Source organism: Hordeum vulgare, chromosome 3H (assembly GCF_904849725.1).
Source record: "Hordeum vulgare subsp. vulgare chromosome 3H, MorexV3_pseudomolecules_assembly, whole genome shotgun sequence".
NCBI lineage: Eukaryota > Viridiplantae > Streptophyta > Magnoliopsida > Poales > Poaceae > Hordeum > Hordeum vulgare.
In genome coordinates, this window is record NC_058520.1 from 3,949,209 (window position 1) to 4,020,462 (window position 71,254).

Below are 71,254 nucleotides of genomic sequence, written 5' to 3' on the forward strand. Positions count from 1 at the left end.
TCCATCGGACCTAGATGCTAGAATCTGTACAATATGTTTTATCCCTGCTACATCTACATGCACATCAGTTAACCTATAATTTGTCTAATAGCCGAGAAAAGAGACGTGAGATTTGCAAGTAAGGCCGGATAGAAGAAGAAGCACCCCGAGAGACCAGGAGACATTAGAATTATTTTATGAGATAACAGATTGAGAACAAGTAGGACATGATATACTCTGATATAGTTATCTTGACATAGACAGCGACATGAAGTGCGCTTTGTTCTTTTTAGAAAAAAGAGACCGGGGGGCTCTTTTTTTTGATACAACAAAAATACCATGGTTTCTAGGATACTATAATTTACAAAACTTGAGTTTTTGTTGAAGTCAAACACATCTAAGTATTCAAAACCATGGTTTGTTTCAAAAACCACGGTATGCTCAGAAAACTTTGGGAATGCCTTGCTACCAAACACAGCCTTATTGTTTTTCTCCGTGTTTCTTTATTTTTGTTTTTGATTTTCATCGGATTTCTTTTATACATTGATTCCGAGTTTTTTTTTCGTTGTTCATTTTGTAAGAACCGTGCTACGCGACGGTCGACCGACCCAAAATTCATCTGGTTGTCGTGAAGCCACACGATAAGCGCATCCCAGGCTGTACAATTCAGCGAGCCACGTCCTAGCGTCTGTCTCCTCCTTCCTTGTGTCATATGTCATGTGCTTGCACATCACCTCCGGCGACCTCCCGCTTGAAGCTCTGTGCCGGCACGCATGCGCAGCTCCCCATGGCCGCTCGCCGACACGCATGCGTAGCTCGCCATGGCCGCTCAGCCCCGATGCACGGCTGCAGTAAAATCTCTGCCTCGGTCAATTCCAGCAAAAACACACAAAATTGTAGCATAAATCAACGAGGTCGACGACAACGAGAAGCAGCAATCGTGCTACTCCTTGGAGCCCCAGTCTCCATGTACACAACATCGCCCCCAGGGCCACCGGTTGTAGCATCACACGCCTATGGTTGTAACATCCGCCCGACTTCGCTCTAGAAAATCACCACTTTGTTGTGCCCCATCGCAGCAAAATTAGCCGCCGGTTCCAACAACACCAGATGCTAGTTCCAACAAAAAAATGCCCATTTTTAAATATATGGCTTTTAACTTGGATGAATTTTTCCTAAAAATGATGAATATTTTTTCAATTTGGATGAAATATTTCAAAATAATTTTTTTCTTCAAACTAGTGATTTTAATGCAAAATTCACAAAGTTTTTTTAATTTCTGATGAGATTTTTCCAAATTGCATGAACTTTTTTTCAAACGGATGAACTATAAAAAACAAATTGGTGTACTTTTTTGGAAAATCGATGAATGTTTTTTCAATTTAGATGCACCTTTTTTAAAAGTTCCAAATTTTCAGATTTGATGAACTTTTTTTCGATTTTTATTTTTTTTAAATCGACAAACATTTTTCCCAACTTGATGAACTTTTTTCGGAAAAGCGATGAACTTTGTTTAAGCTTGTGAACTTATATTAAAAAATGATGAACTGTTTTCAGAAACTATCAACCTTTTCAAATGATGAATAGTTTTTAAAATTAGTAAAAGAAAAATAAGCTATATGGTAGATGGTTTTGTGCAATAAATAGCGTGGCTACATTGTTATTGTGTAAATGGCACTTTTAGTAAAAGCCATACATGAATTGAAGGGTGTGAGTTCGAAAGTTGTTGTATGTTTTTTTTAGACAATTCCACGAAGCTTTATTAATTCTTCACAATGTTTACAGGGATGGATGGAAGATTTCCCGGATGACCTAACCAAATATGACGGCCACCACGTAGAGTAAGAGCATGCTTTGCTAAATTGTGAGCTTCAAAATTGAAGCTCCTACGTTCATGAACGAAATTACATGAAGTAAAAGAAACTGAAAAATATATGATCTCTCTTGAACTAACGCACCAAAGTTGGCCGAGCTACGCTTCTGGATATCATCCACCACTACCTTGCAATCAGAGGCAATCTGGATGTTCTGTATGTATAGGTCCTTTGCCAGCGCCAAGGCTTCCCTAATTGTCAGACCTTCCGGGGTCGGTGGGTCGGAGGTAAACCTGAAAACAAACGCCGAGGGTCCCAGGAAAGTGCCTTCTTGATCCCTCGATATCACACCTAGACCCAAAACCATGTCTAGAAACCGTTCCATCAGCATTGAATTTTGCATAGCCAGGGGTAGCCGGGATCCAATGTGATATTTGTTGTGGTGAAGTGTTGTCCGGAGAAGGAGCATGTTTTACCTTGATCTCGCTCAACTCCCTTAGATAAGAGTTGATGAAGCCGTATACGGCTGTCGGCGACTGAAAAAAGACCTCGTGAATTGCTTTCCTCCTTGCTCCCCATATTGCCCATAGAGTCACCACTACTCGAACAAAATCATCTTCAGCCAATATTTCATGTAAAGCAAAGATCCAATCCTTGGCGCTATCCTCCATGTGATCACTCATTACCTCCACTATATGATTAGGTGCTAGCACCCAAACACTGCCTGCCATAGGGCAGGATAGTAGTGCATGTCGCCAAGTATCTCGGGCACCACAAAGAGTACATGTTTCAATTGTCGCCATATTTCGGTGCTGCAACAGAACATCACATGGGATAGATTGTCTTGCCAATCTCTGAACAAAAACCCGGAGTTTTGAGGGAACTTTGGTGTGCCAAATATATGTCCATTAATTGTTCTCCGACTCATTCACCAACGTACCAGACAGCTCAACAATCTAGCCCTGTCTACTAAGTTTGGTGCGCAGGATCATACGATATGCCGACCGGACAGTGAATATCCCCTTGCTATCCTCATGCCAAGCCCAAAAATCTGATACTGTTCGTGTACACAATGGAATCTTGAGGATCTCCTCCGCATCAAAATGTGTAAACACCTTCCTAATCAGGTTCTCGTTCCAAGAAGCAGTGGTAGTGTCTATGAGCTGAGCAACGAAATCCAAAGGGTTAGGAACCAGAGAGGTGATCGACCGTTTGAAGTTGTCCCACGATATCCAGTTATGAGTCCAAATAATCGTGCTTGCCCCGTCCCCAATCCTTTCGGATGATTCCCTGTCACAGGATGTCTCGACCGTCCAAAATTGCTTCCAGATCTGAGAGGGATGGGCTCCCAACTCTGCCTCTAGCAAGTTACAACTAGGAAAATAAACTGCCTTCGGAATCCTTGCGCTTAGAGAGGTGTCATTGATCATTACGCGCCAGGCTTGTCTCGCCAGTAGAATCAGATTGAAGATCTCAAGATCACGAAAACCCAAACCACCGAGGTGCTTTCGCCGAGTCATGATGTCCCATGCCATCCAACAAGGTTTTCTTTTTTTTCCTTCCTTGGAGCCCCACCGAAACAAACGAATGATCGAAGTAATGCTCTCACATAACCCCCTTGGGAGCCTCAAACAGGACATGGAAAAACTGGAATAGCTTGTGCCACTCATTTAATCAAGATTTCCTTCCCTGCTGACGAAAAAAGCTTCTCCATCCACCCTTTGATCTTCTCCCACACACGATCTCTGAGGTATTTGAAATTACCATTTTTGGAGTGGCCAACATCTGTAGGCATCCCCAGATAGCGCTCACTGAGGGTTTCGTTATGGACTTGTAAAGAGTTCTTCACTGCTTCCCTCACGGGCCTGGGCATCCCTTGGTGAAGAAGATTGAAGATTTATCATGATTTACTCTCTTCCTTGATGCATTACAATATCTCTCCAACAGGTTTGACACCGCAACCGATCCCTCCACACTGTCCTTGAAAAGCAACATGTTGTCATCTGCAAATAAAAGGTGATTAATGGTGGCAGCCGAAGGGGCCATCTTAATACCTGATAGGGTAGATGACTAGCTAAGAACTCGATTTCAGGAGGCACGAAAGGCCCTCTGCTGCAATCAAGAACAAGTAAGGGGATATTGGGTCTCCCTGCCGTATCCCTCCCGATGGCTTAAAAGATTCGAGTTTCTCTCCATTGAACAACATCGACAAAGAGACTAATGCAACCATGTTCATGACAATATCAATCCACTTCCGTGCAAAACCAAGCTTAGCCATCATAGCCCTTAGATATGACCACTCTAGCATGTCATAGGCTTTCATCATGTGTAGCTTCAAGGCAGAGAAACTGTCAGTTTTTTATTTAGTCCATTTCATAAAGTGCACACTCATAAGAGGAGATGATATTATCTATAATCAGTCTGTCTGGAACAAAAGCGGATTGCTCTTCCGAAATGATGTCGGGCAAAATAAATTTCACTCTGTTTGCAACCACTTTAGAGGCAATCTTATATTAAACATTGCATAAATCGATAGGTCTGAACTGAGACAAATTTGTGGGGTTCGTTACCGTAGGAATAAGGACAAGAATCGTATCATTTATGCATTCAGGGCTCTCCTCTCCTCTGACGATCCTCAATACAATCTATGTAACCTCTTCACCACAAATATCCCAGTGCCGCTGATAAAAATGCGCCGAAAAACCCTCCGGCCCGAGTGCCTTGGTGGGAAACATTTGGAACAAAGCAGTTTTTACCTCGTCCCTAGTGTATGGGGCACACAACGACGCATCCATCTCCTGTGTTACCTTTCTCGGTACATGAACAAGAACATCCTCCATATTCTGGACCCCGTGTGACTCATATAGTTGCTGGTAAAAAGCATTTGCCAACGTCTTTAGTGCTCCTGGATCATTTATCTCGACTCCCAGCGAGTTCTGGAGGGCTTTGATCATGCCCTTTTTTCTCTTAAGGCTGTCATGGAGATGATTTTTTTTGTGTTTTTATCCCCCGCTGTGAGCCATTCCACTCGAGCCCTTTGACGCCACAAGATCTCCTCGCGATGATACATCTCTATTAACTTCTCATTGATCTTTAGTTCAATGTGGGATGTGTTGGGGAACGTCGCATGGGAAACAAAAATTTTCCTACGCGCACGAAGACCTATCATGGTGATGTCCATCTACGAGAGGGGATGAGTGATCTACGTACCCTTGTAGATCGTACAGCAGAAGCGTTAGAGAACGCGGTTGATGTAGTGGAACGTCCTCACGTCCCTCGATCCGCCCCGCGAACAATCCCGCGATCAGTCCCACGATCTAGTACCGAACGGACGGCACCTCCGCGTTCAGCACACGTACAGCTCGACGATGATCTCGGCCTTCTTGATCCAGCAAGAGAGACAGAGAGGTAGAAGAGTTCTCCGGCAGCGTGACGGCGCTCCGGAGGTTGGTGATGATCTTGTCTCAGCAGGGCTCCGCCCGAGCTCCGCAGAAACGCGATCTAGAGGAAAAACTATGGAGGTATGTGGTCGGGCAGCCGTGAGAAAGTCGTCTCAAATCTGCCCTAAAAGCCCCATATATATAGGAGGAGGGAGGGGGACCTTGCCTTGGGGTCCAAGGGACCCTCAAGGGGTCGGCCGAGCCAAGGGGGGGAGGACTCCCCCCCCCAAACCGAGTTGGACTTGGTTTGGTGGGAGGAGTCCCCCTCCCTTCCCACTTCTTCCCTCTTTTTTTTTTCTTTTCCTTTGATTTCCTTCTCTTGGCGCATAGGCCCCCTTGGGGCTGTCCCACCAGCCCACTAAGGGCTGGTGTGTCTCCCCAAAGCCTATGGGCTTCCCCGGGGTGGGTTGCCCCCCCCGGTGAACTCCCGGAACCCATTCGTCATTCCCGGTACATTCCCGGTAACTCCGAAAACCTTCCGGTAATCAAATGAGGTCATCCTATATATCAATCTTCGTTTCCGGACCATTCCGGAAACCCTCGTGACGTCTGTGATCTCATCCGGGACTCCTAACAACATTCGGTAACCAACCATATAACTCAAATACGCATAAAACAACGTCGAACCTTAAGTGTGCAGACCCTGCGGGTTCGAGAACTATGTAGACATGACCCGAGAGACTCCTCGGTCAATATCCAATAGCGGGACCTGGATGCCCATATTGGATCCTACATATTCTACGAAGATCTTATCGTTTGAACCTCAGTGCCAAGGATTCGTATAATCCTGTATGTCATTCCCTTTGTCCTTCGGTATGTTACTTGCCCGAGATTCGATCGTCAGTATCCGTATACCTATTTCAATCTCGTTTACGGGCAAGTCTCTTTACTCGTTCCGTAATACAAGATCCCGCAACTTACACTAAGTTACATTGCTTGCAAGGCTTGTGTGTGATGTTGTATTACCGAGTGGGCCCCGAGATACCTCTCCGTCACACGGAGTGACAAATCCCAGTCTTGATCCATACTAACTCAACTAACACCATCGGAGATACCTGTAGAGCATCTTTATAGTCACCCAGTTACGTTGCGACGTTTAATACACACAAAGCATTCCTCCGGTGTCAGTGAGTTATATGATCTCATGGTCATAGGAATAAATACTTGACACGCAGAAAACAGCAGCAACAAAATGACACGATCAACATGCTACGTCTATTAGTTTGGGTCTTGTCCATCACGTGATTCTCCCAATGACGTGATCCGGTTATCAAGCAACAACACCTTGTTCATAATCAGAAGACACTGACTATCATTGATCAACTGGCTAGCCAACTAGAGGCATGCTAGGGACGGTGTTTTGTCTATGTATCCACACATGTAAATGAGTCTTCATTCAATACAATTATAGCATGGATAATAAACTATTATCTTGATACAGGAATTATTATAATAACTATACATTTATTATTGCCTCTAGGGCATAATTCCAACAGTCTCCCACTTGCACTAGAGTCAATAATCTAGCCCTCACATCACCATGTGAATTACATTGTAATAAATCTAACACCCATACAGTTCTGGTGTCGATCATGTTTTGACCGTGGAAGAGGTTTAGTCAGCGGGTCTGCTACATTCAAATCCGTGTGCACCTTGCATATATTTACGTCCTCCTCCTCGACGTAGTCGCGGATGAGGTTGAGCGTCGTTTGATGTGTCTGGTCTTCTTGTGAAACCTTGGTTCCTTTGCCAGGGCAATGGCACCAGTGTTGTCACAGAACAAGGTTATTGGATCCAGTGCACTTGGCACCACTCCAAGATCCGTCATGAACTGCTTCATCCAGACACCCTCCTTAGCCGCCTCCGAGGCAGCCATGTACTCCGCTTCACATGTAGAATCTGCTACGACGCTTTGCTTGGAACTGCACCAGCTTACTGCACCCCCATTAAGAATAAATACGTATCCGGTTTGCGACTTAGAGTCGTCCGGATCTATGTCAAAGCTTGCATCAACGTAACCCTTTACGGCGAGCTCTTCGTCACCTCCATACACGAGAAACATCTCCTTAGTCCTTTTCAGGTACTTCAGGATATTCTTGACCGTTGTCCAGTGATCCACTCCTGGATTACTCTGGAACCTGCCTGCCATACTTATGGCCAGGCTAACATCCGGTCTAGTGCACAACATCGCATACATGATAGAACCTATGGCTGAAGCATAGGGGACGGAGCACATATGCTCTCTATCTTCATCAGTTGCTGGGCACTGAGTCTTACTCAATCTCGTACCTTGTAACACTGGCAAGAACCCTTTCTTGGACTGTTCCATTTTGAACCTCTTCAAAACTTTATCAAGGTATGTGCTTTGTGAAAGTCCTATCAGGCGTTTTGATCTATCCCTATAGATCTTAATGCCTAGAATGTAAGCAGCTTCTCCTAGGTCCTTCATAGAGAAACTTTTATTCAAGTAACCTTTTATGCTCTCCAAAAGCTCTACGTTGTTTCCAATCAGTAATATGTCATCCACATATAATATTAGAAACGCCACAGAGCTCCCACTCACTTTCTTGTAAATACAAGATTCTCCAACCACTTGTATAAAACCAAATGCTTTGATCACCTCATCAAAACGTTTGTTCCAACTCCGAGATGCTTGCACCAGTCCATAAATGGATCGCTGGAGCTTGCACACCTTGTCAGCATTTTTAGGATCGACAAAACCTTCGGGTTGCATCATATACAACTCTTCCTTAAGGAAACCGTTAAGGAACGCCGTTTTGACATCCATCTGCCAGATTTCATAATCGAAAAATGCAGCTATTGCTAACATGATTCTGACGGACTTAAGCATCGCTACGGGAGAGAAAGTCTCATCGTAGTCAATTCCTGGAACTTGTGAAAAACCCTTTGCCACAAGTCGAGCTTTATAAACGGTCACATTACCGTCAGCGTCCGTCTTCTTCTTAAAGATCCATTTGTTCTGAATAGCCTTGCGGCCCTCAGGTAGTATCTCCAAAGTCCACACTTTGTTCTCATACATGGATCCTATCTCGGATTTCATGGCTTCTAGCCATTTGTTGGAATCTGGGCCCACCATTGCTTCTTCATAATTTGCAGGTTCATTGTTGTCTAACAACATGATTGATAAGACGGGATTACCGTACCACTCTGGAGCAGCGCGTGATCTCGTCGACCTGCCTGGTTCAACAGAAACTTGAACTGGAGTTTCATGATCATCATCATTAACTTCCTCCTCAACCGGTGTCGCAACGACAGAGGTTTCCCCTTGCCCTGCGCCACCATTCAGAGGGATGAGAGGTTCGACAACCTCGTCAAGTTCTATCTTCCTCCCACTCAATTCTCTCGAGAGAAACTCCTTCTCGAGAAAGTTCCGTTCTTAGCAACAAACACTTTGCCCTCGGTTTTGAGATAGAAGGTGTACCCAACTGTCTCTTTTGGGTAACCTATGAAGACGCATTTTTCCGCTTTGGGTTCCAGCTTTTCAGGCTGAAGCTTTTTGACATAAGCATCACATCCCCAAACTTTAAGAAACGACAACTTTGGCCTTTTGCCATACCACAGTTCGTATGGTGTCGTCTCAACGGATTTTGATGGTGCCCTATTTAAAGTGAATGCAGCTGTTTCTAATGCATAACCCCAAAACGATAACGGCAAATTAGTAAGAGACATCATAGATCGCACCATCTCTAACAAAGTACGATTACGACGTTCGGACACACCATTACGCTGTGGTGTTCCAGGCGGTGTTAACTGTGAAACAATTCCACATTGTTTTAAGTGAGCACCAAACTCGAAACTCAGATATTCACCCCCACGATCAGACCATAGGAACTTGATCTTCTTGTTACGATGATTTTCTACTTCACTCTGAAATTGCTTGAACTTTTCAAATGTTTCAGACTTGTGCTTCATCAAGTAGACATAACCATATCTACTTAAATCGTGAGTGAAGGTGAGGAAATAACGATATCCGCCGCGTGCCTCCACGCTCATTGGGCCACACACATCAGTATGTATGATTTCCAACAAGTCACTTGCACGCTCCATTGTTCCGGAGAACGGAGTCTTAGTCATCTTGCCCATGAGGCATGGTTCGCACGTGTCAAGTGAATCAAAGTCAAGTGACTCCAAAAGTCCATCAGCATGGAGTTTCTTCATGCGCTTTACACCAATATGACCCAAGCGGCAGTGCCACAAAAATATGGCGCTATGATTGTTTACTCTAACTCTTTTGGTCTCAATGTTATGTATATGCGTATCGCTATCAAGATTCAATATGAACAATCCTCTCACATTCGGTGCATGACCATAAAAGATGTTACTCATAGAAATAGAACAACCATAATTCTCTGACTTAAAAGAGTAACCGTCTCGCAATAAACAAGATCCAGCTATAATGTTCATGCTCAACGCAGGCACTAAATAACAATGATTTAAGTTCATCACTAATCCCGATGGTAGTTGAAGTGACACTGTGCCGACGACGATTGCATCAACCTTGGAACCGTTTCCTACGCGCATCGTCACTTCGTCTTTCGCCAGCCTTCGTCTATTCCGCAGTTCCTGTTTCGAGTTGCAAATATGAGCAACAGAACCGGTATCAAATACCCAGGCACTACTACGAGATCCGGTTAAGTACACATCAATAACATGTATATCAAATATACCTGATTTCTCTTTGCCCGCCTTCTTATCTGCCAGATACTTGGGGCAATTGCGCTTCCAGTGACCCATACCCTTGCAATAGAAGCACTCTGTTTCAGGCTTAGGTCCAGCCTTGGGTTTCTTCGGCGGATTGGCAACAGGCTTGCCGCTCTTCTTCGAATTGCCCTTCTTGCCTTTGCCGTTTCTCTTGAAACTAGTGGTCTTGCTCACCATCAACACTTGATGCTCTTTACGGAGTTCAGACTCTGCGACTTTCAGCATCGCAAACAACTCGCCGGGAGACTTATTCATCCCTTGCATGTTGTAGTTCAACACAAAGCCTTTATAGCTTGGCGGCAGTGATTGAAGGATTCTGTCAGTGATAGCTTCTTGCGGGAGTTCAATCCCCAGCTTAGCTAGACGGTTTGAGTACCCAGACATTCTGAGCACATGTTCACTGACAGACGAATTTTCCTCCATCTTGCAAGCATAGAATTTATCGGAGGTCTCATACCTCTCGATCCGGACGTTCTTCTGAAAGATAAACTTCAACTCCTGGAACATCTCAAATGCTCCATGACGCTCAAAGCGACGTTGAAGTCCCGTTTCTAAGCCATACAAGACTGCACATTGAACTATTGAGTAGTCCTCCTTACGCGCTAACCAAGCGTTCTTAACATCCTGATCAGCTGTAGCGGGTGGTTCATCTCCTAGCGCAGCATTAAGGACATAATCCTTCTTCCCAGCTTGTAAGATTAGCTTAAGATTACGAGCCCAGTCTACAAAGTTGCTTCCATCATCTTTCAACTTAGCTTTCTCTAGGAACGTATTAAAATTCAGGATGACACTTGCGTGAGCCATGATCTACAACACAAATATATTCAAAGTGGATTTAGACTATGTTCAAGATAATTAGAGTTCAACTTAATCAAATTATATGCTAAACTCCCACTCAAAAAGTACATCTCTCTAGTCATTTGAGTGGTTCATGATCCACTTACACTATCCCAAGTCCGATCATCACGTGAGTTGAGAGTAGTTTCAGTGGTAAGCATCCCTATGCTAATCATATCAACTATATGATTCATGATCGACCTTTCGGTCTCATGTGTTCCGAGGCCATGTCTGCACATGCTAGGCTCGTCAAGCTTAACCCGAGTGTTCTGCGTGCGCAACTGTTTTGCACCCGCTGTATGTGAACGTTGAGTCTATCACACCCGATCATCACGTGGTGTCTCGAAACGACGAACTGTAGCAACGGTGCACAGTCGGGGAGAACACAATTTCGTCTTGAAATTTTAGTGAGAGATCACCTCAAAATGCTACCGTCGTTCTAAGCAAAATAAGGTGCATAAAAGGATTAACATCACATGCAATTCATAAGTGACATGATATGGCCATCATCACGTGCTTCTTGATCTCCATCTCCAAAGCACCGACACGATCTTCTTATCACCGGCGCCACACCATGATCATCCATCAACGTGTTGCCATCGGGGTTGTCGTGCTACTTATGCTATTACTACTAAAGCTACATCCTAGCAAAATAGTAAACGCATCTGCAAGCACATAAGTTAGTATAAAGACAACCCTATGGCTCCTGCCGGTTGCCGTACCATCGACGTGCAAGTCGATATTTCTATTACAACATGATCATCTCATACATCCAATATATCACATCACATCATTGGCCATATCACATCACAATCATACCCTGCAAAAACAAGTTAGACGTCCTCTAATTTTCTTGTTGCATGTTTTACGTGGTGACCAAGGGTATCTAGTAGGATCGCATCTTACTTACGCAAACACCACAACGGAGATCTATGAGTTGCTATTTAACCTCATCCAAGGACCTCCTCGGTCAAATCCGATTCAACTAAAGTTGGAGAAACCGTCACTTGCCAGTCATCTTTGAGCAAGGGGGGTACTCGTAACGATGAAACCAGTCTCTCGTAAGCGTACGAGTAATGTCGGTCCAAGCCGCTTCAATCCAACAATACCGCGGAATCAAGAAAAGACTAAGGAGGGCAGAAAAACGCACATCACCGCCCACAAAACCTTTTGTGTTCTACTCGAGAAGACATCTACGCATGAACCTAGCTCATGATGCCACTGTTGGGGAACGTCGCATGGGAAACAAAAATTTTCCTACGCGCACGAAGACCTATCATGGTGATGTCCATCTACGAGAGGGGATGAGTGATCTACGTACCCTTGTAGATCGTACAGCAGAAGCGTTAGAGAACGCGGTTGATGTAGTGGAACGTCCTCACGTCCCTCGATCCTCCCCGCGAACAATCCCGCGATCAGTCCCACGATCTAGTACCGAACGGACGACACCTCCGCGTTCAGCAGACGTACAGCTCGACGATGATCTCGGCCTTCTTGATCCAGCAAGAGAGACGGAGAGGTAGAAGAGTTCTCCAGCAGCGTGACGGCGCTCCGGAGGTTGGTGATGATCTTGTCTCAGCAGGTCTCCGCCCGAGCTCCGCAGAAACGCGATCTAGAGGAAAAACTATGGAGGTATGTGGTCGGGCAGCCGTGAGAAAGTCGTCTCAAATCTGCCCTAAAAGCCCCATATATATAGGAGGAGGGAGGGGGACCTTGCCTTGGGGTCCAAGGGAGCCTCAAGGGGTCGGCCGAGCCAAGGGGGGGAGGACTCCCCCCCCCCAAACCGAGTTGGACTTGGTTTGGTGGGAGGAGTGCCCCTCCCTTCCCACTTCTTCCCTCTTTTTTTTTTCTTTTCCTTTGATTTCCTTCTCTTGGCGCATAGGCCCCCTTGGGGCTGTCCCACCAGCCCACTAAGGGCTGGTGTGTCTCCCCAAAGCCTATGGGCTTCCCCGGGGTGGGTTGCCCCCCCCGGTGAACTCCCGGAACCCATTCGTCATTCCCGGTACATTCCCGGTAACTCCGAAAACCTTCCGGTAATCAAATGAGGTCATCCTATATATCAATCTTCGTTTCCGGACCATTCCGGAAACCCTCGTGACGTCCGTGATCTCATCCGGGACTCCGAACAACATTCGGTAACCAACCATATAACTCAAATACGCATAAAACAACGTCGAACCTTAAGTGTGCAGACCCTGCGGGTTCGAGAACTATGTAGACATGACCCGAGAGACTCCTCGGTCAATATCCAATAGCGGGACCTGGATGCCCATATTGGATCCTACATATTCTACGAAGATCTTATCGTTTGAACCTCAGTGCCAAGGATTCGTATAATCCCGTATGTCATTCCCTTTGTCCTTCGGTATGTTACTTGCCCGAGATTCGATCGTCAGTATCCGTATACCTATTTCAATCTCGTTTACCGGCAAGTCTCTTTACTCGTTCCGTAATACAAGATCCCGCAACTTACACTAAGTTACATTGCTTGCAAGGCTTGTGTGTGATGTTGTATTACCGAGTGGGCCCCGAGATACCTCTCCGTCACACGGAGTGACAAATCCCAGTCTTGATCCATACTAACTCAACTAACACCATCGGAGATACCTGTAGAGCATCTTTATAGTCACCCAGTTACGTTGCGACGTTTGATACACACAAAGCATTCCTCCGGTGTCAGTGAGTTATATGATCACATGGTCATAGGAATAAATACTTGACACGCAGAAAACAGTAGCAACAAAATGACACGATCAACATGCGACGTCTATTAGTTTGGGTCTAGTCCATCACGTGATTCTCCCAATGACGTGATCCAGTTATCAAGCAACAACACCTTGTTCATAATCAGAAGACACTGACTATCATTGATCAACTGGCTAGCCAACTAGAGGCATGCTAGGGACGGTGTTTTGTCTATGTATCCACACATGTAAATGAGTCTTCATTCAATACAATTATAGCATGGATAATAAACTATTATCTTGATACAGGAATTATTATAATAACTATACATTTATTATTGCCTCTAGGGCATAATTTCAACAGGATGGCCCGTCCGGAATGGATCACTACGGAGCTCATTCGACATTTGTTTTAGATTCTTAATCTCCTTTCGAACACTTCCGTTAGTATCATTACACCATTTACAAAGATTTTGAGGCAAGTTATGAAGTTTCGTTCTCATCTCTGCCACCGAAACACAAGGCGCCCCCGGGTCCCAGCCCGCCATGATTAAATCCTTGAGCCCTTCACGTGTCTCCCACATTAGCTCGTACTTAAAGGTGTGTTTTACTTTTTGCTCTTGGTGGATTCCAAATTCCAGCAGCAACGGAGCGCGGTTCGAGGTAGCAGCCGTGAGGTGTGATAATGACGCTAATAGAAACCTTGTTAACCAATCAACGCTAACCAGTGCTCTATCAAGCCTACACCTAGTGTAACTTCCACCGACCACCTTGTTTTCAAAAGTCCAGAACCGGCCTTTGTAGCCAATGTCTAGCAGACTGCAAACATTAGTGGCTTCTCAAAACGCTTGAATTTGAGCATTGCTGCGCCGCCCCACTCCCTCATGTTCTTCTCGATGTAGGACTTCATTGAAATCCTTTATACATAACCATGGCAAGCTGCTCAAAGTATTGATGTTTTTTAGGATCGTCCATGCTTGATGGCGTAAGTGTGTCTCAGCTTCCCCATAGACACAAGTTAACATCCACATATCTTGTCCCTTCTCCTCAACAGAAACATCTAAGCGATAAACACAATAACCTAGAATTTCAACATTTATTGACTTGTTCCAAAAAGACCAATTCCACCACTTCTACCATTACTATCAACTGCATAAGCCTTATCAAAACCAATAGAGCTAGCCAAAGATTCTACCCTATCACTCTCAATTTGAGTTTCTACAATGTACAATAGGGTGGGGGTAAATTTCCTTGCGAAATCGTGAAGTTCGCGAACTTCCGCGGCTTTACACACACAACGGCAATTCCAGCAGTAGACACTCATTGGGCCCGGCGACGCCCCTCCTCGAAGCTCGCCAAAGTTTTGTCATCCTTCACCAGATTCCCATTCTTGTCCGAGGTCTTGTCAGTTTCGCTTCCCACTTTAGCTCTTTTTGTATCCTACTTGGCACTCTCGGACTCACACGTATTGAAGGTGGGGGGATAGGAGATTGCCCTTCCCTGTGAAAACATAAGCCGTCGAAGGAGGAGACAGACTGCTGAGCTTGGCTTGCTCCGACGCCCTCTTCTTGTTGCGGTCGCGTCCTCCATCACAACGTCTTGATCTGCTGCCCGAACATCCATATATTCATTAATGTTAGGTTTGGCTCCTCTTGCACGTCCTCCAGTATGGCCTCCCCGACGTCCTCCTCTTCTACTGCGACCACCTCCTCATCCCTGTCTAGTGCGCATGGTCCACGTTGCCCTTAGGTCTTTGAAGGTCAGGGCCGACGAAGGATGGAAGCCATTACCATGTTCTTTAGAAAGATGACCCAGCATACCACAAACATCACCCATTCTGGGATTTTATCGTATCTAACCCTGTAAATCTGGTGCTTGCCTTCTTGAATCATCGAAATTGCATTCTTCATAGGCTTTGTGGCGTCGATCCTGACCCAAACACGATGAAAATTGCCTGCAGAATCTTGAGATTGGAGTTGTGAGAAAAGAACTTCGCCCACCTTTGCAGCCAGGGATGGGACCAAATGAGCGTATAGGGGTGGGACATCATGAATTGGGGCCCGAATCTCGACAGAATCAAGCTGAACAGTCGATGGTTTCGCCAAACCATCATATGGCTTGAGTATGATAGCATCTCCCCTAAAGTGCCAAGGCCCTTCTTGAGTAACTCTCTCCCAATATTCTAGGCAAGAGAATTGCATTGTATACAGGTTGTCCTCAAGTGGCTTAAAAATCACCTCCTAGGCAAGATCCCAGGCTAATCTCATGTTCCGGAAGAACCAGTATTGAGAGTAGGTTTTGGCGGAGTGCACCCTAGCCAGGGCGATCTATCGAGCTGCCTCCGTCGGCACTTCCTTTCCATAGAACACCACATCATCCAGGTCCTCATCTCGCAGACCTAGTTCCTTCATCAACAGTTGCACATCATCAATCTCAGATGGCCCGGCCGTAGACGATCCCGAGGCCTCGTCTGACGCGATCTTCGAACTCTAACCCGATCGAGAACAAGATCAGGTTGTGGTGGTAGAACCCTAACCCTCAGCCTAGCCCCTCCACACCCAGGAAGAGCGGGCGCAGCAGAGAACACCCCCACCCCACCAGGGATTCGGTGGGTTATGGGGAATCGACAGAGGTAGGGGGCGATGGCCTCAATGGCGACGAAAATCGCCGTCGGGAGGAAAAACCCTAGCGTGAGGAAAAACATGTTGTATGTTGTATCCAAATAGGAGCTCCCCTCCCATACTCAGTGGTTAGTAGAAGCTGCCCGCCCGTATCAACTACAAACGGTCGTACACACCCGCTTCGTGACACATTTCCATTTTATTTGTCCGGTGATGGTTGGTGACCTAATCATTCGAAGGGAAGGGCAACAAGCAAACCATTTACCCGGTTGCGGACAATTACTTGGTTTTCTCTTTTTATTTTGTTCTTCAATTTTGTTTGTTATTTTTATTTTATTTCTTTTCTTGTCCTTTTCCTTTTTTATTTTGTTTTCTTAAATGAGTTTTTGAATTCATGTTTTTTAATTTTCTGGACTTTTTAAAATTGAGTGAACTTTTTTCAATTTTGATGAACTCTTTTTCAACTTTTGATGAACTTTTTCAAATACTTCCTTTTCAATGAGAGAGAGAGAGAGAGAGAGGGAGAGGGAGGGAGGGAGGGAGAGAGAGAGGGAGAGGGAGGGAGGGAGGGAGAGAGAGAGGGAGAGGGAGAAAGGGAGAGAGAGAGAGAGTGCCAGGTATCAGTTAATAACTCATAGATTTGTTGTTCATTAATGAGTAGATTCGCGGTTTGTAATGGGGAGAAGTAGAAACCCACACCTAGCCATAATCTAGTGGCAACGAGAAGACAACATGCTCAACACTTCTAAAAAGGACCATGCAAAAATGTAAATAATCCCCTAAAGCTGTCATTGAAGCATTGGTGGACTAAGGGGAGGCACCAACTTACTTAGAGCTGAAGAGACCACATACAAGGGAATTTTTTCCTTGCGAGCGAATAAGCAGCACACTATGTTATTCCAGACCTTGTGGCTCATTAGCCAGGGGTCTTACCCACATTCATCAATATAGGCTCCGTTGTCCACATCTCACGTGATCGAAGAAGAGACCCGACGCTACCATCTTGTACATGTCTTTCACCAAACTGCAATAAAATTGCATGTTGTCGTTTCGCTAGGCTAAAGTTGCATTTTTAAATATCAATTTTGATATCAATAATTCTAAGGGAAATTGATATTATTAAACTTTGAGAAGATTTTAAAATTCTAATCTACTTTTTGTTTTGTTTATCATGTTACATATCTTCAAGTTTTATTACAAACTTTAGTTACATCATTGTATGATTTTTCAAGTGTCCATCATACTATTGCGATCTAGAATTTATGAGAGCAATTTGATAATACAAAAGAATTTTTAAAGACAAATGTGAGCATACATTTTTTTCATCCTTAGTCCATATACTTGGGCACGTTCTAGTGGAAAAATTGTCTGAGCAATTATGCAGCTTATATTTCTATACGAGGAAATCTTGGGTTAAGCGCATGTCCAGATCTCCTGCACCCATCTCAAGTCGGCAGTGCTTCGAGGTGAAGAGCTCCAAAACAAACATTATATTTATATTAACTCTAAATTTATACTTAATAAGACCATTATACATAAAAGAACATTATAACTGGAGTGTGTGCATAGTACATACATATTTATGGATTCGCTCTTTAATTGACATGTAATTTAGACCAACCATATATTAGTTTTAGTTGTAGCATTATTTCACATTTCACATTATTGTAATCATATAGTATTTTTTGGCAAAAAGTATTTAAGTAAGTATACGTAAATATACTCTATATAAAGTTTGAACGCAGTCGACATATGAAGTTCATCACAACCTTTATGGATCGCACAATGTGCACTAGTGCATTTGTAGATATATGCCTGAAGACAACGAAGGCCATGGCGGCCACTAGTTAGGTCGCACCCGTGCACTTGGCAGCGGAAGCATACCTCCCCGGACAGAGAAGCGTCGTGAGAGCACAATGCAGAATGCTTAGAAAAGTGCTTATATATATATATAAGCTAGTTTTTATTAATCACATGTGTGTATTTATATAGTAGATGTGCCTAATTATTAATAAACACATAATTGTGGGTGGTATGATCAACATAGTTTCCAATAGAGATTTCTACCATCGTGGCTACCCCGACCTAGGTTGCCAACTCGAGGAGGCCAGGTTGAACTTTGAGAGCGGAGGATAAAGTAACCTTTCATGGACTGGCCAACTTGGGAGCATCAAATATTCTTTCTATTGTGAACACATATTAATGTCTCGAAATTAAATAATGGATAAAGCCACCTGCAAGGTGGATTTGCACAAACTACTCATCATAGTTGAGCTTTGCCTTAAAAAACAGGGAGCTTCAAAGTCAAGCTTTTGACCGACTGTTGATAACTGATTATGTGGTAGTAGAAAAGGGTTTGAGCCCATAATGTACAATGATTGGTATATGTTAAAGTACACATAAGACACACTCGCAATTAAAATACACACACGGCACTAGTTTTGCATTTTTTTAAAGAAAAAGCAGGATTACCCTGGCCTTTGCATCAAATTGATGCATGCAGCCATATTTGCACATAGTATATATGTTATTTTTATAAATTTTGTATATGTCCACCTATCCAATTATCTATTACTGAGTCACGTCATTATGGATCGATGTTGTCAACGTCTTCAGGGCTGCCGCATTCTTAATAATCCTGATGGACTCAACAAAATCATCCAAGAGTTTATGACAATCTTGAAATTGTGCGTCATCAACTGCGAGAACTACCTTGATATCACTGCCATAATTATGGTAGTGCACAGTCAAAGCCTACATACAAAAATCCAGACAGTTAGAGGAAACATGGAGCAAAAGGAATAGACACAAAGCTAGTTTTGTTTTTGCAGACACATGATTAAGGATGTAAGAACATGGATGACTTACTTGTGGTTGGCCGTAGATGCTAGGTGCCATGAAGGCAACTGGGTGCCCACATAACATCATATGTTCAGCTGGTCCAATTGCATTCGAAAATATTATGGTTGTACGTGTGAAAAAATGGCGGAAGATAAAAGTTCCCATCTGTTTTCATTGAAAAAATGCTAACAATCAATAGAAACATGAATAAATAGACATAGTGCTTGTTCCAGGTTGGTGCAATCCAATCCTGGGAAAAGCATATAATGTACAAAAGGAGTAGGTAATATACCTTCAGACCAAAGTTTTTCACCAAAAATTCACCAACCACTCGTGTGAGCAACACTGCTAAAGAGCTCTTTTTCCTATGCATGAACCTTTTTGCCTCGTGAACATACTCAAGGGGATCATCTTGCAATATTATATTAAATGGACAGATGAGGCCAGTAAGTTGATTGCCTGTCTCTACCTTGGTAATGTATGTCTGTTCATAGTTGTAAGAAGAAAATCAATGTAATTTGTAGTGTTAATTACACAAAAATTGTGATGAAGCTAATGTTACTACGTTTAGCTTTATCACAATTTTATGTATGTCACTCAATTAATATTTATTACTTATCTACGAAGACAAAATGAAGTTCTTACTTGTCTGGTAGACACTGGCCTTGCATCGACAAGCACACATGACCGCAGACCTATTCTCTTAGCATTACTCTCACCTAATATTGAATACAAAAATATATATTGTAAAATGCATATCTAGAGAACAAACATCCATTTTTGTTATAAGAAAAACCACTTACCAGACTTTCTAAAATAATATTGTGAAAGAGCTGCTGAAGTCACACCGACTAGCACGTCGTTGATTGTCTGTGAAAAAGGACAGAAAATGTACTACATATGTGTCAAATGAAGACGCCAAAATGAGCAAGCGAGATTCATTTATAGACGTGTTGATTAGAGTGTCATGGCCATGCTATTCAATAACTAGTCATGACATCCACACATTGTGTAGGCAACATATTTTAAAAAAGTTGTAATTCCAATATTATATGTTTTCTCATAATGGAAAAGTATTTTCTATTGTATTAATCATTTTATAATGTCCACTTTAAAATTAGTTATTCAATATTTGTCAAAAGGTTATCCTGAAAACTGCCAAAGTATCATGTAGACTTTGTGCATGTGATTTATATTGAAAATATTTATAAACTAACAAGGTAACCTATGCATTTGCGTGTCTAGATTTTCTGATTAATATTAAAATTTCATGTTTTGTAGTCATTATTTTCCAATGTATAAGCAGCATTGGAACTGGCATTATCGTGAAACAACGGGCGAATAAAATGATATTGCTTTCACTTGGTCAATAATATTTCTTATATTAATAGCAAAAGTTAGGAAAGGACCAATTGAATTGTAATTGGATTTTAATTTATTCCTGTAAGCCGTTATCTATCGTTTAATAAATCATAGTAGAATAGATACTAGGTATAAAGATTAAATGACTTAAGTACCCAGTTCAAGAAAGCTTTGTGACCGCCATATATTTAATAGAGTAAAATACATCAGAGGTCCTAAAAGTATTCCAAGTGTGTCAAGTAGGTCCTAAAAGTTTAAAATCGTTCACCCCGGGTCCTATATGTATATTTTATCCGCGACTTTTAGAACCTACTTGACACACTTAGAATACTTTTAGGACCCGTGCTGAACGGATTATACACATTTAGGACCCGCTGTGAACGGTTTTAAACTTTTAGGACTTACTTGACAAATCTAGAATACTTTTGGGACCTCCTGCGTATTGTACTCTATTTAATATTAATACTTTTTGCACATCCTATATTTCAAATTTAATCTTGTCATAGTTTATTGCTTTCAGAGGATTTAAAATATAAACTATTTTCTTAGCACATGTCATAGTAACCTTTATAAAATGTTATTTTTCACCTTCCCTCAAATATTTTTCTAGATAACTGTCAACATAGTTAAAAAATGCATGTAGTCCTTGCATAGGTGATTTCAATTGCTATCTGTAAGTAAATGAAAACATAGCAGCAGCTTTACGTACACAATTCATGGCAGTCTTGATGAGCTTGACATCGTCGAAGCTAAGGCTCCGATGCACGAAACGCTTGCGGCGACGAGACTCGCCACCATCCGGCAGGCGCATGAAGAGCGTTGGTGGGTCACTCAAGAACAGTATTGTCGCAACAATCAACGCCATGTCCACAAGTGTGTGCCAAGCCAGCACAAGATAGGACCAAACCCACGCGAACAATGCGAGGTAATCACCTGAAGACAGCGGAGGCCGTGGCTCCCGTTGGTAGATCGGACCTGTGCGCTTGGGTGGTGGCGGCATAGCTGGATGCCTTGCTGGATTGCCCATGCTGCGCGACGATGCCACCAGAAGCGTCGTGATGGAGGTGCCGTCGCCAATGGAGTGGTGCAGACGGAGCACCACCGTGGAGGCCGCCTCGGAGGTTGGGAAGTCGAGGAAGTGGAACTCCCAGAGAGGACGGCACCTATCCATCTGGAGCAGGGACAGCGATGCCACGTAGTCCTCCACGGCCTTGTCTGGATCGGATGCCATGGCAGCAGCATCCAGCCTTGGGACGACGATGTGGTCGTCCACATTTACAGCCGTTTGCACCCATTGCGGCTTGCCATCCTTGGCAGACTCGTCCATTACCTGTACATGCAGGTGTCAAATATGTATAAGAATGAGATGCATAAAATACAACCGTATTTTGGGTTATAATTCCATCGTATAAATCACATGTTCTATATATTGTTGCAATATAATATGGACATGTCTCCTAATTTATATACAAGCTGACTAACAGGATAAGGGGGCAACTCAAACCAAGTTGGAAACATATAAGAATGAAACAAACGAAGTTTTGGAAAATTACTTGAATGCAGCGGAAGCGTGGCAAACGAGTAACTAATTCTGTTTCGATGCCGGCACGGAAGACGGGCAGGTTCACAGGCGTGCCGAGCCCCATCACGAGGACGATGCAGATACCCATCTCTTCCATGCCTCTTCCGGTAGGACTCATGGGTTCCTCCGCCATGGAATTGTCAGCACATAACATCTCCGTCGCCACGCGGACAGAGAGCGGACTGCTTGACGGAGTGGCTATGTTTGCTGTTGCTTCCATGATGATTGTTATAATTGCAACGGCTCTTGGCTCGGTAGGTGCAATATATATATATATATATAGTGGGCAGGGAGGCAAGGTCCCTCTCTTTCATCGTGTTTATCTTAGAGATACTAGAATTTAGTGCTCACTGGGTGTGGTGTTCTCTCAGGTCTGTGTTGATCGAGATGGTGTTGTGGTGTTTGGTATCACATTGAGTGAGACGAAGCTATGAGAAGGTACAAATACAGATGGGCGATAGAAGTTGGGTAGAGGAGTCGGTGGGACACTTATTAGGCATGCATAACTTTGGCACTCCCAACATATTATATCTTAAACTATATCATATGTGATATAGAACAAATACTCCGTATACAATATGCCACAAAAAACTATCTAATATAAAACAAGTATATAATATGCCACAAAAACTATCTAATATAATACAAGTATAATATGCCACTGTAGTAAGTTGTTACGGGTCTAAAAAATACATAGGCTCTGGGGCCCAATAGTTCCGAATGGAGGGAGTAGATAAAACATTAATAATACATGGATGGCCCTCACGTTACTTCATGCATCGGTTGATTTGATTTTACATTGGGAACAAAAAATTGACAACATTTAATGTGGACACAAACTTATTTCTCTATCACCGGAACAATAAGCCTTATAAATAGCAAATTTCTGATTTTTAAGATGGACTCTTTACACCGGTAGGGATTGAATATATATCTAGTGATATAAAACCTTACCTGATACTAATGATATTAATCGTATAACAAAAAGATGGTAATTAAACACGTCATGCATTATACATCCATTGTACATCCAGAGAGGGAAACATGTATTATTGCTTTTTGGAGTCAAGAAGCCAAGTACGTCAGTTATTAATCTACATCCTTTCTAGCTACGACCCCTATAATAGCTTCTGTATTTGGAATAGCTCGTCATCAGCTATAGCTAAAGTAATTAATTACCTTGTAACTGTACATGGGACAAGAAAGAATCATTAATCAATTAATTGACTGATAAAATCTCTATGATGCTTTCATGGATGATGATCATTTTGTAGGCGTTTAAAAAATGCAATTGTCAATACCTTACGTGATTACTCACATACCTCACCACAAAGCTACAAAAAACTTTCTTTAAACATGTTCCTTTGGCAATGAAAATGTTTTGTTTATAGAATAAAAGAAGAAAGGAATAAAGATGTTTTGATAGAGTTGGCTCTTTGGCCCAATATAAATCCAGACGATGGGAGTAGATAAAACAGTAATGATACATGGTCTACATAAATCCATGCTCTCTGGGCACGGAAACTATCCTCGAAAGGTATGAAACTTGGTGCATTATCTTCGTTTGCCCCTCGTGGGGTGTGGTAAAACATTTACATCATTATGACAAATACTTGATGTACTTCTTGTGCGAACAGAAATATCTTCGATGAAGTGTAGGGATTTCAAACGGAAATCACCGCCTGCCTAACTAAAGTCAAAATTTAAACATCAATTTAACTTGAAAATTATTTGATGATTAACACGGACCATTTCAAATGGAAACCACGACCTGACTAACCGAAGTCATGCTCTGCTATAGTAGCATGTCTGTAGTAGCGTCGGTATATCCTAATATTATATAATTATGTTACTTCACATGTTTAATGTTCAACCGGAGTTTGAAATTTCAAAAGGTGCAATGAATCATGTTCAAGCGATTATTTTTAGGGCGCCAGTTTACACAATCTATAAAGGCAAATGATAGCCACGATGCCCTAAAAATTTATAATCATGTTTTTTGGCACCAACCTTTTCATCATCTGTTGAAGATGCTCTTACGCACGAGCGAGTCGCTCAGGTGGGCCTTCCTAATGCTTGTGAACAGAGGGCATGTGTGGCATGTAGCTGGGTGACGGATTAAACCCTATTTAGGACTCTCATATTCTTTGCTCGTTGCGAAGAATTGAGTATATTTGGTAGGAGTCGCGCAACACCTCTGTTATAGGGTTGGCCCATAAGTGCTTCTCAACCGATTTTTTTCATACATTAGTAGACGACTTTTCTCATGGAGTTTTTTTTTAAGTTTTCTATCCAATTATGTTCTTCCATTTATCTTTTTATTTTTATTTCTATTTTTCTGAGTTCGCTCTAAAGGGGCTTTCTTTTGATTTTGAGGCATTCTCCTAATGTTTTTATCTCTTTTGTAAGTTTTTCTTCACCCTTTCTTTTATTTATAGAACATGTGATAGTTATTTATTTCAAGAAACTCTTGACATCATCAATTATGTGAATTTTTGAACATTTTCTAATTCGCGATCAATTCTATAATTTATCAGCATTTTGGAGATTCACCAAAAAAAATCTGAAATTTGTGATTTTCTTATATTCACAACCAAAATTTGACAATCCATGAGTAGTTTTTGAATTTCATGATTTCTAACTAAATTTTAGACTTTTCAAATGTACAATTCTTTTGACTTTGATTATTTATTTCGTATTTTTCATCAATTTTTCTAGAATAAGTTTTTATTGAATATATATTTTCATGAAATAAGAAATTGATCAAAAAACATGAAATCGTGCATGTAAAACCCAATAGGAGACCGGAAAATAGTACAGAAAATCACTCTTCTACGATCGAACAAAAGTCACAAGTAGGCCACTCAGCTGACCCTCCTGCGTGCAGGGGCCCAAATTTTGGGGAGTGCTCAGAGCATAGCGGGCGTGTCTAGGTGGCGAGAGCTATGTCTTCCTTATAGCATGTATAGCTCTTGTCACGCTCGAAGAGTCCGCAGGTATGTCCTTGCCCAAATTTTGTATTCTTCACATTTCTTTTTGTTTCTTTGTTTTTCTCGTTGTTTTAATCGATTTCCCTTTCGTTTACACATGTTAACTTATTTATAATACATATTCAATATTTTGTGTATATATGGGAAATATTTCTTATATACACGTAAACATTTTTGAAATAAATATTTAACATTTTTTCTATATACATTTAACTTATTAAATTCCTGATTAACATCTTTCAAATACAAGATTAACTTTTTTGAATACATGGTGAACATTTTTCCTATACACATTTAATATTTTTTGAATGCTTGATTAAAAGTTTGGCAAATATAAGATTAACATTTTCCTAATGATTAATAAATATTTTTTTAAATAGAATATGAATTTTTTTGCATATTCATTGTATTTTTTGTCTACATTTTTTGTATACATGAGAAACAATTTCTCTATACGCATTTACCATTTTTCAAAAGCTTGATTAATTTTTGTACATGTTTTACATAAAGGTTTTTTTGTAATATGTTTTACCTAGAACTTTTGGAAAAGCCTACAGTTGTTGGCATAAGTTTTATAATATATTTTGCAATAGCTGATTATATGGCAGTAGAAATAAGTTTTACCCAAAGCATACAATTATTGGCATAAACACAATATATTAAAGTGTACATAAGAAGTGTACTGAATTAAGACACACAACATACTAGTGTCAAAAACGTTTTTATATTATGAGACGGAGGGAGTAATTGGGTATATGTGCACTAATACAACTATCGTTGCTCAATCTTCACATTCTAGATTGATGTAGTCAACGTCTTCAGGGCTGCTGCATTCTTAATTATTCTAATAGCCTCGGCAAAACCATCCAAAAGATGGTGACAATCTGGAAATTGCGTGTCATCAACTGCCAGAACTACCTTGATATCACTACCGTAATTATGGTAGTGCACGGTCAAAGCCTGCACATAGAAATCCATACAATTAGATACAAAATGGAGTAAAATTAATAAATATAAAAGCTAGTTTTCTCTTGGACACATGATGATGGATGTTTTTGTCTCGTAGCAACCTAAGAACGCATATGTTTTGGATGTTCAACATGGACCACTTACTTGTGGTGGACCGTAGATACTAGGTGCCATGAAGGCAACTGGGTGCCCACATAATGTCATATGTTCAACTGGTCCAAGGGCATTTGAAAATATTATGCTTGTTCGTTTGATAAAGCGGCGGAAGATAAAAGCTCCTGTCTTCTTTCATTAAAGGGCCGTTCCAATAATCAGAAATATTAATACATAGGCATAATGTTTGGTCCAAGTTTGTGCAATCTTATGCTGGGAAGAGATATAAAATACAAAAGGAGGAAGAAATATACCTTGACACCAAAGTTTTTCACCAAAAATTCCCCGACCACTCGTGTGAACAGAACTTCTAGAGAGCTCTTTTTCCTATGCATAAATCTTTTTGCTTCACGAACGTACTCAAGGGGATCATCTTGCAAGGCTATATTAAATGGACATATGAGGCTGCTAAGTCGATTGCCTGTCTCTACCCTGGTAACATATGTCTGTTCACAGAGGTAAGAAGAAAATCATTGTGTTTTTAGTATTAAATTATACAAAACTGTGACTAAGAGCATGTTAATAAATTTGTGTGCACGTAATTAGCATTTATTAATTACTCTATATAGTAAGAGAAAAATGAAGTTCTTACTTGTCGGGTGGAGACTGGCCTTGTGTCGACTAGGACGAGTGATCGCAAACAGATTCTCTTTGTGTTAGTGTCACCTAATATTGAATATAAGAGAGCAATGTGTAAAATTTGCATGCCTATAAAACCAACACGTGTTGTTGTTATCTAGACCACTTACCGGACTTCTTAAAGTAATATTGTGAAAGAGCTGCTGAAGTCACACCGGCAAGCACGTCATTAATAGTCTGTGGAAAGAAAAGAGAGAGAGTGAGCGAGAGAAAATTGTCTTATACTCCCTCCGTCCCAAAATAAGTGTCTTAAGCTTAGTACAACTTTATACTAGAGCTAGTACAAAGTTGAGACAGTTATTTTGGGACAGAGGAAGTATGAGTCAAATCAATAAGCATCTGCCATCAAGCGAGACACATTTACATCCGGCTTAATTAGAGAGCCATGGCCATGCTATTCACTGTAATAACCAGTCATGAAACCCATGCATTATGCCGGTAACATATTTCTGGAAAAGAAAAATGGTTGCAATTTCAATATTATAAGCTCCTTTCCTAGACTTTTTTGAGACTTCAGAATGTAGAACTATTTTATGTTCTATTTACCATGTTATAATGTCCAGTTATAACTTTTATTTTCAGTTTTAGTCAAAAGGTTATATAGAAAACTGCTGACTTAGTATCATGTAGACTCTTTGCAGATGATTTGTAGAATATATGCAAATACTACATATAAATATTAATCGACTTCATGTACACATTTTCTTTTTTACTTGTCATACTGTGTTGTAATAATCATCTTAAAATCTAGTAGTAATTTCCACCTTTCGTCAAATAAGGGTTTCCGGATATATAAGTGCCAACATAACATGTATAACCTGTTCAGGTGATTTCAGTTAGTATATATATAAATTCATGATAAGATTGAGCAGCTTTACGTACGCAGTTCATGGCGGTCTTGATGAGCTTGACATCGTCAAAGCTAAGGGTCCGATGAACAAAACGCTTGCCGCTGCGAGAGTCGTGGCCGTCGGCACGCGTGAAGAGCGTGTGTGGATCACTCAAGAACAGTATTGTTGCAACAATCATCGTCACATCCACCAGTGTGTTCCAGGCCAGCACTACATGCGACCAAAACCACGTAAGGAGCGCGAGGTAATCACCTGAGGACAGCGCAGGCCGTGGTTCCCGCTGGTAGATGGGGCCTGTGCGCTTGGGTGGTGGCGGCATGGCTGGCACCCTCGCCGGGTCGGCCGTGCTGCGGGACGACGCCATTAGGAGCGTCGTGATGGACGTGCCGTCGCCAATGGAGTGGTGCAGGCGGAGCACCACCGTGGAGGCCGCCTCGGAGGCCGGGAAGTCGAGGACATGGAACTCCCAGAGCGGGCGGCGCCTGTCCATGGGTAGCAGGGACAGCGACGCCATGTAGTCCTCCACGGCCTTTTCTGGGTCGGACGCCACAGCATCAGGATCCAGCCTGGGAACGACGATGTGGTCGTCCACATTCACCGCCGTTTGCACCCATTGCGGCTTGCCATTGTTGGTGGACTCGTCCATTACCTGTACAAGCATATGTGTATCTGTTAAATCTGCAAGAGATTGGTAAGGTTATTCAAATTTGAACTAAAGTCATGATACTTATTTTGGGACGGAAGGAATGAAGCAAATAATGTTTGTAGAATTACTTGAATGCTGCGTAAGCGTGGCAAACGGGTAATCAGCTCTGTTTCGATGCCGGCGCGGAAGACGGGCAGGTTCACCGGCGTGGCAAGCCCGATCACGACGACGATGCACACGCCCATCTCTTCCATGATTCTTCCGGTAGGGCTCATGGGCTCCACCATGGAGTTGTCAGCACATTCCTTCTCCCGTGACAGACGGACAGATGGTGGACGGCTTGAAGGAGTGGCTGCCTTCATTGCTACTTGCATTGGTGTCCAATCTGTTGTTAAAATTACAATGGCTCTCGGCTCCGCAGGTGTGATATATATTGCATTGAGAAGGAAGGTTACTGTTACCCTACAATAATTGTTGAGTTGGAAGAGAGAGAATATATAGCAAAAAAGACATCACTAGGGATCGGATGGCAAAGCCGTCAGACTCTAATTCCTTGACGTTAGATGGTGTATGAGGAATTGAATAATTCAATTGGTTGTTTGTCAAATTTTCTTATTTTCGGTTCCCTTTTTACCAACCAGTCATTGAATGGATATATCAATGCGAAAATATGTGTGCTAGGTGATCGAGGATCCAATCATGTAACTCTGCCGACCTTAATTGCTTGTAGAGTCACGCATTATCCGATTCCTTGACAGGTCACGCCACCAGGTAGAGGTCAGAAGTTGGTGGACAGTTGTAGCTGTATGTTGAATTGAATAATTCAGTTGCTTTGCTATGAAGTTTCTATTTCTATTCCTCTTTTTACCAACCAACCATTTCATGGATGCATAAGTCTTAAAATGCGTGTGCTAAGCAGGGACGATTCTTGGGGGGGGGGGGGGGGGCTAGACCCTCCCTAACAAATTGATTTTTTACTATAATAGTGATTGTTGTATAAAAAAATTCATTTCACATGAACTTTGTCCCCTCCATGAACAAACTTGCTTCCCCTATGCTTGCATGCTGGCTTCGTCCCTGGTGCTAAGTGATTCGATAAATCGTCTAGTTAAATATGAATTGTATGTAAAAAGGCCATACCATTCATTTTTTTTAATTCCATTCGAATCAGACAGTATAATTTTTTTAGTTATAAGTCCAGTGTGCTGTTTCGTCATGTGCTGACGCTGCTGAGCAGCAGGAGAAGCAATCTCCCCAATGTGGCTTATTGGAACTGAATAATTCAATTGGCTGGCCATCAATTTTCTATTTCCGCTCCCTATTTTTTTTTACCAACCAGACGTTCTATGGATATATCATGATTACTATATATGTACTAGGTGATCGACGGTGCAATCATGTAACTGTGCCGACCATAATTGTGGAGATGGTTACCTATTGTCCGATTCGCTGAGAGGTCGCGCCACCGGGTAGAGAAAGTGGAGGATGATCACAACTTGGGAGTGCAGATAGTAAGTACATGGATACGTTGTCCTCATCGCAGGTGTAGTAGTTGTCATCGTCGTCCTCCGGCTCGTCCTGGTTTCCTGTGATGCATACCAAATCAATGGTGATGCTAGGCATGATCACATAGGTTTATCTATTGGAAACACTGATAAATCGTCTAACAAAATATGAGTTGCGTGTTGAAAAATCGTATCATACAGAAAAAATTGCAATTCCAATCAAACGATATAATTCTTTAGTCATAGATCTAGTGTGTTGTTCCGTCGTGTACCGCCAATGCTGAGCACAAGGAGAAGCAATCTCTCCAATTGTGGTTGTATGTGGAATTGAAATAATTCAATTGGTTGGCCATCAATTTTGTATTTCCACTCCCTTTTACCAACCAGCCATTCCATGGATTTATCAATCTTAATATATGTGTGCTAGGTGATCGATGGTGCAATCATTTAACTCTCACGACCTTAATTGCTCGGAGGGTCACCTGTACCTGATTAGCCGAGAGGTCGCGCTATCGGGTAGAGGTCAAACCGGAGGAGGACGGTGATGGTAACTCGGGCTAGAAGTTCTCTTTGCCGAGTGCACACGATCAGCCCGATTTGCCATCGTCGTCCTCCTCCATCTCGTCCTCATTTCCTATGACGCTCAACAAATTGATGGTGATGTTGAGCATGATGACATCAGATTCTCCATTGGCCGGATAGACAAAGTGCTCAATGTTTCGGACAACGGAGTGTAGATAGTAAGCCCATGGATCAATCTTTCTCATCGCAGGTGTTGTCTCCATCATCGTCCTCCTCCGACTCTTCTTCATTGCCTCTGTCACACCGAATCGATGGTCATGCTGATCATGATGACATAAGTTTCTCCATCAGAAACCCTGATAAATCGTGTAATAAAATACGAGTTGCATGTTGGAAAATCGTGTCATTCGATTTTTTTATATTCAAATCAAACGATATAATTTCTGAGGTGTGGGTCTAGTGCGCTGTTTCATCGTGTGTCAAAGCTGTTGAGCATGAGAAGAAATCTCCCCGATTTTGCTTGTATGTGGAATTGAATAATGCAATTGGTTGACTATCAATTTTCTATTCGCTCCCTTTTTACCAATCAATCGTTTCATGGATTTATTGATCTTAAAATATGTGTGCTAGGTGATTGATGGTGCAATCATGTAATCGTAACAGCCTTAATTGCTCGGAGGGTCACTTGTACCCAATTAGCTGAGAAGTCGCGCCACCCGGTAGAGGTCGAGCGAAAGGACGACGATGATGGTGACTCGGGCCTGAAATTCTCTTTGCCGAGTGCACACTTCAGGCTAGAATTGCCATCGTCGTACTCCTCTGACTCGTCCTCATCACATGTGATGCTCACAAATTTGATGGTGATGCTGAGCTATTGACACCGGTATGTTCATCGGAAACCCCAATAAACCGTCTTATTAAATACGAGTTTTATGTAGAAAAACTGTATCATTTGAATTTTATTCTAGTTCGAATCAAATGGTATAATTTTGGAGTCATAGGTCCAGTGTGTTGTTTTGTCATGTGCCGACACTGCTGAGTAGCGGGAGAAGGAATCTCTCCAGGTGTGGCTGTATGCGGAATTGAATAATTCAATTGGTTGGCTATCAACTTTCTATTTCTTCTCCTATTTTCACCAACCAGCCATTCCGTGGATGTATCATTCCTTAAAATATATGTGCTAGGTGATCGACAGTGCAATCACATAACTGGTGCTGCCTTGTTCCACTTGACCATTGAAAACCCATCTCCTTCCTCCCCTACAAATACATGCATGGCCAGACAAGATAGTACCATTTTCTAGCAAAGAAAGTTGTCTCTTCACCAAGTGACATAAATCTCACCTTATCTCAAGGCAGGCAGAAGTAGCTGAGGATGATCGGTGAAATGGATGCGGACAGTGTTGTAGGATATTTCAGGGGCAAGAGTATCCTCATCACTGGTTCAACTGGCTTCCTAGGAAAAGGTACATATGCGTTCATACATGATCACTACGTTTCTGGTCAGGATGTGCCATGCATGTGTGCTGATCATCTGATAGGCTTATATATTGGTGTTTCTCTTGCATGATTCGTGGGTAGTACTCGTAGAGAAGATACTGAGGGTTCAACCTGATGTGAAGAAGCTCTTCCTTTTGATTCGGGCCCCTGATGCTGAATCCGCAAAGCTTCGGATTCAGACTGAGGTGAAATATTCGTTTTTATTTTTCTCCTAGTTTTTATCTAGTACTCCTACTTTTTATTTTTCCCTTCTAAAAAGAGGTCAGCGCTTACTCCACAGCTAGTAAATTTAATGGAAGTATCCTCCTCTAGCCTATAGGCCGTCTTAGGCTCTGTTTGCATTAAGTTTGGTTTTTGTTCACTCTCTGGTATTTAGTTCAGGGTTAAGCTAAATTCTAGTGAGCACACAAATATCACATTCAATCCAAGCAGAGACATCCACACTTAACCCTGCATCTAGAGTCTGGGATTTCGAATAGAGCCTGCAAGAAATGGAAAGTCTGAAATTCAACCAGTCCCTATCCACTTTCCAAAAAGGAAGGTCGTACAACCGTAGGCATCAAAGAAAAACGTGATGCATAAGCATGTTTTCACTTTGCATTCCTGCACGTGAAAGACCACGTCGGCTAGAGATGCACGTAACCTGTTTCTTACGGTACCTAAAGCTGGTGGGAAGATGGCATCCATGGACACGAACTGGAAATGCAATAGGGAAATAATCAAGAGATATATTTAAAAAATATCATGGAATGGCAGGTTACCAAGGTAAAAAATATTACGAAGGAAATAATATATCAAATCTAGCTGCCCGTATGGTTAATCATGCTAGTCAGCTGTAAATCAAACAAAAACGTATGGTTAATCATGTAAGAAAAAGGCCGTACATTCCATACACATATACATCCATAAATTCATAGCTGTTACTTTATATATACTAGTCGCTGACCCATGCATTTGGACGGGCTGACATATACAGAGGGAGTATAATTTTGTATACATTATCTTTTGTAAATGAAGACTGTGTAGCTATCTCATTCGTTCCTTGATGGAAATATCAGTCCATTGAAAGTTAACGAACTGTAGACATATTGTAAATATCTAGGCAAAAAACGTTTCTGGAAACATGAAAACCATTCTTGTATATATGCACCATGAAAACTATTCGAAATACATGATAGGAACATGTTAGCTCACCAGTTATATTTATAAAAATACAAGTATACGAATTATCACTGTCACATATGTTTACTTTAGTTTCTGTTCAGAAAAGATATATTTCCATCATATGCAATAATTCCATGAGCTATCATTACATAGGAAATAAATTACTTTTTTCATGAATAAGTTTACATTTGATGTTGAAGAACTTATAAATAGGAGACAGAGGGGCAAACAAGAATAGCCATTTGTCTTCGAAATGCATACCCCACAGTCGGGGAGACAAACAAAGATTCAACTACGACATCAAGATACAGGCTAGATTTGTTGATACACTCCACATAGAGTGAATTCATTGGCCCAACTACTATCCGTGGTTGTCGCATGTAGTGAGCAACAATGCCAATGAAGAGAGAACAATGACGATAAATCAGGGAACCTCGATATTTCGGCGGCTAGACCAGGGAGGACCATATATATGGAGTTTTTTTTCGTGTGAAAAGGATGAGATAAATTATAAAAGTTCACCAAAAGTTAAAAGCATCTCAAGCATTATAAATTACATCAAAAATCTAAGACCACCGAATGGCTACTACCGCCAGAACGAGCCACCGACACGTCATTGTCACCGCTCCACTGTCGCATCAAACTTGACTTTGTCGATGACAATCGAAAAGTCTTTTTGCATTCTACTATGGACCAACACCCTAGAGACGCAATCTTCGCCGTTGAACCCTTGCATAGATCTGAAGCACCAGACACCAAATCTCGTCACATGACGAGAAACCCTAACCTTACCATCCAAAGAAGACAATACGAATCTACACCGGAGCTCCGTCGACTACGTTCAGCCAAATGAAATTGAGGAGGATCTAAGCTCGCAAGACAAACTCGAAGTAGGAGTCATCTGCGCGAGCACTGCATCCGTAGGACCTAAAAACACTAACCTAAAGTACTCGAGCGAAGACACCAACATTCTCACCCCACCACTGGCCCACAGCGATGCAAGTAAACCATCGACTCAGAACTCGGTCCAATCTTTTTTTTATCTTAGCTGCAAATCCGCCATCGACTTGCAAATAGGGATGACTTTGACTCGAAACTAGACACACCATTTGACTGATAGCTGGGTCCTACTTTTTTCCCGCCTCATTTGCAAGTCCGCCATTGAATCGCAACTACGTATGTCTTCTTTTGTCCCGTCGACTCACAACTCGGCTTGGACCTTTTTTTATCGTAGTTGCAAGTCAACAACCGACTCGCAATTGGGATCTTTGATCTCTTTTTACCATAGTTGTAAGTCAAGCATCAACTCACAACAAGGCCTGACCCTTTTCTTGTCCCACTTGAAAATCCACCTTTGACATGCAACTGGGCCCTTGATCTTTTTTGTCCCAGTTGGAAAGACAACTGGGCCTGACATTTTTGACTAAATTGCAAGTATACCATCGACTTGCAACTGGACTTAATCCTTTTTTATTTGACATGTAAATCCACCATCGCCTCACTGTTGGGTCGAACCTTTTTTTCCCTCTAGTTAGCAAGTCCACCCTTTGACTCACAACTGGGCTTTTGACTTTTTTCCGCCTCTAAATCACGCACAATTTCTCTGTTCCGGCCATAAACATGCGCACACATTTGGAGCATGTATGATACATCCCCCACATCAGCCACAAGGACGTTACGTGATCCTGATTTGCAACTATGTGGTATACATCTCTCTATACTAGTGCCACTTGTTGCGCAATGTGAGGGGATAAATGTTAAGCATTTTTATTCGACCTAGACCCAAAGTGTTGGCATAGTAATTAATAGTAATCTACTACTAATATTCTTTCCTATTTCTTAGATCATAGGCCGGGAGATCTTTCATGTGCTAAAAGAAACACATGGTGCGCGGTTCAATAATTTTATTGAAGAAAAGATATGTCCTTTGGTGGGAGATATCATTTATGAAAACTTTGGACTAGACAATGCTCAGCTCGGGGAATTATCCAAGGACATAGATATCATCGTCAATGGAGCAGCGACTACAAATTTCTTTGAAAGGTTTGAGGTGTTTTCTGTTGGCAGATTGTTACTCCCTCGAGTTCACAAATAAGTGTCATTTCAAAAGACCTTGAGCCAAAATTTCAAAGTTTTGACCATGGGCATCATCTTAAATATTTAGTTTGGAAACTAAAAAAATCAGGTTTATTGATTTGATTTTTTTGAATATAATTACTGTGTTGGTTACTATACCTATACTCACAGAAATTAGTAGTCAGAGTTACACCGTGATGACTATGTCACTGTCCATAACATTACTTATTTGTGAACTGGAAGGAGTAATATTGTAACAAACATAAACATGCATGGCATTGAAATAACCTTTCCAAATTGTGATGCTACCTTTTCAGATATGATGTGGCTTTCGATGCAAATGTCTTGGGAGTGAAGCACATTTGCGCATTTGCAATGAAATGTTCTAAGCTCAAGATGTTGCTTCATGTTTCAACAGGTATGAAGCCATAATAATATTTTATGAATATGCGTTTGGTGGTATATCAGGACATTCTGAATTTTAACCCACTATGGTATGATTATATGACTTGGACAGCCTACGTAGCTGGTGAACAAGAGGGAATAATACTAGAGAAGCCGATCTTGATGGGTGAGACCCTAAAGGTGGGCACAAATCTAGATATCGAATTCGAGTTAAATTTAATCAAAGAGACCATGCGAGAACTAAAAGATAGTTGTTCCACGGAGAAGGCTGGTAGGAAAACCATGAAGGAGCTTGGCCTCAAGAGGTCAGACGCAAACATAAATATACATTGTGTGTACTCCAATCATTCACTTGGTGGCATTGAAAAGTTGATACTCTTTTAACATGTTTGATCTTATGGACAATTGAACGAAGGGCTCGACACTTTGGGTGGCCAAACACTTATGTCTTCACCAAGGCAATGGGCGAGATGATGATGGGGCTCCTACCAATGGATTTTCCGGTTGTCATCATCCGCCCGAGCATTATAACTAGTACCCTCAAGGAGCCATTGCCAGGATGGATGGAAGGAATCAAGTGACTGAAACACAAAAATATATTCTAATCCTTAACAACAATGTACACGATGGTGTATGATTATTGAACATTTTCGTCTTTTGTAGGACAATCGACTCAGTGGTCATCGGATATGCCAAGCAGAACTTGCCCTTCTTCCTTGTCGACCTAGATTTAATAATGGATGTGGTGAGCTTTGTTCACGAATTAGTAACTAAAATTTGGAATGAAACTTGGTGAAGGTACCAAGTCAGTAACCAACTACAGTGCATGGTTTATATAGATTCCAGGGGATATGGTGGTGAATGCTATGATGGTTGCCATGGTAGCACACTCAGAGGATCGGCAGGTCCAAATCATATACCATGTAACATCGTCGTTGAGGAATCCAGCACCTTACGCCATCCTTTGGAAGTCTCTCTTTCAATACTTTAATGACAATCCCCCATGCACGGGAAGGAATGGTGAGCGTGTTCGGCTGAAGAAGATGCGGTTCTTCAGCTCTGTCACGTGGTTCAAGCTGTACATGGCCATCATGTACATGCTTCCCCTCGAGGTTAGCTTAATTACTGTTTCAACATGACTTTAAAGCACAAGATTAGGGATATATGCGAAGAAAATGAGATTAATGTTATGTTATTTTCTTCTCCTACAATCGATTGGGCAGATGTTTCGCCTAGTTAACATTGCACTTTGTGGTGTTTTCTCACGGGGATACAACGAACTCAACAGAAAATTCAGATTCATGATGCAGTTGAGCGAATTATACGCACCATACACCTTGTTCAAAGGGTGGTAAGATATTCTTAAAAATCTGATCAATATGTCTTTTTTTGCGGGGAATATCAATATGTCCTTCCACTTTTGTGATTACATATACCAGTGATGGCATATCAAAATATAATATTTTACCCTTAAAAATGTTGTTCATTGACTTGATTTTATCAATCTTGTGAAGCTTTGATGACATGAACTTGGATAAACTCAGGATGGCGATGAACAAGGACAATCAAAATAACAATGGGGCCTATTACTTTGATTTTGATCCCAAGTACATTGACTGGGACAACTATTTCTACAGTGTTCACATCCCTGGTGTGCTCAAATATACGCGTAATTGAGTTATGTATTTTACTAGCCAAATTTCCAGAGCAGTTACTAGAAATGGAAATATAATTATTTGTTTATTATGTATTTGTATTGTACTCCATTTGTCACGCAACTCTTCTGAGTATGTTTGCAAATCTACTGCATGTAAACGGTCGCAGTGTTTGCCAGTTCCAGAAAAGAGCGTAGTGTGGGCAGCTCCCAGAGCATGTTCTGGAGTTTATGCTTTAAATTGTAATGGTACTTGATTTGGTTAATACATCTATCCCCTTAATCACAAAAACGAAAGAGCATAGTATATCAGCATGCATCATGCCCACTTTTTCCCTTCGATGAAGGATGTTTTTATTAACTTATAACGCAACATCGAGGGATACAATCATAATGTGTACACACCCGGCCTCTGTCTAACTATGATACACACAACAAACACTAACGCACGCACGCACACACACACAAAGACCACGCGAACAATGAGCAAAGTCATGCATATGAGACCGAATCTATGCTCGCGAATGAAAAAAAGAACTCCCCAAACAATGAAAAACAGTGACAATGGTGACCATCAGCATCAACAATATCATGACAACAAAAGGATTGCGAGAAAAGGTTTTCCAAAAGTGATGCCTCCAAGAACCTAACTTGCGCCATCGCTAGACCCAACTATTAAAGGTCCGGCTGTGAGTTTTCACCCTAAAACCAAGTGTGAGAAAACTCCGATAAATGCCTTCATCAAGGTAACAACGCATGAAATGCCAACATTGCCATGTATAACAAACTATGGTCACACCAAGGATTTTCAGCCCAGGGCTCAAGACCAGGTACTTAATGAAGCACCTCCCAATCAAAGTAATGTGTCCTCCTCCACTTGCCACAGTCCATGTAGCTGCATATGCAGTTATGCACAAGAGTTATTCGTCATGAAGTTTTTGACAGAGAGGAAGGACATCGACACTACCAAAATCCAAAACTCGGGACACTTTTGAGGCGTCACACCGTCCTCTCAAGTGGCAGTCAGTGGTTGATCTGCATTAGACGACAAAAGCACATACCACCACTAGTCATGCTGTCCTCACCCTTGGAAGAAAATCATACGGACGGGAAGGACACAACCGCTACCATGAATCGCCTGTACCGACACAAACGAAGAACCATACCCATACGATGTGAGAAAAATTTGGACCAGTCTAGTCATCGGCCTTCATTGCCCTTGTTGTCAAATTGGAAGGTCAAAGCCCCTCCGCTATCAGCCATCTGGCAGATGCCGCAACCATGGACCAATTGGCAAGCAGTCATCCTTCTCCGACACCACCCAACACTTCAAGCCATATCACCCACGTCTGAGCCCGAGCAAAGGCTTCGACCGTGTAGGTGACGACACTACGTTAGATCGGGGCGGCACGAGCTGACATCCGCCTCATGCTTATGGCAAAGCCATCGGGAAGAAGATCCAAGACCGTTGCCCAAAGAACCATATGCAGCCGCTGCAATTTCCACCTTCACCGCCTCTGGCCCCCACTACAACAATGTCCTCCAACACTACAGGAACGGAGCCCCGCCGCCGCCGTCAGCGAGGCTGTGGTGTAAAAAAATCTGCAATCAAAAACTTGCATAAGTTGAAGATGTTAAACATTTCGTGCCCATTTAGTTGAAGATGTAAAACATTTTGTGCAAGGTGGCAGAGAGGCTGTGGTGTAAAAAATCTGCCGAGAGAAAAATTAAGCGATCCACAAACTAGCTAAGTTTGGGGGAGTTCATGGAGCTCGACACACTCTAATAAACTTGCCATGCCATTTTGGGCAAAAGGAGATCGTTTGTTACATTCTCTTGCAAAGTTTTCTAGCACTTCTGCCAAATTTCGGTGGACAAATCAAAGTTGCAGGGCATGACCTATGCAAAGTTCCACATACTACTATACTAGTACAATACGTTTCATTTAAAAGTTGGACACGGTCTTTAGTTCACAACTTTGAACACTATTTTCTATAGTATGCTAATATGAAATCTGTATATTATTATGTATACTAAAAGCACAATACGAGGTAACAAAGAGAAAATACCGGGAAATTCTTCCCTGTTATACCGGCCTTTGATCTTGTGGATCTTTCAAAATTAAGAAGCCACGTTTGTTCAATCTAGGGAACCTCCTCATGAGAAAAAGGTTTCATGCTCTACCTCCATCAGGGCTACCGTGCGACCGTGCTGCATATAGCCACCATCTTCTCTCTTTGTCGCACAGCCGCCATATATATCCTCCTCCCTTTGCCCTCGTCCCTTCTTTGAACCACGTCACTAGCTAGTTACTGAGATAGGAATCAGTTGTGTACTTGCACGTATTCGCTTTATTTTCGGTTAAGAATTTTAAGATTCTCCGTATTTATTATTTCTTGCCTTATCTATTTAAAAATATGAGTGCACTTTTCGTAAAATACAGTAATGTTATTCATGTAACTGTTAAAAAATTGTTCATATATATTTTGAAATTGCACACACATATTGGAAACAATTCATTAATTAAAACAGTGATATGTATTCAAAACAGTAAATATAAATAAAAACTGTTCACTTTAAATTTTTTCTGCTGGCTGCCACAGGAGTTAGTAACGACCATGTGCGGATCAGTGCGGTAATTCGGTAGATAACCTGCAAGAATTGGATATCACGAGTTCTGTTAAAAACCAAATCATTTCTGCTATTCCATAAAGCCCAAAGAAGAGCACATGCTCCGACACGAATAGATTTAGCCAATTGAACATCAATTCCCTGTAACCACGTTCCAAATAACGAGTTCAAGTCAACAGGAGGAGCGATGTTAAAAGCAATGTGAATTTTTTTTACCTCGATATATCAATAAAATGAAATGTTCTTTATTAAAAAAAGTGCAATAAACATTGTTTCTAGCAAAAAACATCGTCTAATTGAAATAATGATATGTATTTTGAAACGGTTCAACAAAATAAAATGTTTGCATACTTACGTTCTTGTAGTTTTAAAAGTGTTTACTTGTTTAAAAAATAAGTACATGTAATTTTAAAAAGTCGTCAAGAATTTTGAAAAAATCACGTAATTATCAGAAGTGTTCACACATTAACAAAATAATAATTTAAGAAGGTTTTTAGTTAAATTATAAAATTTCTTATGTAAAATTTGAAAAGTATTCACCAATTCGAAATAATATTTGTGTAATTCGAAAAGTATTGTTCAACCAGTCGTAAGAAAATTCCTTGTAATTAATGTTTTTTATTTTGACAGTTTTAATAATTTTTTCATATAATAAAAGGGTGTTGAATCAGTTTTTAAATGTTTCAACAATTTTAAATTAGGTTCATATTTTGGAAACTATTGGTGTAATATGAAATAAATATCGCAGAATTCAGGAAGTGCACCTGTATGTGTACAAACTATTTATAGTTTCTAAGAAAATACAAATAATAAAGACATGAATAAACATAAAATAAAGACAGAAGTAAAGAAAAATATAAAAATATAGAATTGCAAAACGGAATAATTAAATAATTTTTTAAAAATAAAATCTGTAAAAATACAAGTGAAAACAAGATGAAAACATGTACTCGATAAACTCAACATTAAATTTTCGAAAAACTTTGAGTCACACAGAAACAAAAGCACGCAATAGCACTCTCACGCCTTAGGCAATACACAGAATTTTTGCGCCCTTTTTCTTAGCTTTATTTTCACCGTTTGGGTCTGGTTTTTTCCTTGTGGTTTTTTTGTATGGTTTTCACTATTTGAGTCACGTTTTCCTAGGATTTTTGGTTTATTTTATTTTCTGTTTTCTTCTGTTTTTTTTCTTATATTTCTTTTCAGTCCTTCTTTTTTTTCATTTAATTTATTTATTTGGCTATCACTTGGTTTTTTGGTTTTCTTTGTTCTTTGTTTTTTACTCTTTTTCTCTTTTTTCAACACGTGCCACATTTTTTTCATAAATATTGTAAAATTTTTGTACACGTCATAAACGTATTTATACATATTAAACATTTTTAAAATAAATGATTACTACTTTTTTTAATATTTGTTTTAGTATCTACTTTTTTCATACACATTAATGAACATTGTTTTCAACATGTTTATTATTTTTCTAAATACATGTTTTTGATGTCTACATTTCACAAACACATTTATAGAAATGAAGAACATTTCTTATACATGCTTAGCATTTTACAAATTAATGATTAACCTTTTAATTATAACGTTATTATATACAGTTTATTGCACACTACAAGCATTGCACTGCTAAACTTTATAAACTACTCTAAAAAGAACATAAATATTATATGCCCCTCAATGCGTCAACAACATTTCTTCACTGGTTTTCCTTTCCTTTGTTTTCGTTTTTTGAAAAACTGAATTTTTTTATCAGTTTTAATAAAAAATCATAAAAAAAATTAATTGTTTTGAAGATAAAAAAAGTTCGTACTTTATCAAAATGTTAGAAAAATTTGAAAACCACAAGTTTCAAAAAATGTTTATGTTTATTCAATAAAAAGTTCAAATGTAGCTTATGCTTTCATTTATATTTTTGGAAATTTGAAAAGAATTCAAATGTTAGAAAAAGTATGCACATTTTGTACAAAAATGTTCACAAGTATGAAAAAATATTCTTATTTAGTAGAGTTGTCCATAGAAAACAATTCTGTCGTTTTATTTAAATGTTGAGATTTGAAAAATTCTTCAAAATTTTCTGAAATCTTCTTAATTTTTTGAAAAAGGTTTTACAACAAACTTCTGTGTTCTTAATATGAAAACCATGTAAGCACTCGGGGTACCAAATTGGACCGGTTCCACTATCATTGAGATGATGGAACATCAACGATAAAATCATATGGCGCAATAAAATAGAGAACAGATCTGAAAATATATTTGAATTGATGATATTATCACGAGTGACGAAGCTGAAAATGTAAAAAAGCTTATAAATAAATTAGAATTAGAATTAACCTTCAATTTCATGATGTTGCGGAGGGTTTTTTTAGCTAGGCAAACAACCCCTTTCGATTGCAAAGAACGGAAATACAAGAGTTCCAGAAACATTTAGGAAAGGGAAATAGGAAAGTAGGTTCAAGTATTGCAAGAGGGTCCATGGAACATTCACTCGCCGTCGAACCGAATGTTGTGGCACCACTCTGGCAACACACAGTTACCACCATAGTACCTATTACAGATACCAAACAAAACAGAGGGGTAGACATACATCTATCATAGTCTCCGAACACAAAACGAAGCTAGAAAGGGGACATAGGCAGCACCACCACACTGAAGTCTTAGTCACTCCCTTGTGATCGGTTGCCTAGCCGCCTCGCACATCTTCATCAACTGCACAGTGTTCGTTCTCACCATCTCAGCGCCAGAGCGTAGTTCCTCCGCATCGTCTCCCTGCTGTAGACCTGCCCAATATAATATAAATTAGCACATTGAAAACACAAGCTCGAATGGGGTTTTGATCAATTTGTTTTCAAAAGTAGCACGGTTATGTGCCAACCAGATAGCCTAACAAGCAGCCGCGAGGCCCACCGTGTAATACTTTCCTCCTGCAGGTAGGAAAGTGCTACACTAGGAAAAATATTGCCAGTAAGAATTGGGGCAGTAATCAGTCCCCAAGGTAAGCCCCACATACCTCCACACAATCTTAGCAACAGGGCAGTTGAAGAAAAGATGTTGTGAGATTTCCATTTCGCAACAGAAGGGACATCTAGGGTTCCCAAGCAATTTCTTTCCCTCCATCACATGCCTAGTCAACACAGCATCCTGCGATAATTGCCACATGAATATTTTGATTTTCAGAGGTAATTTTGCTTTCCATATCCACTTATAGCGGCAGGCATGGAGTGGCTTCTCCAGCCACTTATACATGGATTTCGTAGAGAACTTGCCATCATTGGTCAGTCCCCACGTCACTCTATCAATATTCTGGGTCAAGGCAACCCCAGAAATGATGCTATGCATCTCACTCCATTGAGCCGCAAGCTCCAGATTTAGCCTTCTTCTAAAAAAGGAGTTATCATCAATTGAGCATATATTCTCCACATTGCACTCAGGTTTATTGCAAATATCAAACAACAATGGGAATTGCTCCCTGAAAGGAGGCATCCCATTGATTGAATCCTGCCACACTCTGGCAATATTCCCAGATTCAATATTACTTTCCTCCCCATCAAATAATATTCCTTAACTTTCAAAATCTCTTTCCACCTTGGTGAATCAGATTATCTGGGCTCAACAGTAGCCACAAATTTATTTCTAAGGTACCTAGCTTTGATAACATCTTGCCAGATTCCTTTATGTGTCTCTAATTTCCACCACCATTTAACCATTAAACTGATATTCTGTTTACGAAAGCCTTTAACCCCTAAACCTCCTTTATCTTTGGATCTACAAATCCTGCTCCACTTGAACAAATAATATCTCCTTTTCTTATTGCGACCTTGCCAGAAAAACCTCCGTCGATGCTTATCTAGTTTTTCAATGAATGTTGTATTCATGAGCAACATAGACATAAGATAGATGAAGATCTGAGTAATAACAAAGTCAAGGAGTGTGAGCCTGCCTCCCATGAAGGCAACATTACCTATCCACGCCTTGAACCATTTCATATATCTTTCCACTATAAATAACCAATAAGAATTTTTCAGTGTAGTATAACTGACAGGCATACCAAGATATTTGATTGGAAAGTTACCAATATCACAGTTGAAAAGCTCAGCATAAGATTTCACCACATTATCATCACCCCCAACAGTGAAAATTTCACTTTTCTGAAAATTAACTTTAAGACCCGACATCATCTCAAAGATACAAAGCAGCAACTTCACGTTAACTGCCTTGTCCACATCGTGTTCAATGCAGATGACTGTGTCATCTGCATATTGCAGAACTGTAATCCCATCAGGAATGAGATCCGAAGCTAGCCCCACTAGCAGCTTGTTTTTCTGAGCATTTTTAATCATCTTAGCGAGGCACTCGGGAGCTAAATTGAATAAGAATGGAGAATGGGGGTCTCCTTGTCGCACCCCTTTTGACACTTTGAAATTTGGAATGCCATAAGATGAGATGCTTCAATAAAACCTGGTGTGGCTGGATCTTTAAGCAGTTGGTTCTTTCCAACCGATCGCAATAGACGACGTGCACGTCCATGTGTGGGCATGTGCAGAATATTAGCAGTTGGCGGGAGTGCATGCATGCATGCATGCATGAGGCGTGTGCAACAGTTTAGACAACATCTGTTTATAGTAGTTGTCCATGTGATCTGTAGAAGCACTCTAGTGTGTAGACACTTCCTACGATAGCAACGTATGTTTATCTGTTTGTAGGAACTGACAGTTGGGCGAAAATTAGATGAAACTGCTATAAGTGTTGCTTGTTCGCTAGCGTGGATGTCTACTTCTGCGCCAGTACTAAGCAGCTAGCGTGCTCATGATGGTTGTTCAGATTTCTCTAGCATATACCCCCTCCGTTTTTAAATATAAAGCATTTTAGATATTTCATTATAGACTACGTGCAGAACAAAATAAATGAATCTGCAATCTAAAATATATCTATACACATCACTATATATTTCATAGTAAAATCTCTAAAAAGTCTTAAATTTAAAAACGAAGAAGTAGTCCTCTTGCATGGTAACAACTACTCCCTCCGTTCCTAAATATAAGTCTTTTAAGACATTTCACTAATAATCTACATACAAAGCAATATAAATGAATTTACACTCTAAAATACGTCCATATACATCTGTATGTGGTCCTCTTGTGGAATCTCTAAAAAGACTTATATTTAGGAACGAGAGTAGAAACAACAAAAATAGTATTGTGAAGTATGGTTAAAGCATTTTTTAAGGAGGTGTGGTTACTGCATCTACAACCCGAACTCGTACCCGCCCCAAATGCCCGGAAGGGCTGTCCGGTCAGTGTCCGAATACAAAAACATCATCCAACCGGCTTTTCCATAGTCAATCCAAATGCCGAGACTGACCGATATTTCATTTCCAACCCAAATTTAAAGCATATATGTAACGTCTGGACATGCCCGCCACATCAAATCCGGCCACCCATCCAACCCCACATAGAAAAACTCTATCCGCACTCGGACAAAACCATGTCCATGTCCACGTGCCGGCATGTGCAGTTGGGAGTGCATGAATGCATGAGGCGTGTGCAATAGTTTAGACAACTTCTGTCTATAGGGGGACGTCGAGTATATGAGCTCGAGCTCATATACTCCCACATGAACAGTAAAATTGGTAAATATGGTAAAAAAAATTCAAAAAAATCAGAAATTTGTGGGCATGAAACATCGACGTTTTTTCTATATTTGTGCAAACTTTCATGGTGAAATCACATTTGTGGAGGTGTGGGCAAAAAAAAATCAATGCTTCAAAAAATAGCACTTTCATCTATAGGGCTGCTTTTTTCTTTTCTTTGATCTTCGGATTTTTGGTCCTAGGACTTTCATTACCTTGTTGTTTTCCGTTGCTTCCTGCTATTTCAATGAACACCAGCGATGCTGGATCTTTAAAAAAAACTTCTGTCTATAGTACTGTAGTTGTTCATGTGATATGTGAACACACTGTAGTAGGCACCTCCAAGTATAGGAACGTGTATGTTTCGATAATTCAATTCCGAACCTGGGCTCAGATGAGCTTGATGAACAGTAACAGCATTAAAAATAGAAAAATAATTTAAAAAATTCCAATTTTTTTTGCAAGCAAGATGTGCATGGGCATGATGTTGGTGTAAAATTTAATAAAGTTTGGACATTCGAGGAGCACGGGGCAAAAAGGACAAAATTGAGCGTGAACAGGTGTTGTTTCCAAATGTTTCCTACAGGCCAGAATTTTTTTTTTCTACAAGCTCCTCGAATGTCGAAACTTCATGAAATTTTGCATGAAAATAACACATTTGAGCATCTTGCATCAATATTTTTTTGGAATTTTGGAAATTGTATTTTTATTTTAAATGCCAGTACTGTTCACCCCGGGCTCATGGGGATCCCGGGCACCAAATCGCCGCTCCCTGTTTTCGTATGTTTATCTGTTTTTAGAAACTGACAATTGGGCCGGAATTAGATGAAACTGCTATAAGTATTCCTTGTTCACTTGCGTGGATGTCTACTTCTGTGCTAGTACTACTAGAAACAACAAAAATAGAATTGTGAAATATAATTAGATCATTTATAATCTGACCCCATATCCGTCCCAAAAGCCCAGACGGGCTTGCCCAGTTAATGTCCGGACACAAAAACACCTTTCAGTCGGCCTTCCCATAGCCAGCCCAAATACCCAAACTCATCGACACTTTCATATCCATTCAAAATCTGGGACGGATTTGGGGACGCCGGGACGAACCCGTCATGTCGCATCCGCCCACGTAGGCCCACCCGACCCTATATAGAATGAACCCTATCTGCACTGCGGCCGAATCCCTAGCCGCATTCCACTGCACTTCGCACTTCTATCCTCTCCCTTCAGTCCACACTCTCCATCCAAAGGGCCCCCGTCCGGCAATCTCGTACCCTCTCTAGCATGGCTGGTAGCGATCCAAGTCTTACACCTCCAGATTCGTTGACCCTGAGCTCATCCCAAATGGCTCCTAGGAGGAGATGACCGTCCGCTTTGTGCTCCGCCACTGCCAGGAGCAGGCCACCCGACTGCAGCACTCGGATTCCTTTCATCGGGGATCCATTGGGTCCGCCCAAATGGTGCATGAATCTGGCACAATGTGTGTCGGTGCTGCCTCACCAGAGGTGGTGCGGTCCGTTTGGGGTCCGAACGCGTCGGTGGATGCGCAACCGCTTCGTTGGCGTGCTGAGGCAGAGGTGAATGTATAGGCTTCGACCGACACAAATATGACGCAGTGTGCCCGCCATGCGACGTTGTGGGGCGCATGAGGTGGTGTTGGACGTTGGCGAGGCAGGGTCGCATTCTCCGGAGCCCAATATCATTTACGGCTATCCCGGGCGCCAAAACCGCGTCATGGTGGGCGTCATCGGCCCCTCGCAAGACGGATCCATTGTCGATCTCACATTCACCGCACCGTGAAGGTTCCGGACAATAGCGAGGAAAAATAGGGCATGGGAGACGGCGGCTCCTCCACTCCAATGAGACGGTATGTGTCCCATGTCCTACTCTACCTCGCCGGCGACTAGGCCAACACTTAGGCGGCACAGCCGGATGCCGGGCATGGTCATGGCGGAGCCGTGCGGGCTCCGCTTTAGATTTGATTTGTCGTGCATGAGATAATATAGATATGAGGATTTGCAAATGGGGTATTCAATTGTGAAAACGATCTCTTTTTTGTGATGTTCAAAAAAATTCTAGAAAAAGTTAATGTATTGACAAAACAACAATCTATGTTGTCACAAAAATTCAAATCAAAATTTATAACATTAAGTGACATATAAAAATAACAAATGTGGCATCCATGTAATAATAGGCCAAATCAAAAGCCCAACTTGTGTTATGTATTATTAAATGTCGAATTTGTCGTTTTTGTATCTTGAGCTATGTTCCTAATTTGAATTTGAATTTTTATAACAATGTACATTAATGTTATGTGAATGTGCTAATATATTTTTTAGATTTTTTCAAACATTTGAAAATGTGCTAGACAAGCTCCGGTGAACCAGATACGTTCTCAGGGTATACCACCCAGATGGTTCTAGTTAGACAAGAGCAGGGCAATTCTGACACGGAGCCACTGCGACAACCAACAAACACTAGACCCATTGCCAAAGCTAGGGGAATCCAGGTTAGGTTCAGTAAGAGCATCTCTAACAGGAAGGAATCAATCCATGGACCGAAAGCGGCCATTCAACACTGTTCTTATACATTTCGAATACTTTTTTAATAAATCGGATGAAATTCATATAAACACATCGTATTTTGTACAAAATAGACCATATTCATTACATTTTTGATATATTTTAATTAAAATAGGTTAAACTATGTGCACGTCCGACCGCGGGGAGCTCCATTCCCACAACATGGATACACTACACTAATCTGTGACCGACCGCGACGGATGCCCATGTACGGCAGACTGTCGAGAGCCCCACAGTGGATCCCCATCTCCGGCTACGCCACTCGTCGGAGGGGCAAAGGGGAGGGGAAGTGTTGCATCCGCTTCCGTGAAGCATGGATCCATGCTTGTTTTTGGGGTGAGGGACAACAGTGGCTGACGAAGGAGGATGAGACGTCGGTGGCTCGCCTGTGGTGGCTATCTTGGGACCAGAGCGGCGGAGGCCTTCCATGTTCTACTTTTCCACGATGTCGTTGGTGGACACGCTGGCCACTGACTCATCAGTCATCAAGGTCTGTGCAGCCAACTTCTTTCGCCATCGCCCGGGCGTGGTTTCACCAACGTTGATGGCGGATGGCATGGTGCCTCGCCTCATCCTTGCTAGCCACGATGCCCGCTGATTCATGCTCCGCCGCCTGCCTCTGTGGAACAACTCGCCACTTCTCCATAGATGGATTGGAGCGACGACTTGTTGAACCATGCTCCGGCTTGGAGCAGCAACTTGCTCTTTCGGGCTAGGCGAGGTAGGTAGATTAGTGAGCTACCTCACTCTTATCTAGCACAGTCTTGGCGGGCCACTAGACGGCTTTTATACCGGAGAACTGCTCTTCTTGCATGTCGGATGCCATCGAAAGGATGGAGAAAATGGTGGAAGGAGGGGATGGGGAGCGGCATAGTGATGTGATTCTTGCCCGGCTGTAGCCTCATTTAAACAGTGGACGGACGGGAGTCGATTGCCAACGTTGTGTTTAATGCCCTCTCGTGAATGGTCGTGTGACCGGAGTAGGTTTCTCGGATCCTATGCGGGTTTAATGGAGACATTTGAATGCGGTGAGCAGGCGAGTTCAGCCGGGCGTGCAGCGGGCGGCGCCCTCGGCCAGCACATCGCTTCAGTAGAGACAGCGATAGCTCGTGTCCGCCCTGAGCAATCTTGAATGTGGAGCGACGCTCTCTACACCGACATGAATTTGGACAGTTGGTGCCTGGCGGAAAGCGCATGCGGCGAGGGAGGAGGGATTTTGGTGGGCCAGTACGGTCAGACGTGGGCTTCGTTACTGTACAGACTCACGCAAAGCCGCTCACGTTTGTCTTCGGTTGGTGGGAGAAAATACGTCTCGATCGTTCGGCGGACCGATATATGCTTGCATTAGATGACACAACACGTTCGGACCATGCAGTCCGGATCATATGAGGGCGGTTTATAGGTCGCCTTTGGACATGCCCTAACACTTGAGACATGAAAAAGTGAAAGAATGATTTAAATATTTTATATTTGATATATCCTCCAATGTATTTTACGGAGAGGACCCTGGTACTTAGCCCTTTTGCATGATAACGACTAGAAATAAAACAAATAAAATGGCCCATGTCTTCTTTATCTTTAGAAGAAAATCGTGGTGTGGTTAGTCAGTAAGCAGTTGGCGCTGAGTTGGCCCAAGTTGCTTCTTTATTCCAATTGTCCACTGAAACCAGTCCTCCTTCCGTCCGTATAAATATAAACCCATTGTGATTCTATCTACAACACCCAACGTTCTCTCGACACAAGCAAAAGTCCACGACGATGATTGATGAAATGGATGTGGATAGCATTGTAGAATACTTCAGGGGCAAGAGCATCCTCATCACCGGCTCAACGGGGTTCCTAGGAAAAGGTATATGTGTTCATTAATCATTTGTACTATTGAACTGCTGATGATATCTGAGAGTCTTGTATATTGTTCTTTCTTGCATGATTTGTGGATAGTGCTTGTGGAGAAGATACTGAGGGTTCAACCTGATGTGAAGAAGCTCTTCCTACTGATTCGGGCCTCCGATGTTGAATCTGCAAAGCTTCGGATTCAAAATGAGGTGAATTATTTGTTTCAAGCTATCCTTTCTGCTAACAATACACTTTCTTGACATCGATGCCAGTGATTTCTTGGCAATCTCTTGTCAACTGAATACTGACCTTGTCCCATGGAGAAATATACATGGAACAAGTTTAAGTGCATTGCAGAATGTAGATATATATTGGCAGTTTATCCATCATTGTGTGCTCTTGACAAACATATTTGTGTGTGTGTCACCCGGGGGGTGGGGGTATAATCTATCTATCTATTAAACATGGAAAATACTTGTGCTAACTTTTTCTAGACCACAACTATGCTTGTCTTCTTAACCCAGTAAGTTTGCAAATGCATTTGCAGCATTCATCTCCGAGAAAATACAATTACTCCTGAGAGAGAGCAACTTTACAAATGCATAGTACATTCATTAATAATCCCTCTGTAAACTAATATAAGATTTTTAGATCACTAAAACAGTGATCCAAAAGATCTTATATTAGTTTGCAAAGGGAGTAGTTAGTAGTAAGGTACAGATGATATTTTGGTATTTTCAGGTCATAGAGAGGGAGATCTTTCAAGTGCTCAAAGAAAAACATGGTGTGGGGTTCAATAATTTCGTCAAAGAAAAGATCTTTCCTTTGGTGGGTGACATCATGGATGAGGACTTTGGACTAGACACTGCCAAGCTGAGAGAAGTGTCGAAGGACATAGACATTATCGTCAACGGAGCAGCCACTACAAAATTCTATGAAAGGTTTGAAATGTTTCCTGTCGCATATTACTGACATAATGTTACAACAATTACATATATACCATAGAAATAATTTCTCAAAATGCAATGTTAATTTTTCAGATATGATGTGGCTTTCTATGTGAATGTCCTCGGAGCGAAGCATGTCTGTGCATTCGCAAGGAAGTGTACTAAGCTCAAGATGTTGCTTCATGTTTCAACTGGTGTGAATCGAAGCAATAAGACTATATAATCTATGCAATGTTGGTTGGTGGTATCATTGAATTATGAATGAACTCACTAAGTGATATCTATATGACTTGAACAGCCTATGTAGTTGGTGAACAAGAAGGCCTAATAGCAGAGAAGCCATTCTTCATGGGTGAGACACTAAGGGCGGGCACACATCTGGACATCGGATCCGAGCTAAATCTGATCAAAGAGACCAGGAGAGAACTAAGGGATGGCGGTTCCACGGAGAAAGACGAGATGAAAGTCATGAAGAAACTTGGCCTCAAGAGGTCAGACATAATTAAGAAACTTTACGGAAAAGAAAAACAATAACATACTTATGCATTCGTACCTATTTCTGTCGCTGATGCATTTGCTCCATGCTTATGCACCCACGAATGAAGGGCAAAAAACTTTGGGTGGCCAAACACATATGTCTTCACTAAGGCAATGGGGGAGATGATGATGGGGCTCTTGCGAGGGGACTTTCCGGTGGTCATCATCCGCCCGAGCATCATAACCAGTACGCTCAAGGAGCCATTGCCTGGATGGATGGAAGGAATTAGGTGTTGAAACTCAAAATAAAATTCTCGATTCTTCACAATGACAGTGAATGATTACTCAGCATTTTTTATATTTTGCAGGACTGTTGACACAGTGATCATGGGTTATGCCAATCAGACCTTGTCATCCTTTCTAGGAAACCTTGATTCAATACTCGACATGGTGAGTTTGTTCACAAATCACAAACCAAAATTTGGAACAAAACATGCCCAAGGAACCATTTGACAAGCTATATGTGGTGTGGTCTTGGTATTGGTGGGTGCTTTGGACAGATTCCGGGGGACATGGTGGTGAATGCTATGATGGCTGCCCTGTTGGCACACTCAAATGATCAACAAGGTCAGATCATCTACAATGTAACTTCGTCGCTAAGCAATCCGGCAACCTCATCCCTAGTCATAGACTCAATGCACCGTTACTTCTTTGAGAACCCACCATGTAAGGGGAACGGTGAGCGTATCCGGCTGAAGAATATGCGAATCTTTAGCACGCTCACGCAGTTGAGATTGTACATGGCCATCAAGTACAAGCTTCCCCTCGAGGTCAGTTCACCATCGCAACGTGGAAGAGTTGATTTTGCAGATGACAAAAGAATGTGATTAATTGTATGTACATCTCCTACGATTGGTCTGATAGATGCTTCGCCTAGTGAGCATCACACTCTGCGGCATTTTCTCGGAATGCTACAACAAGCTCAGCAGAAAATACAGATTTGTCATGCGTCTGATGGAGCTCTACGCACCATACTCCTTGTTCAAAGGGTGGTAAGAAACTTAGAAACATGTCAAAATCTTATATTGGTTAACTTTGGCAATTACACGGTATACCAGTGTGTCCCTTTACAATATCAAAATGCACCAGCACCATTAAAATCCCGTTATTTGACTTGATTTTATCAATCATGTGAAGCTTTGAAGACACGAACTTGGAGAAACTAAGGATGACAATGCGTAAGGATGATCAAATTAACAATGGAGCGTATTACTTTGACTTTGATCCCAGGTCCATAAACTGGGTTGATTATTTCTATGGTGTACACATCCCTGGTGTGCTTAAATATTGTATTTAACTAGCCAAACTTCCAGCTAGTTAAACCTCCTTTAGGGGATATCATATCAGTCAATTAGACAACTTGACTCACATGTCAGACAATTAAATAAAGAAGGAGAGATTTCAATAGCATATCATAAAAAATGATGTACTACTGTGTGTAAAAAAAACAACAAATAATGTAATCTAAAATACTAACTTATTGTACTATACAATATGAAAATAGTACTCCCTCCGTCCCAAAATTATTCTCTTAAGCTTGTTTAGAAATTGTTGAATCTAAATACTAAAACGTGACTAGATATATCCATATCTAGAAAAAATGTAAGACAAAATTTTTGGGACGGAGGGAGTATCATATACTAGTGTACGATACTCCCCACTACGAGCAGCCTTACTCACCAAGGAAATACCACAATTGTACTAGGGTTGCCATGCAACTCTTATGAACAGGTATATTGTACTCCCTTTGTTATGCAACTTTCCAAGTATGTTCGCAAAATGTACTGCACGGGAATGAGGGCAGTGTTTTCCGAAAAAGAATACAGTAAGTTATCATATATGCTCACATATAGTTGAAGTTGTCAAGCGTTTTGGCGCAAGGCGGGCAAAAGAGAAGCGGTGATGTGCAAAAATCTGCCTAGAGAAAAATAAGGAAGCCACAAACTTGCATGGTCGGCCGAATTCACGGAGCTCGGTGCTAATCCAGTCAACTTGTCGTGCCATCTATATGAAAAAAAAAGCTTATACTATTTTGTGCTGTTTCTAGCTGTTTTGCGAGATTTGCATATTACTCAGTTATTCAAGATTTTGACATGGTCTTCCTTGTGCATCTTTGAACATTATTTCTATATTCATATGCTTACATGAAATTATAGCTGATAGTTTTCGAAAAGGAGGCCTTGTCCCGGTCTCTGCATCGAGTGATGCATACAGCCATATATTAATCAAAATAAGTATCCATTAAGTACAAAGTATATAAAAAAAAAGATACATGGCGAACATCGCGCCGCAGCCTGGAATGGCTAAAAGATCAAGATGACTAAACACCTATCCTATTAATATGCCGCCATCCAAACCGGTTGAAGATACCCTGTGCTACCATCTCCCAGCGGGTACACCCAGTAACCATAAGCTCCCTGGCTGCCACAGGAGTTAGTAACGACCATGTGCGGATCAGTGCGGTAATTCGGTAGATAACCTGCAAGAATTGGATATCACGAGTTCTGTTAAAAACCAAATCATTTCTGCTATTCCATAAAGCCCAAAGAAGAGCACATGCTCCGACACGAATAGATTTAGCCAATTGAACATCAATTCCCTGTAACCACGTTCCAAATAACGAGTTCAAGTCAACAGGAGGAGCGATGTTAAAAGCAATGTGAATTGATCGCCAAACAAGTTTAGCCAAAGGACAGTCGAGAAAGAGGTGGTGAATACTTTCTAGGCTTGGACAGAAAGAACATCTGGAACTTCCTTTCCAATTTCGTTTGGCCAAATTATCCTTAGTTAAAATAACTCCCTTGTGAACAAACCACAAGAAAACTTTAATTCTAAGAGGGACCCTAACCTTCCAAATATGTATTGATTTTGGAATTGGTACTGAATCAATGAGATCGGAATACATGGATTTAACCGTAAACAGCCCATTTGGTGTTAATCTTCAGAAGATACGATCACAATTATAGCTGATAGTACTATGGGGAAAAGGCATGATGAGTAAATGCATGATGCACAAATTACCTTTTATATTAGTAACTAATGTTAAAAAAATGTCCCGTCACAAGATTGGCTAGATGTAGCAAGGTGATTGTGGTAAAAAATCAGCTAAATTTCGGTTAGTAAGCCTATGGTTCCTCTTCATGTCACTTAACATTAATCCGACAGAGCACTTACAACTGATACCAATATTACCTTGTACAACTAAAGTTCCAGTTATGAAGGAATTACCATCAACGACACTTAGGGAGCTCCTAGTAGATCCAAGTGTTAGGCCAAAAGGAGAGTTCGGTTTAGTTCCATGGAAAACAAGAGTAAATTGTAGAAAACCATCACTTGAAAAGCTAGGTTAGCAGAAACCCTACGCTACATTTTGTTTTTGCAAAAAAAGCCATGTCTTGTGTAAGCGTTCTGCAAAAGCCATTGATCTATGGATTTGGCTCTGTTGATCGCATTCATGACGGATGGGGCCCGCTAGTCAGGTTGACGTGGTGCCACTTAATGTCCCATATGTAACGGCGACGTTTGATAGTGTCATCATCATGTGTGGCCCTGTGGGGTACCTATCATTGAAAGAAACAAGAAAAAAAATCTGATCAAGAAATAGTCCGCCTTTCGATCCGACCCCGGCCAGGGCAGAGGCTGCCGTCCACCATGGGAGAGGCAGAGGAGCCAGCCCTCGACCCGATCCTAAAGAAGCTAGTGCTCGGCTACCAGACCAGTTGCAAAATATTCTCTGTAAGACACTGGAGACACTTTTGGTTTCTACCCTGGCCGAGCTCCGCCACCGCATCGCTGTAGACACTTTTGGTTTCTACCCTGGCCGAGCTCCGCCACCGCATCGCTGTAGACACTTTTGGCTTCTGTAATTGGAGCTGTTTTCTAATTTTTCATGCATTTCCAGTTTCGCCACCTTGTATGTATATAGTAGATTCTTCTCTCAATATCTTTATCTGGTACTTCCATTCCTAACTTTCTTTTCTTCCTACTGTTAATAAGATAGTTGAAGAGCTCTACTTTTGTATTATTACAATGGGCAACAATGCAAAAGAACTACTCCCTCCGTCCCATAATATAAGAGCGTTTTTGACACTAGTGTAGTATCAGAAACACTCTTATGTTATGGGACGGAGGGAGTATATTGTCAGGACTTTAGAAAATATCCTATGGGTTAGATGTTTATAGCTGTCATGATGTTCTTGGACAATGTTTATAGCTGCCATGGCCGGCCAAGGATTTCGCCTGAATTAGATCCCCGCCAACAGCAGTGCCTCCTGTACAGAACCGACGACCAAGGGAAGCGCGACACGACCAGGCTGACCCGCACGCCGAACAGAGGAGGGGGGAGGCGCCAGATCGCGCGCACCGACCGTCGTAGAAGCCGCCGCCAGCCGCCAACAACCACCGGGATCCCGCCGCCCGTGCGGCCAGGACGCCAGATCCACCGCCCGTATAGCCGCTCGCCAGAGCCTGCAGTGCCTCGTCAAAAGGAGCCGCCGCTCCAGATCCGGGACTCCCCACGCAGAGCCAGGGCAGCCGGGATCCCGCCGCTACCATCCTTGACACCCCGGGCTTGCCCGGCGGCTGCCTCAGGCGGCGGCGAGGAGGTGGGACGAGGTGGGGAGGGGGCCAAGGCGGCGCGGCTAGGGTTTCCCCCCCCTCCCCCCCCCCCCCCCCCCGTGCCGCCGGGGCGGGCAACGCGGGGGACGCGAGGGGGAGGCGCTGTTGGACAATGGGCAACAATGCAAAAGAACTACTCCCTCCTTTCCATAATATAAGAGCGTTTTTGACACTAGTGTAGTATCAGAAACACTCTTATGTTATGGGACGGAGGGAGTATATTGCCAGGACTTTAGAAAATATCCTATGGGTTAGATGTTTATAGCTGTCATGATGTTCTTGGACAATGTTTATAGCTGTCATGATGTTCTTGGACATGATCGGTTGGGAGAAGGACCTAGGATCCATGTATAACTGAGAACCAAAATGACGTTATGTAACGACGCAAGGACAGGCCCTGCGCAAGGACATAAAGAAAGAGCAAGTCGGAAGGTGTACAACAAACTGGTGCAAGGACTAGGACTGTAAAAATCTGTGTGTTTCGGAAACTGGTGCTCGTAAAAATTGGTACGTTTCAGAGACTGCTTCATGCCCATAGAAAGATCAATCATGCCTATTAGTTACTAGGTTATATGGCATAAGATATTCATATTCTTCGGTAAGCTTTTCTTGGACACCTCACTGACTAGTGCAGTCGATTTGATTAATCCAGCAGTGATGGCGGAGGACACCGACCGAGCTACGGAGACGGCAGATGTAGCTGTAGCGGCTGTGTAGGGCAAACGTGTTACTAGCGCAAGTATAGAATGTTTTACAAGAGCAGTTTATGCACGTGAATAACTGAGGCCTTGTTCGAAACCACTTAAATTATATAATTCAGTTTTTATAATCTATTTTGTCTTCAAACATGGCAAATTATGGTGTAGATTATAAAAACTAGATAGACAGATTATTAAAAACTCATAATCTACTATACACCAGCTAAAATCAGATTATGGATTGCTAATGACCCATTACCCTTGTAAAGTTGAAGATAATTACATTCCTATCACCGCCACCCTCCTCTTTTAAAAAAAACATAAGACAGACAGGTCATTATGCAATATAAAACCTGGATTACAGTTTATATAATCTAACCTCCAAACATGTCTATCTAGATTATTTTTATAAACAGATTATATAATATATCTTCATAATCCAGATTATGATAATCTATTATATGGTTCCAAACATGGCCTGAATATTGAAGGCGTAGCACAAGCCGTGGTGCACTGCACCAGATAATTTTTTCCCGGTGTGCCCAACTAATTTACTTTATTAAATAGGCAAAGGTTGAGAATGAGTACTACTCCCTCTGTTCCTAAATATAAGTCTTTTAGAGATTTCACTAGAGGGCTACATACGAAGCAAAATGGATGAATCTATACTCTAAAGTATGTCTATATACATCCGTACGTAGTCCTTTTAGTGAAACCTCTTAAAAGACTTATATTTAGGAACGGAGGGAGTAAATTGTAACTTTGTTCAGTATTTTCCTATAGGTAATATTTGTTTTAAATACATAATTTATATTGCCTATAGACTACTAATTAATCAAAAAGACTATCTCTGTGACAAATGATTTTATTGGCTCCGTGATCACGTTGGTTTTAAGTAGACCGAAACCAAACGTGACAAGGAAAAGAAATATTAACTTGAAACCGAGCACCGGTCAATTTTTTGTGTTCACACGATTTTTATTCCTTTGTCTGAAACACATGATAAGCTTGCTCTTTAAAAGATACAAGAACTTAGCTACTCCATGAAACGGCCATAGTAGTTGGCATGTCCTTCTCATGCATTATTGGCAAACACTCCTCAAAAAACCTATAGTCAAACACTAGAAGGATTGAATGTTCAAGCATGTTGGAGCCATCCTTGAATTCTTATAACTGATTGACTTCTCCTCATTAAACACTTGGCGTTGGTCAATTTCTGATCCTAATTAAATTAATTGCTAGTGCTTTCACCACACCACTAATATATCGTGAGAGAGATCGGCTTCCCTATAAAATTCCATCACAAACCTCATACATTGTGTTCCATCATAAATCTCCTACAGCACTGCTGTGAACTTGACATGGATGTCACCATATCAGCAGTTGCAAGCGAATTTGTTAGCCGCTTTATCTCCTTCCTGATAAACAAGTACTCCTACTCAAGCCATGTCCGAATGGAGGAGAAGGTGGAGAGGTTGCAGAATCTCCTAATGAGAGTACACATGGTCGTTGAAGAGGCAGATGGGAGATACATCATGAACTCCAGGATGGTGATGCAACTTCAGATGCTTTCAGAGGCCATGTACCAAGGCTACCATGTTGTTGACACCTTCAGGTACCAAAGTCATGAGGACAAAGGCATCAGAGAGGTTTGCAACTCATCTATTTTGCCCTTCGCCATTCCTCTTAAGCGTACTCGCACAATTGCATGTACAAGAAAGGACAAAGTAGTGAACCTTGAGTTAGATGGTGCCTTGGAAAGCATGCAAAGTCTTGTGGATAACATGATGGAGTTTGTTGTGCTTTTGGGTGGATGTGACCGCATGGTGCGTAGACCTTATGATTCATATCTTTACTATGAAAACATCATGTTTGGTCGCCATGCCGAAAGGCAAACCCTCTTGAGCTTCTTGTTGCAACAGAACCCACCTGGTGATGAACCAGCTGTTCTTCCGATCATAGGTGGTCGCACAGTCGGCAAGAAAACATTGGTTGCTCACGTGTGTAGAGATGAGAGGGTGCGATCGCGCTTCTCTTCGGTTTTGCACTTGAGTGGAGAAAACCTTTTGAAAATTCTTGAGCATGAAAGTACAATCTTAGGGGAAATGTTGGTAGTTGTTGAGTTTACTACCAATGTTGATGACAGCGACTGGAGAACATTCCACTCATTTGTCAAAAGGTTGGCTACAGGTAGTAAGGTGATCATCATAAGTAAACTTCAAAGATCAGCCAGATTTGGATCAGTGAAGCCAATTTTTCTCAACAATCTATCTTACGAGGAATTCTCTTACCTCTTCAAGACACTGGCATTCGGAAGTGCAAACCCCAAAGAACATCCACGTCTAGTACCAATAGCACAAGAATATGCCAAGGTGTTGCACATGGAAGAGTCACTTCTCATTGTAAATACGTTTGCAACTGTATTGAGGAACAACCTGAATGTCCGCTTTTGGGTTTCCCTATTTAACAAGAGCAGAAGGATGATTGAAAGGAACCTCTCCATTTATGGTGTGGATCTGAAAATACATATGGAACAAGGTTATCCGCTTCACTTGACAGATTATTCTTTGAACCCACTGCGCGCGATACCTTATTCAGCAACAGTTCCAAGGAAGAAGGAACTACCAAAGGTGACACTCGGGGAGATCCTGGAAGATCCTAGTGTTAGGCCAAAAGGGGAGTTCAATTTGGTGACATGGGAATCAAGGATTCCGCCTTATAATTCATCCTCTTACTTTGTTCCGGACTGGGTTCAGGATACGTCTGAAGGTACCCCCGTGTCAGGGAGGAAGCGACGAGGACACCATGTATAATCATATGGCATGGCTTCTATAATTAAGTTTGAATGTACTGTAGTTGTTTAATTTTCCATGGAATTTGTAGTATTTTTACAAAAACCCAAACAGTTTGTAATTTACTAGTAGTCACTTGCACATGCTTTAGGAACTCCATATCTGTAATTATGTGTGTATATGGTTCTTTTCCGCTCATTCTCTTTCTACTTTTACTTCATCCCTAACTTTATTCTCATCCTGAGTGTTAATGACATAGTTGAAAAACTCTTACAATGAACAATTAATATTGCACCACAACCACATTGTCTGGACTTCGACACAATAACCTACGAACTAAATGATTAATAGCTTTGTGGAACAATTAATGATCCATTATTGAGAAATAAAACAGTGTTTTACAGTGACTCGCGAGGAGAGAGAAATAAATAGCATTTTTTGTTGTTGCAAAAAATGTACTTATGTCGAAAAAAAGAAATGGGCATTTCGGCACAAGCAAAATGCATTCAGTTGAACCAAAAAAACATATCTCTTCTCTATCACGAAAAAGAGTTTTCCCCCGCTTTGTATTACAAAGCAACTAACCAAAACATCCATCAATAGGTGCTCGGGTGGAAACAACACAGTCACGCCTAAAAAATTGAAAAAGAAAATACAAAAGAAATAAATACCGACACCGACGGATCGACAAAAACGCAAAAGAGTCACAACCGCTATGCCCACCAAGGATCTTCCACCAAGCTCCAGGACTCCAAAGCATCGGTACCCATCAACACCTCCAAGAAGGATTGTGACGATGACGACGCTGCTGCCAAGGGTTTCCTTCGGTACCCGACGAGGCGCGAGGAAGGATATCCCCCGACGCCCTCGAGGAAGGTTTGGCGACACCCAAAGGCGTCACCGTGTCGGTGTCGGCCGGGCCGACAGGGGTTTCCCCCAATCCCAACCTGCACCTCGGGCGCTCTGAAGCCTGCCACCAAACCGACCTTCACCCTGCACCAACACGGTCTTGAATCCCCCGCGCCGTCTCACCATTGCACCGTAAGGAGAGACCTGCACAACGACGAAAAGGAGCTGGGGCAAGGAACAACAACACCGTCGGCATGCGGGAGGGCTCAACCTCCACGGTCAACGATGGTAGCCGACTGAACGTAATAGCAGGAGCATACCAGGCCCGTGGGCCCACGGGCCCGGCCGGGACCTCGCCCGTAAAGCTCCCGCCATTGTGCTGCAATTGGCACGCCGTCGACGACGCCGCCGCCCATCCAAGCTGGTCCTCCTCACCACCACGCAGAAGACAACGCACCCGTGCCAGGTGCCTCCCCGCTAGGACCCAGATGGGGCTCGTAGGGCCCAGTTTGGGCCGGGGCCGCGCCGCCGGCCACCCAGCACCACCACACCGTCCTACCGCCTAGGAGCAGCACCACCACCTCACCCGCCGCCGGCCACCACCGCCGGGTCGTCGGGCCGCAGACAGGCCGAGCTGCACCGCCGTCGCTCCCTGCCCCAGGAAGGGGGAACGAGCGCGCGGGGTAAGGAGAACCCGCCGCCGCCGACACCACCCGGGCCAGGGCCGGGGCCACCCGCAAGCGGCAGCGGGTGGGGAAGGAGGGAGGAACGCTGGCCGCCCCGGCCGCCTCCCGGGGAGGCGGAGCTCCGGGTGAGGGCGGCCAGAGGCGGCGGGGCGGGGGCGGGGCGGGGGGGGGGGGGGGGTGGGGGAACCTTAGCGGGGGGAAACATGGAACTCGCCTATCTCTTCTCTATTGCAAAATGAAAATGTTATGAGTAAGTTTGGTAAGTCAAGTAATGCTCCCTACGCCATATGTTTCATCCTTGTACGCAACCAATCTTGAGCAAAAATAAACCCCAAAGGGGTATTACCATGATTTGAAAGGCATGCTACAGCAATAAACTAATAATGTCTGCTGTTACGAAATTTGACTTCCAACAAAATAAGTAATTTGAAAGGCAAAAAAGCTGGGCATTTCGGCAGGAGCAAAATGCATTCAGTTGAACCCAAAAAAAAAACATCTCTCTTCCCTATCGCAAAATGAAAATGTTACGAGTAAGTTTGCTAAGTCAAGTAATGCTCCCTACGCCATACGTTTCATCCTCGTACGCCACCAACCTTGATGAAAAATAAATCTCAAAAGGATATTACCATGATATGAAATTGTTCGAGACTTGGCGTGCTACAGTCGTAAACTAATAATGTCTGCTGTTACGAAATTTGACTTCCAACAAAATTAGCAGTCTGACGATGACCTAACCTGTATAGCAACACACATCGATCACGATATTTTGCAATAATATAGTAATTGGTACAAATTAAGATGACGTCGCTCATACTTACTTTCAACCACAAAAGTTGTTTCGTTTAGAAATTGCTGCATGGCCATAGAAAGGTCAACCCTGCTTGCCTAGCGTGTGTGGGCGCTTGATTGGATTAACTTCGGGTACTGCGATGATGGCATGCTACTGATTACCAGGGTATATCGTATGCACACGACATCACATATTCACATTTCACAACAGCTTGCAGTTTAACAAACACTAGGCAGAAGGTGTGCATGATTAACATTTTTCAAAACATTATGTAAAATATATTTTTTGTAATATATTCCCTCCGTCTCAAAATAAGTATCGTTAATCTAGTACAAAATTTATACTAACCTAGTGTTAAGTTTGCGACAATTATTTTGGGGCGGAGGGAGCATATGTTTATTATTTTGGAAAGGGTAAACAAAAGTAAAAGAAAAATAAAAGAAAAATAAAAGAAAAAATAAAAAACATGAAAAAGAAGAAGAAGAAGAAAAAATGAGATGTGCACTCCACACCTGCCGGCCCGTCTTGAGATGCCTTGACGCGACGGTTCCCTAGGCCTCGCTCTAAGCAAGAAATAGGGGCGTCCACCCGATAGTGACCATGTGCCCACCCGATGCAGAAAAGAGTCATCTAACGCTAATTACAAAGTATGTAGTTAGGAGGACAAAAGGTAGGTGAGGACAATGTATGTGGTGGTACATTTATGGTTTAGTGTTTGGTTACGAAGAGAGAAAAGAGGAGGACCATATGACCATATGTATATGCGGTTGGGAGGAGAGAGATAGAGAAGAGAGGAACATGCATGTGATTGTCCAAGGACGCGTTTGGTTACCTGCATCATTTTAGGCACTTTGCATACTTGTCCTAGTTGCGCCTGGCTGAGCATATACTAGTAGAAAACAGGGCTTTGGTCCACTTGAAGAAATCCCATTAGTCCCGGTTCATCCACGAACAGGGACCTATGGTGTCATTGGTCCCGGTTCGTGAGGCCAGCGCGCGAGGCGGGCATCATGGGCCATTGGTCCCGGTTCGTGTCAACCCTTTGGTCCCGGTTCCACACACGAACCGGGACCAATAGGCAGGGACCGTTCGTATCCCCCTTTAGTCCCGGTTGATGGATCAAAGCAGGACCAGGTGGACCGTTCGTATCCCACTAAGGGGTGTTGGCAACCGTTTGTATCACCCTTTAGTCCTGGTTAGTACCTCAACCCGGGACTAAAGGCCCAAACGTTTGCCTCCCGCTTCGAGAAAGCACAACCGAAGCAGAGTCGTCTGTCGCCATTTTCTCTGTTCTTCTCCTCTCTCACTCTCTTCTTCCCCTCTCTTCTTCCCTTCTCTTCTTCCATCATGCCAACTCACTTCACAGAGGTGCTCACACATGGCAACAACAATCTCGATGTCGTGTACACGAACGAGAGCAGGGAGGTGCCACGTGGAGACACTTTGGGCCCGTTTCATAAGCCAACCGGGACTAAAGGTCTGGGCCTTTAGTCCCGGTTCCAGAACCAGGGCTAATGGGCCTCTAGAACCGGAACAAATGGGTCTTTTTCTACTAGTGATATGCAAGCAAAAAAACAACATCTGCATGTTGATTGGTTGTCTGCATCCCCTCTAGCCTGCATGTGCCAAAACGGAAGGCATGTTGTTTTTCGTGGCCTGGTTTGAGGCGAAACACAAGTTCGGTTGTTTGGTTATATCCAGGACAACAGTATGGTAACCTCCTCCTCGATGTGGTGCGGTTACTACATGCACAAAAATAGAGGAACCAAAACAAACTTAAGCACACATTAAGGACAGTATAACCGCACCTAATCCCAGCCCTCACAGCGTTTTGCGTTTTTGGCCGTCCGTTTATACGATCTGGACGTTTCTGGCCGTTGGATTTGATGTTTAAGTCGATCTGAGCCGCAGTCTGTTTAATCTAGCCCATCTGTCCTGTGGGTTGCTACTCCACGGGCCGAAAGGAAGGCCTCCGGTGCATTGGGCTTTCGCGAGCCGCTAGCCCATTTGAAGGAGCCCCAGTGCTGGGCTTGGGAGGCCTACGAGCGAGACCAGGAGAGTGTGAAGTCCATCCACTCGCGAACCCTAATCCCATCCCGGTGGAGGCGCAGGGGAGCGAGACGCGGAGGCCACCGCCGCCATTCTCCCCGGCTCGTCGCCATCGTCGTTATTATCTCTGGTTCGCCGCCACCGTCGTTATTATCTCTGGTTCGCCGCCACCGCCTCCACGGTCGACCAGTAGATGCCACCTTCCTTCTCATATCTTTCCTCCCGCAAGCGCAGCGAGGAGGGGCTCCATCTCGTCGCGGATATGGGCTCCATGACCGGATCGTCACGCTCGCTGGTGTACAGAACCCAGCAAAGGTGCACATACTCTGGCCTGTTCCCTACGTACCCATCCCCTCCATTACTACTCCCCACACTAATGTGAATGTTCGTCTGCGCTGCCGCGGTGCCTGCCACTGCCTTCCTGCCTCCAGATTGCAGGAGAAATTGGGGACAATTTGTGCCAATGCATCCAAGAATCTCGTTTCAGCAACGATGGTGTATGGATGGGAGGCGCCAGATCTTTTCCGCCTCCACACCTCCTTACTCTCGTGATCCCTGCCTTTCTTCTTTGATCTGGCCTGGCCGTGGTCACCACTGGTGAGTATTTTTGTAGCACTTCATTCTTTCCATTCCAAGTTTTTGTGTTTTATATGTGTTGTGCCATTATTTCTTTGGTCTCCGTTGTAGAGAGAAGAATGAAAAAAATATTATTTATGCACCGAGTTTGCATCCAAATTCCAAAGCCACAAGGTTGATTTCTCTGTTGGGGAGTTGAGGTATCGTCTTCTTTACAGGAGTTCTTTCTTAGAGATAGAAGAAACATAATAACTAGCGTTGTTCAATCTGCTATCAACTCCTCCATATACCAATCTCACATTTGTGCAGGTGGTGCTCATCACTATTCCGGTCGATTTCTCTGTTGGGGAGTTGAGGTATCGTCTTCTTTTCAGGAGTTCTTTCTTAGAGATAGAAGAAACATAATAACTAGCGTTGTTCAATCTGCTATCAACTCCTGCATATACCAATCTCACATTTGTGCAGGTGGTGCTCATCACTATTCCGGTCGATTTCTCTGTTGGGGAGTTGAGGTATCGTCTTCTTTACATGAGTTCTTTCTTAGAGATCGAAGAAACATAATAACTAGCGTTGTTCAATCTGCTATCAACTCCTGCATATACCAATCTCACATTTGTGCAGGTGGTGCTCATCACTATTCCGGTCAACTAATTTGGGCAATTCTTCGATCCTGATTCTTACCGAGCTGCTGAGCTTCAATCCGGTCCAGTCAGTCAGATCAGGAGAGGAAAAGGCATAACGATTGATGCGGGGCAAAGACGAAGCAAGGAGGTCCTGATCGATCCGGCGCAAAGCGATGCAAGGCTCATTTTCTATTGGTTTTGTGGATGGTGGCGAGGGCCTCACTCGACTCTTCTGGAGTTGACATCACGCCCCTATGCGCCTCCGCACCTCTCTACTCGACAAAATATGAAGGTACCTCGTTCCCCCTTAAGGTTTGATTTTGTTGTATGATTTGTGAGTATCCAGTTTTCTTATCTGATCCACTTTCTGATTGTTGTAAGTGCAACCTTAATTTATTGTCTACAAGCTTTAACAGGACCTTGGCATAGATTGATTGGTCTGTTTGGTCGATGAGAGCACCGCAACAAGGTATGCAATATGGAGTTTGCCTAGCAAGCCATGTCGATGTGTCGCAGTAGCCTGTTGATCTTATATTCAGACTATGAATGTAGTTAAGTTTTACAATTGATGATCTCCTGATTCTGTTGCCATGTGTTTAGTAGATGGATGTATCTTCTGAAACATGTGCTGGAGTCTTAATATGCTTCGGCAATGTCTTCATGAGTGAGAAATTGCTCCAGGCACTCGGTAATACTGAGAACAGATTTAGGATTCATGCTTCAAAACTTCTGTTAGAACAGTTTTAACTGAAATAGACCTGAGTACACTCTTTAGTCCAGTATAGGTAATCTAGGACAATAAAATTGTAGCTTCTTCTAGCTTTCTCACAAATATTTTGTCTCTATTTTACTTTGAAGCCACCCAGTAGTTCTATGCTGCTGCACCAATGGGTTGTGGTTTTTTGGACTGGATTTGGGTGATAGAATTACCGATTCTTCTGAATAGTGTTCTACTTGCTCATTTTTAAACTCATGGAATGAAAACATTTTCTCAACCAAATTAAAAAACTGGTGATGTTTTTTTCCATTACCAATAATTTTCATCTCATATTTTGAACAAAAACAGATATTCTTTAAATTTCACCTTGCATACATTCATACACATAGTTCCTACTGTTCCCTATACTTTATAAACTCATATCCTTCAATTGGCAATATTGATGTCAACCTTAAGAGAGAATAAAGTTTTATTCGTAAGCCACTTTACTGAACTGGGTATGTTCTCTAGAAGAGTTGACAACCTTTTGCAGCTTCTCTTATTGTTTTGTTTGCAGCAACAACATTAGTCCCGCTGTGCATATATCAGCCCTTTCATTTGGGGTGCCCTTTCCATGACCCCTTTCAGGACTTCGTAACAATGATACGGTAATAATTCACCGCCAAATTTGTGTGAGAAATGTGAGACCTAGGTGCGATCAGCTTGTTATCTATACGTTTACTGATGCTTTAAGGTAGCTGAGATGGTTCAATGGATTGTAATATACACTATTCATATTTTCTTTCACCCTTTTACATAATATTTACAGTAATTCTTGCTTGTCTTTGCAGAAAAGGCACGCACTACAATTTCAATCGTTATGCATGAACAAACCTGAATGTGACATGTTTTCTGAAATGTTGTCTTTTGAAGCTTTAATGTTTTTGTCTTACCAGAATTTGAATTATCATGTCAACCAGTTGACTTGTCAGAGAAAGTAAAGTAATTGGCCCTTGCACTTATTTGTGCTAGAGCCTGTTGTAGGAAACTGAAGGCCTATTACATGCTCTTTATAAAATCAAATCCTAAGAAGGCCAGAGCAGCTAAGTCTTGTGTATTACTTAAGATCCATATGTTTGCAATGAATCATCCATATATTTACACCAACTACTATTATCCTATTGAAAAAATGGACGGACGCAGCAACGTGCGCCTTCAATGATCTAGTATACTACTATATTAGAGCTGCTAAGCTAGCAGCCCTTTGGTGCGTTTCAAGTGCTGGGCGATGGCTCTCTTTTTATTTGACATGTCTCCATATTTATCCATTTGCCACATATTGACCGAGCCTGATTTTTTTTGAAAATAAAAAATCATGCTGCTTGAGAAATATAGTTGAAGGCATTTTGTAACATGGTACAGACGTAGATGTTTATACGTATGTACATATACTATTTCTATGAATGTGCACACGCATATTCTTTCCGTATGAGCGCAATCCAAAGATTCAAAGACTGAGCCGACACATTCTCTTAAGATCAATGAAGTCGTTAGAGACACCTTCGTAGCCGATGAGAACGTCTCCTCTCACTCAATGCACATCGCATGAAGGGCTGGAATAAATTTAAAAATATAAGCATCGATGTCAAGTCTAGGACTTGAACTCTCATGAGTTGGGATGCCACTGTTCTCCATATCATTTAACCACAATTTCGTTCGTCACTTGCGTTTGTTACTTGCCCACCATTTTATATATCCTCCTCTCCCGTCCCTTCGCCCGACACTTCACGAATCATTCCACCGCTCTCAAGAGATATTTCTCTTCCTTCGGCACACGTTGCAGCAAAAGCGGCAGTGACGGCTCAACTTTCTTTACCCATGTCTCTCTTTCTTCCTCTGATCCTGTCGTTGTTGCTCCGTTGGCCCAACGAGCTAAACCTGGGGACTATTCCGTGAGGAGCGACGCGTGCGGCAAAGAGGACTGGCAGTGGGTGTCGCGGCTCGCCACCATCGACATCGAGTGTTTCAACGTATATCTGATCCTGTCGTTGTTGCTCCGTTGGCCCAACGAGCTAAACCTGGGGACTATTCCGTGAGGAGCGACGCGTGCGACAACGAGGACTGGCAGTGGGTGTCACGGCTCGCCACGATCGACATCGAGTGTTTCAACATATATAGTAAATAATTGAAGTTGCTAAGCTAGCTCCACTCTCATGCATTTGAAGTACTCTACCATGAGTGCTTCCCTACGTGACACGTGTTGATTTTTATTTAATTCACTATTAGATTTTTATTTTTGTGTTTGCTACTGTTTTTAACACAGTATAACGCTGATGCTCGCATATACGTTAGCACCAGCGTTATAGACTTATGAACATATGCAAGCCCACTACCTTTATGAGACCATTTGAGATACTTATCCGGGACTACATTTTGAGACTGATGAAGGCACCGCACATGCTTTCGTGGTCGACGGGGATGTCTCCTTCTATTTAATGAATATCACCAAAGATGCTTAAATAAATCCAGGAAAGGGGATGCAACGGGGCCAAAAGAGTACACCGTAGATGTCACATACACTCACTTCTATGAATGCACCCGCACACCCAATCCATATAACGCTATCAGGAGAGACCGGAATAAATTCAGGAAAATGCGAGCATCAGCGTCAACACAGTTACACTCACCTATGTAAACACGCACACACCCAATCCCTATACATTGTGAGTAGTAGACACGGTAGCAGTTTTTCCTTATTCTACCTTCCATATAAAGTTAGGTTAATTATGATGCAATACCTAGCAGCTTTTTCTGTAGGACATCATAGGATAAGAAAATTAAAGAAAATTTTATGCCTTAGAGCATCCAGGTTAATACCATTTAAACTATGAGAGTTAGGCTTGATTTGACTGATAATGCATCTCTAATTCGATCAATCATGCATGCTATTTTTCACAACTAAGAGTTACAGGTTGCAACATATACTACTCAAAATATTGTGTATAAAAAAATCGTCATTGCAGTGTAATGCCAAAGATTCCATCTTTTTACTAGAGTATCTTCGTTTGGTTTTTGCTATTTTGTGAACTGATGTTTGTATGCATTACAGAAAACATTAACATTGTTGGATTTTTAACTCGGCTACCTATACCGAGCCTAAAAGAGTAGGCTTTGTCTATTGGTTGGTCCTTTCTATTTTCAAATTCACTTTTTTGTTTTTTTTTCATCTTCTGTATCTTGCTTTATTCATTAATATAAATTTTCATCTATTATTGGGTGGGGCATTATCTATAAAATGTGATTTTTGAACTCTATATTGGAGCAAGTTTCCTTCGGTTCGAAGGAATCTTCATTCTGTATAACTTTTGGTTGCATTAGACAGTTTTAGACTTTGGCTATCTTGATAGGAACGGCTTTTGCCGGAACTTTTAAAATAATATAGCTAAGTATATGTAAACATAGGTGAACTATTTTTTGGTATCTTTCGATATTTCTCGAAGTTAAATTGACTTGCACATTATCAACTATCAATTTTCTTATCCATGCTTTCTTTCCTTCTGTAACCACCCAAACAAGCTTCATGACGGGCGCGGTGTGCCGCCGCGCCTCCGCCCAGTAGTCAAAGTTTAACCACACTAAGAAATTTAACATAGTACGATAAATTTTAGATGATACTGCATCACATAGTCTTAACACAAACAACCAACACGGAACTATGAACGAGAGGTCATTTATGCAGTCACAACAAAAGGCCTCATCGTGCTTCTTGCACTTGGTGACCACCTCCACGTCGCCATCATTGAAGACGATCACCTTCATGGTGTTTTCTTTTTTTCTTTTTATCAGGGTTCTTTTTTTTTGGTTTTTATTCTACATTTTTTTATATATCTCAAGAACATTTCTCTAATACATGTTTAACATTCTTACAATACAAATGTAGCATTTTAATACATAGTTAACATTGTTTGTACTCTTTTTCAATCATTGATTAATATATTTTAAATACAAGATTATTTTTTCTAATACATAGTCAACATCAATTCCAGATGTTTTTATTTATTATTATATTCTTGATTAACATCTTTCAAATAAAAATTAAGATTTTTTCTGATACATGGTCAAAAAAAAGTATACATATTTTGCATTTTCCAATTGCTTGATTAACATTTTTAAATACCTGTTAAACATTTCTGTAAATGCTTGATTAGCATATTTATATACATGATAAAAATCATATTTTTTAATACATGATAAACATTTTTCTATACACATTTAACATTTTCCAAATGCTTGATTAACATTATAAAAATACTTGTTCAATTTTATTTTTTAAAATCTTGAGTAACATATTTTTATACATGATAAAAAACATATTTTTAATACACGGTCCAATTTTTATACATATTTTACATTTTAATAATGCTTTATTAACATTTTTCAGATACCTGTTCAACATTTTTTTCAAGTGCTTGATTAAAATGCTTTATATACATGTTCAATTTTATTTCAACACAGTGTTTTTTTATACATTTTTCGTATACGTGATAGGCATTTTCTTTATACGGCTTAACATTTCTCAAATGCTTGGTCAACATTTTTCAAATACTTGGTCAACGTTTTTCAAGTATTTTTTTTCCAGAGTGTTCTCGTGGATTCGATTATTATTGGAGTATGAGATCATTTTAGTATGTCATGTTTATTTTGTTGCTGCTGTCATGTGATGTGATGCTTTCTTGACAGTTTGTACAAGAAGCTGCTGCTTTCATCTGAAATTTGGTACTTCGCCCTCTGACAGCGTTGGGCCCACGCGAAATGACGAACTGGGGCTCCTCTGACCAGAGGCGGGACGAGCCCCAATTCCTCGACCAACTCCCGCTGGAGCTCGCATGGTGGCGGCGGCGGCGACTTCGACGGCAGGCGCGGAGATCTTAGACGGTACCTCTGCTACCCCTCCCGCTCATCTGCCTCCTCCCAATCTGCTGGGACTTTAGGGGAAATGTACGTCGCCGGAGTAGTGTAGGCGACACAATCGATCTGGCCGGTGTGGAACGCCCGCCCGCCGGCGCAAGGAGGAGCGGGAGAGAACACACGCCGCTAGCATTGATGCAGACTCAGGGTGCAGGTTGCAGCAACCTGAAAACTGAAGGACGTCGAGCCAGGTTCCGAGTTCAGAGTGACATTTCTCGAGTCTTGGCTCCGTCGAGCACCGTAAAGGTAAAGCTCGCAACGCCATTGGTGCGTCCCGGCAAATCGCACGGGAAAAATTTAGCTTCATCCAGCAGCACATGCCCACTGAATCCTAGATCCTTGGCACACACTACTGCTAATCTGTTGCCACGGGGTCGTCCAGGGCACCACATGCCCTAGTTGTCATAACTCATAAGGTACACATACCGCATACACATTCCAGGATATAGGTACAAGAGACACGTGCATTGACAAATACAATCACGTTTTGATAAATGAACAATCATCGAGTCCAGATGGAAAAGAATAGATGCTAAGTCTCTCGTCTGCCAAATGTTTGGGAATTGAAGTTTGGAAACAACAGAAATAAACACGACATGCGATTGGTTGAGGCAATTATACTAGTACAATTTAGGCGACACTGCATGGCTAAAGCAATAAGATAATGATAAATATTAATGCTTCATTGAGCTACTCCACAACTTCTTCGATCTCACTGGTCCCGCTGCAGCTAGCATTAGCACAGCTGCTCTGATGAAGGCCTCCATCTTGTGTGTCTTCTTCTTTTCCAAT

At 41.9% G+C, this 71,254-nt stretch overlaps 5 protein-coding genes and 2 long non-coding RNA genes across 9 annotated transcripts; 5 read left to right on the forward strand and 2 right to left on the reverse strand.

Annotated features, from left to right (window-relative positions):
* Window positions 1–18,392: 18,392 nt before the first annotated feature.
* On the reverse strand, window positions 18,393–22,102 carry LOC123442391 (wax ester synthase/diacylglycerol acyltransferase 11-like). Its single transcript, XM_045118420.1, has 7 exons — window positions 21,854–22,102; window positions 21,010–21,630; window positions 19,742–19,808; window positions 19,584–19,657; window positions 19,231–19,422; window positions 18,966–19,103; window positions 18,393–18,851 (listed from the first exon to the last, which is right to left on the reverse strand). The coding sequence occupies exons 1-7, from the start codon at window positions 22,100–22,102 to the stop codon at window positions 18,669–18,671; spliced, it is 1,524 nt and encodes a 507-aa protein (XP_044974355.1). The 3' UTR covers window positions 18,393–18,668.
* A 3,410-nt stretch (window positions 22,103–25,512) lies between these two features.
* Window positions 25,513–28,581, reverse strand: LOC123442392 (wax ester synthase/diacylglycerol acyltransferase 11-like). Of its 2 annotated transcripts, none has more exons than XM_045118421.1 (7): window positions 28,259–28,581; window positions 27,516–28,133; window positions 26,744–26,810; window positions 26,587–26,660; window positions 26,249–26,440; window positions 25,986–26,126; window positions 25,513–25,832 (listed from the first exon to the last, which is right to left on the reverse strand). In XM_045118421.1, exons 1-7 carry the CDS (start codon window positions 28,502–28,504, stop codon window positions 25,668–25,670), a joined length of 1,503 nt encoding a protein of 500 aa, XP_044974356.1. In that variant the 5' UTR covers window positions 28,505–28,581; the 3' UTR covers window positions 25,513–25,667. The 2 variants fall into 2 exon arrangements, with proteins under 2 accessions (XP_044974356.1, XP_044974358.1); XM_045118423.1 differs by having other exon boundaries at window positions 25,986–26,123; window positions 28,259–28,579.
* Window positions 28,582–31,372: 2,791 nt separating this feature from the next.
* LOC123442393 (fatty acyl-CoA reductase 1-like) lies at window positions 31,373–37,116 on the forward strand. 2 transcript variants are annotated; one of them, XM_045118425.1, is made up of 10 exons: window positions 31,373–31,622; window positions 31,738–31,841; window positions 34,664–34,863; window positions 35,214–35,314; window positions 35,414–35,606; window positions 35,717–35,878; window positions 35,965–36,046; window positions 36,141–36,413; window positions 36,525–36,652; window positions 36,816–37,116. In XM_045118425.1, the coding sequence occupies exons 1-10, from the start codon at window positions 31,532–31,534 to the stop codon at window positions 36,976–36,978; spliced, it is 1,497 nt and encodes a 498-aa protein (XP_044974360.1). In that variant the 5' UTR covers window positions 31,373–31,531; the 3' UTR covers window positions 36,979–37,116. The 2 variants fall into 2 exon arrangements, with proteins under 2 accessions (XP_044974360.1, XP_044974359.1); XM_045118424.1 differs by having other exon boundaries at window positions 31,416–31,622; window positions 31,747–31,841.
* Window positions 37,117–49,555: 12,439 nt separating this feature from the next.
* Window positions 49,556–52,481, forward strand: LOC123442394 (fatty acyl-CoA reductase 1-like). Its single transcript, XM_045118426.1, has 10 exons — window positions 49,556–49,646; window positions 49,739–49,842; window positions 50,375–50,574; window positions 50,674–50,774; window positions 50,879–51,071; window positions 51,186–51,347; window positions 51,426–51,507; window positions 51,618–51,887; window positions 51,982–52,109; window positions 52,255–52,481. The coding sequence occupies exons 1-10, from the start codon at window positions 49,556–49,558 to the stop codon at window positions 52,412–52,414; spliced, it is 1,491 nt and encodes a 496-aa protein (XP_044974361.1). The 3' UTR covers window positions 52,415–52,481.
* Window positions 52,482–57,788: 5,307 nt separating this feature from the next.
* On the forward strand, window positions 57,789–59,245 carry LOC123439080. The gene has a single exon (XM_045115830.1). It carries the CDS (start codon window positions 57,794–57,796, stop codon window positions 59,243–59,245), a length of 1,452 nt encoding a protein of 483 aa, XP_044971765.1. The 5' UTR covers window positions 57,789–57,793.
* Window positions 59,246–64,163: 4,918 nt separating this feature from the next.
* Window positions 64,164–64,661, forward strand: LOC123439145. Its single transcript, XR_006630036.1, has 3 exons — window positions 64,164–64,374; window positions 64,484–64,530; window positions 64,640–64,661. It is a non-coding gene; the product is annotated as an uncharacterized LOC123439145 (long non-coding RNA).
* Window positions 64,662–65,054: 393 nt separating this feature from the next.
* On the forward strand, window positions 65,055–66,512 carry LOC123439146. Its single transcript, XR_006630037.1, has 2 exons — window positions 65,055–65,266; window positions 66,048–66,512. It is a non-coding gene; the product is annotated as an uncharacterized LOC123439146 (long non-coding RNA).
* The last annotated feature ends 4,742 nt before the right edge of the window (window positions 66,513–71,254 follow it).

Excerpts from the sequence above, each read along its gene's own strand:
- LOC123439080 (XM_045115830.1), top strand. The coding sequence starts at position 57,794 with ATGGATGTCACCATATCAGCAGTTGCAAGCGAATTTGTTAGCCGCTTT.
- LOC123442393 (XM_045118425.1), top strand. The coding sequence starts at position 31,532 with ATGATCGGTGAAATGGATGCGGACAGTGTTGTAGGATATTTCAGGGGC. Across the intron at positions 35,315-35,413 it reads GTTGCTTCATGTTTCAACAG|CCTACGTAGCTGGTGAACAA; the intron begins GTATGAAGCCAT and ends TGACTTGGACAG. Across the intron at positions 35,607-35,716 it reads AAGGAGCTTGGCCTCAAGAG|GGCTCGACACTTTGGGTGGC; the intron begins GTCAGACGCAAA and ends AATTGAACGAAG.
- LOC123442394 (XM_045118426.1), top strand. The coding sequence starts at position 49,556 with ATGATTGATGAAATGGATGTGGATAGCATTGTAGAATACTTCAGGGGC. Across the intron at positions 51,072-51,185 it reads AAGAAACTTGGCCTCAAGAG|GGCAAAAAACTTTGGGTGGC; the intron begins GTCAGACATAAT and ends CCACGAATGAAG. Across the intron at positions 51,888-51,981 it reads AGTACAAGCTTCCCCTCGAG|ATGCTTCGCCTAGTGAGCAT; the intron begins GTCAGTTCACCA and ends TTGGTCTGATAG.
- LOC123442392 (XM_045118421.1), bottom strand. The coding sequence starts at position 28,504 with ATGCAAGTAGCAATGAAGGCAGCCACTCCTTCAAGCCGTCCACCATCT. Across the intron at positions 26,661-26,743 it reads ATATTACTTTAAGAAGTCCG|GTGACACTAACACAAAGAGA; the intron begins GTAAGTGGTCTA and ends ATTCAATATTAG. Across the intron at positions 26,127-26,248 it reads TGAAAAACTTTGGTGTCAAG|AAGACAGGAGCTTTTATCTT; the intron begins GTATATTTCTTC and ends CTTTAATGAAAG.
- LOC123442391 (XM_045118420.1), bottom strand. The coding sequence starts at position 22,102 with ATGGAAGCAACAGCAAACATAGCCACTCCGTCAAGCAGTCCGCTCTCT. Across the intron at positions 21,631-21,853 it reads CACGCTTCCGCTGCATTCAA|GTAATGGACGAGTCTGCCAA; the intron begins GTAATTTTCCAA and ends CTGCATGTACAG. Across the intron at positions 19,104-19,230 it reads TGAAAAACTTTGGTCTGAAG|ATGGGAACTTTTATCTTCCG; the intron begins GTATATTACCTA and ends CAATGAAAACAG.